Source organism: Cryptomeria japonica, chromosome 11, assembly GCF_030272615.1.
Source record: "Cryptomeria japonica chromosome 11, Sugi_1.0, whole genome shotgun sequence".
NCBI lineage: Eukaryota > Viridiplantae > Streptophyta > Pinopsida > Cupressales > Cupressaceae > Cryptomeria > Cryptomeria japonica.
The window spans coordinates 47965318-48037406 of record NC_081415.1 but is presented as its reverse complement, the minus strand read 5'-3'; the positions used below and the strand labels follow the sequence as shown (position 1 = coordinate 48037406).

Here is a 72089-nt window from a genome sequence, read left to right as displayed (position 1 = left end):
TAGAGACTTGTATTTTAATACCATTATCATTGCAGAATAAGTAGAATTCATCAGATGTGAACTCTCCTCCTCTATCTGATCTAAAAAATTTCAGTTGTCTTCCTGTTTCATTTTCAACTCTTGCCTTGTACCATTTAAACATTTGAAAAGCTTCTGATTTTTCTTTTAAAAACATTACTGACATCATCCTTGAATAGTCATCCACAAATAATATGAAATATTTATCACCATAATAACTTTGACCTTTCATAGGACCACAAAGATCAGTGTGCACTAGATCTAAAATTCCCTTAGAAGTGTAAGACTTACTTGTAAAGCTTGATCTTGTCATCTTACCCATCTGGCATCCTCGACACATAGCATTCTCAGGTTTTTCAAAACTTGGTAGACCTCTTACTCTGTGCTTCTTACTTATCTTGATCAGGTTATCAAAATTTACATGACAAAACCTCTTATGCCATAGCCAGGTATCATCAATCTTTGCATGCAAACACTTATTCCGAGTTGAGTCAAGGTGAAATGTATTACCTTTTGTTTGTGTCCTAGTAGCAGCTAACTTTCCATTCTTGTCATGAACTTTGACAATTCCTTTATGAAATTCTATTCAGTAACCTGTGTTGTTTAGTTGTGCTACACTCAACAAATTGTATTTCAAACCTTCAACCCAATAGACATCATTGCATCTTGCATTATCAAGAAGTGTTATAGATCCTTTACCTCTTACCGGACATGGTGCATCATTACCAAATCTAACATAGCCTCCATCATAATCTTCTAACATAACAAACTTGTGTTTATCTCCTGTCATAATATGTGAGCATCCACTATCTATAATCCAAGAATCATTAGTGTTTATGTGAGATATTAGGGCTTTTCCTTCATACCTTTCTTCATCTTATCCATCCTTGATAGCCACATAAACAACTTCCTCTATATCAGTCTCATCTAATTTATTATCGTTAGATTCCTCATCAGCTATTAAGCATGTCTTTCTATCTCTTCTTCTAAAGTCTCGGTGTCCTCTGTAATAGTTATCTTTTTGTCTGTCATCTCGGTAATCTCTCTTTTCAGTAAAATCTTTGTCAGGATAGTTAGAAGCCATATGTCCAATCTTATCACAATTGAAACATTTCAAAGGTAGTTTTCCTTTATACTTACCATTGCCTCTCGGTAACCTTTTGGCCAATAGTGCTTCAAACTCTTCTTGCTTTCTGATTTCTTCATACAGTTTGTGTACTTCTTCCATGTTATTCTGAAATCTTTCACTTGCTCCACTGTGATCTCCTTCAGAGTACTTATACTTTCTTTCATTGTAATCATTAGATTCATCAAGATGAAAAAAACTAAATGCAGATTCAACTTTATTTATCAAAGATCCACTGTTATCAAAATTACTTAACTCAAATGCATGTAGCTTACCAATAGTAGCATCCAAGGAAACTGGCATATTAGGTACAGACCTCAATTCATTGATTGCTGAGACTCGAATTGCATAAGCTGGTAGAAGGGTTCTTAACAACTTACTTGTTATATCTTTTTCTTCAATAGTTCCACCTACTCCTTTGATTTGATTGAAAATCTCCTTTAGTCTTGTACTGTACTGAGTTATGTTCTCACCTTCATTCGTCCTCATAGATTCAAGTTGTCCTCTTAAACTATCTACTTTTGCTCTTTGAACATGTTCATCTCCTCCATATACTAATATGAGCTTATTCCACATTGCCTTTGCATCATTGCAGCCTTCTAGATCATTAAACTCTGAATCGGTCAATGCAGATGTTATTTCAATCATTGCTTGAATATGTTCTTGCTTCGCCTTTATCTCTTCCATAGTCAATGGATAGGTGCTCGGTGTGACAAAATCATTCTCCAGATAGTATACAACATATTCTCTAACTCCTGATAGATGTAGCTTCATCCTTTTCTGCCATGTAGAGAAACTTGACTTGTTCAGCTTCAGTGCATCCCTCTTATACATCTTTGGATCTTTAACTCAAGTTCCTTTAAACTTTCCTTCTGGAGTCCAATGCTCTGATACCAATTAATAGTTCTGATACTTAATATAAGTATAGATCCAATAGCCAACAAGATGAGAGGGGGGGGGAGGGGGTGAATCATACAAACTTAATCATCCATAAAAACATCAGATTCAACCTCAGTAACATATATATTAGTCATATAACCAAAACTATCAAACATGCAAACTCAAAAGCATATGAACAATATAAACCTCATAACACCAAATTTAACGTGGAAACCCAAATAGGGAAAAACCACTGTGGGATTTCGGACCCACTAAGAAATATACTCTTCTAGAGTATGCTCGGTTAAAAGCAAATCCTGTTAAAGATTACAAACACATTGCTAGATGTGACCCGGTTAAGGGATTTACCTCAGATCTGTTAGGATCTTCACTTTGTTTGAAGTGACCTTGTCAAAGGATTTCAAACACTCAATCAGAATGTCACCTTGCTAGAGGATTTACATATAAGACTGTTAATTCCACTCAGTTAAGAGATTTTCTATCACTTTCACAAAATAACAGTAATAAAAATCTATCTGCAACTTCACATCTAAAATGCTAAAGCAGATTCTTATTTGTTCAATACAATCTAGACATAGAACTAATCTTGTCTATCTGCTGGGCTTCTATACTTTGTTATTCTAACAGGTCTTCAAGCTTCTGTGCTCGGTAATCACTATGTAGCATCCCTATGCATACACTTGCCCGCATACATTGTTTATCAACAGTTTCCTATTTATAAACAATTAGGTAACCGCTTAATCTCCTTGATCACATTTCCCATGATCAATCATAGCCATCAGATCTTCAATCTTGTCCAAGTTTGATGCATCTTTCAATCTGAAAACATTTTATCCCGCCTTGGAACTTGCATAATAGTCTTGGAACTTGTGCCAGGGTATTGCGGTTCAATATGAGCTATAGATCTTCATGCTGACTTTCCATTACCTTAGATTAGTTAACAAACTTCTTCCATGACTTACCAATCATTGATACGCTCCAGCTCATCATCTTCTTTCATTAAATATAGCATGTAAACATTTAATGCATTCTGTTATAGGTCGGTTACAACTCGGTAACAACTTGGTGAATACTAAACTTCACTCGATAGACATTCCACCTTCATTAACCGATAGCGATAACCTTAGGGTTTACCGACTAGGTTCTTTGCCTGATAACATAGTATAGTATTAACCTTTATATTTTACAACATATGTATGATGTTAAAACAATCTAAAACATCATGATCTCATCATTGTCTAACTCGGTAGTAGTTGCCAATTGAATACCTTATTCATCCCTTTATTCATCATATTCTTTCCTGTGTCTTTTACCAACTTCTTTATAATATTCATATCATACTTCTCAAGATATGGCAACATCATACTAAATTAGAAAATCAATTTCTTGACGTCAATGACAAAATAATAATATCAAGATAGTAAAACATCTTTAATCAGTTGTATCCATAATCATCAACAACCTTCTCAATATCCTTATTGAAATGCCAACAATCTTTCATTGTCTGTTATAATGCAATATTGCCAACAGAAGAGAGAAAGAAGAAGGATGAAGAAGAGAAGAAGAAGAAAGATGTGGAAGAGAGAAAGAAGAAAGATGAAGAGGAGAAGAAGAAGCAGGAAAAAGAGAAAAAAGAGGCAAGAAGATGAAAAGAAAAAGAAGGAAGAAGAAGATAAGGAACAAGAGAAGAAGAAGAAGGAAGAGGAAGAAAAAGAAGAGGAAAAGAGGAGAGAAGTAGAGAAAAGGAAGAAGGAAGAGGAGGATAAGGAAGCAGAGAAGAGGAGAGAAGCAGAGAAGAAGAAAGTGGAAGAGGACAAGGTGGGAGAAGCAGAGAAGAGCACCCAGATGGAGACTCCGAAGGCAATCGGGAGTCAAGCCAAACCAGCTGATCTCTCCAGTCCTATCGATCTCCGGTCTGCAAGTGAAACAGAGCTAATGCAGAGCATCAAGGTAGCTCAAGAGTGCCTTGAAATAATTCAACAAAAGAAGGAGCAGGATGTAATTCAAGCAGCTATGGATATGCTTACTGGTTTGATACCTAGTACAAATCTTCCCAACACTAATTCATCACTAGCTAAAATCAAGCTCCTATGCATAGTAGTGGATGATCAATTGTAGAGCCTTGAAGAGGTAGCAGAGGCTAATGTCAAGAAGGAGCATCAAAAAGCTCTTAATATAGCTCTTGTGAAGAAGTTGAATGAGCTCCGGACTGAACTGAAGAAAGAACAAAAGGATATAAGGGATGCTCTAGATGAGGGGAATCTACTACTCAGCAAGATCTGCCAACCCCATCTGTTCTATGATGATGAGCTAGCTCAGAAGCAAAAACTTGAAATGGACTTGCAGTCCTACTTGAGCACATTCAAGCTGCCTTATGATTCCTTTACAACTTATGGGCAAACCGTTCACCAGTTTCACATCCTGTCAGCAAAAATGGAGCAAGAGATCAACACTCGGTCTAGAGATTTGCAGGACCTACAACTGGTTCTACTCCCACGATTGCAAATTCTTCAGAAGTGCTATCTGAACCTGGATGCCTTAACAGTTACATAGGAGATGAGCACAATTGATGCCATGGAAGAACAGGTCTCCCAGATGCAAACAAAGCAAGAAGTAGCCACCTCCCTACTTGAGTCTCGGTCTTTATCGATGAAACAATTCTTGTAGGACTTTAAATCTATTTTTGACAAGTATCATTCCTTGTTGTCATAAACTTTTATTATTTTAATATCAAATGAAAATAGGGTCGTTTAGCTGTACTTTGTCATTGTTGGCAAAGGGGGAGAAGAATTCTATTGGGAGAAGTATCTAGTAATCAAATTTTGATTATATGCTCTATATATCTCAATGTTTATGCTCTATATACAAAATTGTTATACATTGTATTGTCAAAGGGATAGTGTATATGCTTAGGGGGAGCAATTTTGCTAATGGCATGATTTTGTTGTAAAACACTTAGATGTCAAAATTTTATTTTCCTAAGTGTTTCCATCAATGCCAAAGGGGGAGATTGTTGGCATTTTTGATGTTTATGTTGTGATTTTCATTGATGGACACACACTTGCATTGAGATCCTCTTTATATGTCTAAGTTAGATCACAACTAGTATTTGTTCCAACTGGTATGTTGTATTATAGTCTTTAGACTATTGGTGTTTTGTAGAATGTGTTTCCCGGTTTGAAGCAACATGTTGACCCCAAGCGGTTTGTGGATCCCAAGTGGTATGAGGGATTAAAGCAGCATAACACATTTTTACCAGTCTTCATTTTTGTCAAACCGGCAACCGACATTTTGTATGAACCGGTAATACTCTGTGATGAGTTACCAACCGACATTTTGTGATGAGTTACCATCCACCAATTGTTTGACGGTGCCGACACTTTAGCGATTCTTTTTGTGTCGTGTTACCTAGTATGTCTAGGTTCATTGAACCTAGGAAATTGTAATGTAATCCTATTGGACTGACATGAAATCAGTTTCCTTTATAAGGACATCATGTCTAGGGTTTTAGGTTGTTGATGTTGTTGTTGTTGCGATAGTTGATATTGCGGCTAGGGTTTAAGGTAGTTGAGGAGTTGGAGAGATTATGAATGTGTAGAAGACTGAAGTAATGCGGGAGTGCATTAAGAATGAGCTATCAAGGATCTAACCGAGTAGTCTGTGCTATTAGATAGATCAAACACTTGTTGATTACTCACATCTTTGACAAGTCTGTAGCCCTTAACCGGGTAGGCCCAAAAGCCTTTTGTAAATCCTCTAACAAGGTGGTTCACATCTATGGATCTAAAATCCTCTAGCAAGGTATTCCTTAATCGGACTTGTCTCCTAACAAAGATTGAGATTCCTATCAGGATCTGTTCTAGTAAAGAACATTGTAAGACCTTAACTGGTCTGGTTCCTATTCTGCAGATAGTTACTTGTGAGTTCCATCTCACCGTGGTTTTTCCATTTGGGTTTCCATGTCAAAATATCTTGTGTTATGGTATTTGTGCTTATGTGGGTGAATGCATTGTTAGCTATTTGGTTTGCATGTTTGTTAACCGGTTTGTGTGTTAAACTGTTTTACCGGTTTACTGTTAGTCTTGCAAAGTGTTTAAGTGCAAAGTTTTTTGGCATACTAATTCACCCCCCCCATATTAGTATTCATCAACCACTTCTACCCAAAACCTATATTCTAGGAAAAACTCACTAAGAATATGTCTATTTCATTATCTCAATGTCTTGTTCATGTGCTCAACAACTCCATTTTGTTAAGGCATATGGAATTACATTATATCTTTCTATGCCACTCTTTTTTTTTTAAATTTGTTAAACTCTATAGAATAATACTCACCACCATTTTAGTTAACAATAAATATATTTGATTATTTATGATAATATATACCTATGTCCTCCTAGAATAATAATCAATAAATGATTCTTAGTACAAAACATTTAACAAAGAATAAATATCTATAAGACCGTATGCATAAAAATGACTAAGATCCAACAACCTATAAAATTTATGAGAACTAGAGTAAAATTGAACTTGGTTTTGTTTTCTATAAACACAATTCTCACAAATAAAAATTTCAAGAGAAAAATCAATAAGAATGTCTACAATATTTTTGTTTTTCAAGTTTTGTAGACCTTTCTAACAAATATGGTCGATGTGTTAGTGCCTTACCATTGTCTTCTTAGTGAGTATTTTTATCTATAAGGTAAAATCATTATTAGGTAGCTACATACCCTTCAATACTATTGTCTCACCATTAAATAGTTAATATGATTAGTCATTAACATAATCAAAAACCATTTTAAATGAGATATCAAGAAATATTTAAGCATAATGAAAATGTGAATGATAAAACATAATTAAACATAAGGTAACTTCGCTCATGATGCTTCCATTGATGCTTTATTCTTCCTTGTCCTCCTCCTCTTCATGACCCCGATGCTCCAAGATTGACAAATGAAGATTTGGAGAGATGGGTGATGGTGAATGTGGATTGCTCTCACAATCGCATAACAAAGTAAGGATGTGTGCATAAGGATTCTGACATGATGAGGGTGTTATGATAAATGGATTATGTACTCAAGAGGGCAACATGATGGATGTAATGATTATGGATATGCAACCAAAATGGTAGTATAAGGCTATGATGAAAAGTGGATAATTTGATGTGAGTAGAGACTTCAATTTATAGAGTTTGGGGCTTAGAAATGGATGGTCACGATCAAAAGTGGGATGAAGTGCTCAGATTGAAAAGTAATGTGGTCCCATATATGAAGGTCTAGCCTTATGACAAGTGTCACAAGAGGAAGAGTGGGGAAGGATAAGTGTGGTCCCACATGTGTGAGCACATATTGGGAAGAACAAATATCCTAGGCAAAAGGGGAAGATGTGCTCACACATGTGTGAGCAACCTTGGGAAGTCCAAAGAGTTGACAAGTGAAATACTTGTGGAAAGGGGTAGGGACTAGGAAAAGGGGGCTTATGACATTCATGCCAAAAGGGGAAAATGTAGGGTGGCTCTATGGGGAAGAGAAATTATCACACATGTGTGAGCACCCCTAGGTCAAAGGTGATGTGCAGATGTTGAAGTGACTTATGCATGTAAGTCCTTCAAGAGGGGTTCACATGTGGAGTCACACGTGGGTTTTGGGTAGATGTGTAGTATTTTAAATTTGAATAAATACTAACAAGGATTAGGATTTGGGTTAATTAGTTTAATGGGGGGACTGAAAGATAGGTTTGTAGGAATTATAAAATTAGCTTAATTAATTACAAATTAATTTAGCTAATTAGGATTAAGAATAAAATTGGAATATTCCTTAAAGGTGAGCTTGACTTATTAACTTTAGGATAAAAGGGAAATGTATTATTAATTAATTAATTAATTATATATGTGGAAGGGGAAAATGAATTAAATATAATTTAATTAATTTAGGGGAATAATAGGATAAAATGATTAATTAAATTAATCAAGGGATAAAGGGAAAATTAATTAAATATTAGTTTAATCAATTTTAAGTGTCTACATTTTGCCCCTCTTTGATATAGCATCATGAAGTGATGTTATGCCAAAGAATAAAATAAAGTGGATAGAAAAAGATAGGTTGGTTGAGGAAGGATGAGGAGGAAGTCGTGGTATGCCCCCTCAAGAGGACATGCGGGTTCCAAGAACACGGGTGTGCTCTTGAAATGGATAGGACTATAGGATGAAAGGGAGAGAATAAATATCTGCCCAAAGGAAAGTGAGGAGATGGAATGAAAAAGGATATGATGGGTTGTATTATCCCTAGAATATCTATTTCCCCATTAGTCTCCTTGAGTCAAAATGTGGGCCCCCTTTTCTTTTCTTTTTTTTTTCCCTTTGGGTCCTTTTTGGTTTTTACCTCGGAACTCCGGAGTCCCAGAGTCTCGAGGCCCTTTTTGGTTTTTACCTTAGAACTCCAGAGTCTCGAGGTCTGTTTGGTTTTTACCTTAGAACTCTGGAACCCTGGAGTCCCGAGGTCCTTTGGTTTTTGACCTCGGAACTTCCAAACCGTGGAGTCCCGAGGTCATCTTTTGCTTTCTTGCTTCGAAACCCTGGACTCCCAGAGTTTCGAGGTAGGGTGTTTTGTTTTCTTTTGAGCTTGGAACCTCGGGACCCCGGAGTCTCGAGCTCATGTTTAAGGTTTTGTATGGATGGGTTTGTGATGAGCTATAAACAGGGTGATGAACTTTTTAAAGTTCATTTGTACATTCAGAGCTCCTCTTTCCTAGCTCCATGTTGGTTTATCCAAAACCTATGCTATACTTACATCAGGGTTAGCAGATTCACAGGTAACCCAATGCTCCTATCCCGGTACTATAATGATAGGATAATCTTGCTGGATTATGTGAGGTAGCTTGTGGGCCTCCAGTCACTATTGTCCTCAAAACATAAAACAGGGATCGATTTCTTGGTATCTATTGGATACTTTACCTATTCTAAAATACAAGTGGCAAAGTTAGCAGAACAAGAGCTCCAAGATTTGAACTTGAAGGAGTATGACCATGCTAGGGAGTTCTATGATCCCTATGGGAAATGTAAACAAGCTATGCCGAAGGTATATGAGGGGCACAAGCCTAGATTGGAGGACTTTTAGGCCAACCTGCAAGATAGTTTTGAGGTTAGGGAGAAGAGCTATAACAAATTATCTGTGCCACAGGTAAGAGATTTTGGGATTGAGACTAACCTCCCTAAAGACCCGAGGGATGATGGAGAGTTACTTGATCCAGTTTATAGAGAATCAAGGATAGATAAGAGGCCCCTCTCCCCAGTAAAATGGTCTACAAGCGAAGACACAAATATGGAAAAGGTCTCCCAAGTAGTCATCGACAGGACCAAACAATGGTTACGCCAGAGGGTAAGGCCCAGTTTCTCAAAGACAAAACAAAAGGAATCCACCTTAGGGGTACCTAAGTCAAGAGGCCATAAGGAGTATGCTCGAAAGACAAGGGCAGTCTCGAGGCAAAATACATCCACCGACCTAGGTGAAGAAGACAAGCCTCAAGAAATCACTAAGGACTTATTGAAGAAACTCCAAGAGAAGATGAGGGAGTTTGAATTGTTGAAAAAGGCTGTAGACCTAGGAGTGACCGACGTATTAGGAGTTGTACCACTGGCCAAAGTTCTTCCACCAAGGACCGCTATAGGGAGCACTGAAGGAGAGGGTACCCAAGGACAAGAAGAGAATTTAGAAGCTACTGAGGAGATACCCACTCAACCACCTTCAACAAATGCCACAAATGCTCCAGGCACCACTGCTCCTACACCACCATTAGTCAATATATCTGCAGGGCAAACCAGAGTGCAAGGCTTCATATCTACCACTGAAGGAATGAAAGTTAGAAATATCAAGTTTGATTCAGATCAGGAAGAAGAAGACCTTGAGAAACAACGGTTGTTGGAAGGTAAACAAGAAGGGGATGAGACTGAAGACATATTGAATGAAAGACTAATCCTAACTCCACAAGATCAAGAAGACCTCTTCAAGGATATAGCCACTAGGAAAGGAGAAACAGAGGCAGGTGAAGAAGAAATGAAATTTAATAAAGAAGTCAATGGTAAATTAGGAGAATTATATAAACAACAGGCTCTCCAAATTAACCTACCCCACCAGATTTCCTCACCCCAAGATCCTGGGAAAACAGGAGCAGAAGTAAGAGATGAAGCAGAGGGGCAGGCAAAGGTTCAGGTTAGGACTGTGGATATAGTGTCACATCAAGGTGACAAAGATTAAGATATACCACAATGGCTGGAGTTTACCTTCGGGAAGAAAAAAAGAAAAGATGAACTTCCTAAGGTCACTCTACAACAAGTAATCATTTAGGAACCACCAAAGGATAAAAAGATAAAAACCATCCATCATTTATCAAAAACAGATTCCGGTGAGGTGATTGTAGATGTGGTAGTTCCACATGAAGTTGGAGGACAGGTTTCTCCCAAGTATCAAATATCCCTGATAAATTTGGGTAAGCAAACCAAGTGGGGAGAGCTAGATACTTTGGAGCTAGCCACAAGTGTTGTCAGAGGGTGCATTGAAAAGGAGCACACCTCAAATATGGAGCTTAAGGCGCAACTTGGGCAATATAAATAACTCCTGACCGAAAATGAGTAAACCTCTAAACTCTTATAGAGCTGATGACCTACCTTCAACCTCATCACTGCCAGAGGGAGAAGTAAAGGCACTAGTAGAGGTGAGACGAGTGGCTGCTGCTGCCAAATCTTGGACCCAAGTAAATGCGGCTAAGATTAGGTTGTTCTTACAAAATATAGTAGAAATATACCGTAAGGCAGTACAGGTAGGTGGAGCTTTGGCAACCTGTTCCACACAATGGGAGCATAAGGAAAACACTTTCAATAAACAGTTCCGAGTTTTGAAAAGGATATTGTGGCTGGGAGCAGAGATGGTAATAAAAGAAGACCTCTTAGGAGGCGACAATTATAAAAAATTACAGTCGTATGTATACATTTTGGAGTTGAAGATTGAAATGTTTCAGCAGTATATCAAGGATATGATTGAGATTCGAGACCCTCTCCTCAAGGAAATTTTGTCATATGAAAGTTTTGTAATGAATATGCTAGGACATTTTGGCCTCAGAATAACGGATACAAGAATAATGGACCAGCAACAAGTTTTGAATCAGTGGGATGCATATGAGGCACAACACTTAGGACCCACAACCCAGTTTGATGTCACCCTTATGGACAGATTCACATATCTGATTACTTAATGTCAGGAGGTGGCGGACACAGTGAAGGAGTTAGAGGAATAGAGAACACATGCAGATGAGGTTTTGAAGAAGTATAAATTTAGAATTAAGCATGTAGCTAATCCTCCAGTCCAAGCAGTTGCATGTATAATTGAAAATTATAAAGCTTTTACCAAGAAATAAGGCAAATCTTTAATTTTGTATTTTGAGTTGCAGCTCCTACTCGAGTTCCAATTTTTAGAGAAATTCTGCATGATTACGAAAATATGGCTCACCTAGCAGGGTCTTCGTAGTGCTCATGCAATCCCTAGTTTGTAGTTGTTAAGTGGAGTGTCAAGGCAGAAACTTGCAAGTTAACTGCGACTCCTAGGGTCAGTTCTTAATTTAGAATAGAGTTATTTCCTAGATAGTAGGGTAAAGAATTTCTATAAATTGAGAAGTTAGATTCATTTGTAAAGGTCCCAAATTGATGATTTGTGGCCTACTTAGATATTTTAGAAGATTTTGCATATTGATTAAGAAGTTTGAGTTATTTTTTTTTATACATTTATGGAGATTAATATAAAAAGCAGCTTGTAGATTGCTTGATCTATGTTTATATTCTACTAGATTGTTTTGTGTAATCTGGTAATGTCTATTATTTTGAGTTAGCAATGTGGTTTAATCTTTTTTTTATCTATCACTCTATGAATCATATTGCGCATGTCAATGGTGTATGAGAACTATTATGATAGGCCATATTGTTGATGATTTTATTTCCATAGATTTGTGAAATTGATGATTTTGCAGGTTTTCTGGAGGTCCATTGTTGAATGCTAACTTGGATAATATTTGATAATTGCTTGGATTGCAGGGAACTAATTGAGTGGTTCATTAAGCTGTCATTATATTGGTCTTTATTGTTATTTTCTTGTTTCCCTTTACGCTTCGCATTTTATTTCCCAGAGAATCTTAAACCATAAAAATACAAAAAGAGAGGAAGTGCAGTTATCCATAACCAACGAGATTTAGTTCTAGCTAGTAGGCCTATTTATAGGTATAACCACATCAACCATTAAACTACCCATCACCGTCAAGACCCAACTATAGAGACCTTGGAGTAGTGAGTTCTTCCAGACTCGTTACTTTTCAAGAGAGGTGGTGAGTGTTTGCATAAACTACTTGACTGTTCATGAGTGTGTCACAACACTCGTCAACAAGTTGAATGGAAGGAATGGGTGAGGATGGGATTGTTGTTATGAATTATATGAAGAGAAATCCTAGGTTTGACATTCTACTTGACGTTATGCACCCAAGTATGAGGAATTGGGATGACAATGTGACAAGTATGTGATAAAAAAGTCAAGTGCAAACATGTTCCTTATGACAACATGATATGCAAGACCATGATGCCTCTGTGGCACTGAAATGTGTTAGTGAACAGGTTTTTGCCTTTCTTTAAATTAAATTATTTCAAACCGTGTCGCCTTCTTTGAAAGACAAAACTTCAACTAAACAGTTGGGTAAGTGTGACATACACCACTTCCCTCTGAATTTTTGATAGGTAAAACTCCCTCCATTAGTTATTCAGGGAATAATCTAAATAATTTAAATTGGTATGCTTTTAACCTGAAAGCACATAAGGCTGCCTACTTCATTATTGGATGAGAGGCTAATGGTTTACAAATATTTCAGAGAAAACTATTCTTCAAAATGCTTCAACATAAAAAGCAGAGGTGATCGAAAAAAAGCTCAGAAACACTGATTCAACATCTCTTAAAAATAGGTAAGAGAAATAAAATCTCTTTTCAAACACATATCTCTTACAATCACATAGAAAGGAGTCCTAGATTAATAACGACATCTATCATCAAAAAGGTAATCACAGTCATTTAATTGGATTAATATTTGCAAAGAAATACCACTCCACGGATTCAAAACTCAAAGATTTTTCATCCTCAAAAATGCATATGATCTTTATATATATGTATTTCATGCATCAAAGACACAACAATACTCATATAAGTCCTTTCTAATTTCAGATTTCAAAAATAAACTAATGACTTCTTTTCCAAAAAACACCGAAATTCTAAAAATCAAAATCTAAGTTACCTATTCTAACCCCTTTCTCCATCTATCTTCATCTAATTTATAGTATTAAAGAACAGAGGAGGTCTCCCTTAAAACTCGACCTCCTCTGAAACAATTATAAAAACAAACAAAGTATTTTAGGGACAGATGTCCCGAAGTCATTTGCAAGATCATGAAAACACATAAAATAAAAATGGAGCATTATCAACATGTCATGCTTCTTTTCCATCATCATCCTCTCCTCCACTTTTCTGGGCATCGTGGGCAGTTGCAAGTTCCTGGATTATAGATTGGCTCAGATTTTTCATGGCATTGATTTTTTCTTTTGCGGCTTCTTTGTCCCATCTGTGCTTCACCATTTTCTCGGCATGCTTCGGTAACTAATCATTACCAATAAATGTCATGGACTCGATACGATCGACTTGTGTTATATCTTCAAGAGTGAAATTGCCTTTGGCCTTAACTTTCTCCATGTATAGCCTAAAAGCCTTTATCGCATCCTATGTGTTCAAACCACAAATTCCAAGCTGCCAATCGTGGTTCGGATTAACCACTTTGTTGTCATTAACCAAGTTGCATTGGAGGTCCTGAAGTTCATAAACAAAGGTTCTGGCATCAAAAATCACAGACTTGAATGTGAGTACCCGCCACATTTTAGTCTTCTTCAGTATGAAGAGTTGGTACTCATTGGTTACTAGCTTGATTGAGTTCTTTGCTAAGAATTTGGCAGCTCCATACTCCTCTATCTTGGTGAACATAAGCAAGACATTTTCCCAGTTATGCTCTTCTTTCTCCCATGGCATGATTTGATTTTGAATTTCTACAATGAGGCTTTGCATTTCGTAGCATAACTTCCTAGAGCTTGTGATATATTTTTCACCATCTTTAATCACTCCCTCGATCCATTTTTCTACAACAACTATTGTATATGGTGAAAATGGATAACAACAATGATGAAAGACTAAATGAATTCAACCACAAAACCCTAGCCTAAGAATCAAGAAAGATCCACCATAACATATGAAGATTGCCTAATACAATGCAAATCAAATGAAATTACAAAGATTATACCATCACATGTCCAATAGGGTTTGGATCTCCATTCTTCCTATCTCCATTGATCTTGCTTGATATATTTGCTCTCAGATTTTATGTGCACAAGAGCTCAACAAAGAACGGAAATGTGGTTACAAGTAGGCTTGATTGCATATGCAAGTTTGAAAGCGTAGTCGGAGCTGAATGCATAGGATGTGTGTAGATTGATTGATTGATTAGGGTTGATAATGAAGGAAGTATCCTCTTATATAGAAGACACTATAAGAAATGTAGGGATAAGATTGAGAGGTGTAAAATATAAATGGTCGGCTATGATTAGAGGGTAGGTAGAGGAAATAAGAAAATAATGAAATGGTAGGTAGTGTATGAATTAAGAGACGAATGACATGTGTCATAGGTAGAAAAGGCTAATGAATTAATTAAATAAATAAAGATTCATTTAATTAATAGAGGAAGTGGGATCAATTAAATAAATAAAATATTTATTTAATTTAGGAAAAAGATAATTTAAATAAATAAAGGTATTTATTTAAATGAGAAATAAGGCTAAAAGAGGATAAATGAATTAATTAAATAAATAAAGATTTATTTAATTAATAGAAGAATTAGGCTAAAATAATTAAATAAATAAAAATATTTATTTAATTAGACTGGACAATTTTAGGTGTCTACACCCGCAATGCTTTTGGCCCACTGAACTTGACCCATCAACTTCTATTTCTCTAGCGTAGTGGGGTCAAAACTCTCTGAAGTATGTGATATCGGAAATGCTCCAAAGCAGCCAATACTATCAATGAATTGAGTGAGAACTTTGATATGCTGCTTTAGCTCTCTTTTCTCCTGCCCATCTTTTTCTGACCTAGTGAGCATCTTCTTAGCCGATACCTGGAAAAGGTGATTATCCAAATCTCTACTAATATTTCCGAGCTCCACCTTGGTGATCTCAAAGTCTTCTGCATTTACCTCCTTGTTCTCATCTTTAGGCTTATAAGAAGCAATCTCTGCAACCCACTTCCCAGTCTCTTCATCAGTATCCAATCTGGCAGTTGTCTTGAACTTCTTTGGCTTGGGACCCTTCTCCGTGTACTTAACCACCATGTCCTGAATTGGGATGGTTACTGGAATGAAACTCTGCTTCTTGCTCACTGAAGTGGTTAGCCATTTAGGGTGGCAATCGAACTGGCTGTTCCTCCAATCACCCGAGGTGGCGGTGTCATGGCTACAGTGATCACATGAGAACCCATGGTATTGGCAATGTCACTATGAAGGTCCTCTACTTCAAAAATCTGAGCATCAAGAATTTTGTCCTTTGCCTCTGTATCTTTGGTCTGGTTCATTCTCTTCTGTGCAGCACTCCATGACCTGGTATATCGAGGAGCAACAAAATCCAGAGCCGGATTGGGCTTGTTCTTGGTGTAAGATGGCTTCTTATCTTTACCTGCATGAACAGGCATAGAAGTGGGGTTTGAAAAACATTTTGGGGAACATAGAGTAACCTCACTTCCTCTTGCAGGACCAATCTTGTTGCCTAGTTTCATTGTTCTTCTTTTGTTAATCCATTTCATAGTTCTTTCCAAAACCCTCATTGTTTTAAGTTGTATGTCATCCTCTTCTTCTTCGTCCCAATTAATGCAGGACGTTTCGGGTTCAGCTTGGTCTAAGTATCTAGGTTCAAAACGCTCCAGATAATCTTCTTCAAGCCCACTTATGTCAAGTTTCACCTGCAGTGAAACTACTTGTTCCAAAACCATTCTCATGTTTGCCCTTTTGAAAACCTCAAGCTCATCATTGCAATCTTCTAAGAAGTCCTCTAGGTGTGAGATTGGAAGGTGCAGCATCAAACCAAGACTCCATGAGAAACCCTTATTGTCAAAGCCCTTTCTTTCATGATATAGTGAAAAATTGAAGTTTTTCAAGTAGGCTCCAATGCTTAAAGCGTTTGACATTGAACTGCGGGATAAAATACCCAATTGAATAGGAAAATGATCTTCCCATTTATCCTAGGGTTGAGACTTCTTAATCACGGTAGCCAGCTGCCTACAGATCTCAGCCAGAACATAGCAATCTAAACAAAAATGGGGAAGCTTGAAAGGCTCTTCCTCGAAGCCGCCTACTCTTATGTAGCAAAAGTGGGGAATCTGAACAAAGAAACTGTCGTATTTCTTCACTAATGCCTGTGCATCCTTAGACATCCTCTTGGTTTTCATGTTCATTAACTCATAACATAAATCTCCCAAGAAGGCATTATGTACTCTCCTAAAGTCTTGCAAAGCATTACCCCTCTGTAACATAGGGTAAAAATCATACACAGAAACCTCTCCCTCAGCAAGCTGCCGAGGTATACCCACTATATCTTTAACACATGCCAAGTAGTATATCAGATATGAGGACATGAAGAAATTCGGCTTGAACTGTTTGGCCATGCTCAACTGCTCCCTCATGGAATTGGCAATCAACTCTGCTCAATCAAGATACTGCTTCCCTTCCAGTACCAGTTGTACATAGCAATAAATCCAATCATCAAAACTTTAGGCCTCTACGGAACCTCTAACTTGGTGTAGTAATAGCATGACATCTTGAATGTGGGGGAGCATATGGTTCTTGTTAGGATACTTGGGTAATCTGGAGCCACCCCTCTGAGGAACCTTCAACCAATACTTTGCTACATTATTCTGGTGCCCAGTTTTGTCTGCATTGAACTCAGTAACTGATTGGGTGGGAGAAAATTTTGAGAGTTGATAATCAGGTAATTTGAAAATAGAGGATATAACTTCTTGGTTAATTGCAAGGAGGGTTTCACCATTATCTCTTTTGATGGTTTCAAATATGGGATCATACCTCGCAATACATTCTCTAACTAGTTTCGGGGAAGGTATAGCGGGAGGAAAGGCTGCTGCTTCTATGGGACCACTACTCAGAATTTCTACACCAAAGGAACCATCAATTCCTTTGAACACCCTTTCCTTTAAAACTTCCATATTTTCTCCTTTCAAGTTTGTATCACTAACTATGGGCTCTGTACAAGTAAGACTAAAAGTATTCCCGAAAAGGTGCAATGTGGACTTCATACTTCATAAACAACAACCCTTATTTTTCCAAAAAATCTTATTACGAGAGAGGAAAAGTAGGTTAAAATCACCAGAGAGGATAGGAAACAAACTCACCTTCACAGTTGAGACGAAATGGATGACTACCAGCAAATAAAACTTCTATCCAAAACTCCGCAGCAATGAAGAACAAGTTCTTAGAAATTAATCACTTCATACCTTATAGTGAAAGAAGTGATACGAACTCATTTAGTGCATTAATTCCAATTGTCAACTCAAATGTGTTGAGCGTTGGGATTGGACATCACACATGTGCATTGAATGGATGACGGCATTTTTGGAGTAACCGCCAATTCTCAAAAATGATTACTTGCCTTGAAAACTCAACCAGTTGACATCACTCGAGATACGGTTCGATCTCCATCATACTTAGCAATAAATGTTCCATCATGTCTTTTAGCACATGGGACCCACCTGATTTGAACATGCATGAACATTCTGAACTGAGTTCACGAAGGTTCAAGCAGTTCAAAGTGTACACTGTGCCAAGAAAATTTTCCTTGAACATGTCGAACACCACTAAACAGTTTGAACTAGGTTCAAAAGGTTCATGGCCAAGAGAAAGAGGATAGAACACATTATCGACAACCATGAAAAAGAACCGCTGCAAAACACTTTGAGTGAATTTTAGCGTGAAAACCTTTCTGACACCTTAGAACCTGTAGAACCTAAATGAACATTATGAACTCCCTTCAAAATGGTTCAATGAGTTTATGGGGTTAAAACAGACCATTAAAACTTGGCGCTATGAAATAAGGGACAATTTACAAACGAATTATGGATTGAAACAAAGGATTTCCAGAAAAAGAAGGACCGAAATAAAAATTCGTAGGGTGACTTACTCTTACTATGGAGGATAAATGATGAGATAACATTGGCTCTGACTGGGGAGTGTATTGTTTGGATAATGCAAAGAACTCTAATTCTCTGGTTTTGCACAACAAAAATAGAAAGGGGGCAGAGAAGACACACACCAAATAGACACAAAAGAAACATCTAATCTACTATGTACGTGAACTCTTAACCAAAGATTTCATAGTTTGTAGAGCTTGAGGTCCTGCCCATTGTAGGTATAGGGCATAATCGTTCCATCGGAATAGTTGAGTCTAAAAGAATTTTGTCCCACCACTTCATAGATATTGAATGGGCCTTTCCACAATGAGTCAAATTTATCGTGAGCACCCTTTGGTTCTTTCCTTTTATCCCATAATAGTACTTCATCTCCTTTAAGGAAACCTCTTGGCCGAGCTCTCTTGTTAAAGATCTTCTTCACTCTGTTCCGATGCTCAGTAATTCTATCCACTAACATTTCTCTTTCCTCTTCCAACCTCATTAGATACATAACTCTCTTCTCCCGAGTATTTTGGAAAAAGGAATCCTCGATTACAGTTTGAAGCTTGGCTACCGATAATTCCAGGGGTAAAGAAACTTTCGCACCAATCCCATACACTAGCTCAAAAGGTGCCATTCCAATGGCTCTTTTAGGTGTAATTTTGTCTGCCCATAAGGCTTCATATACCTTTTTATGCCAGTTCCAAGCATTATCATCAACTAACTTCTTCATAATTGCCACCAAGTTCTTGTTGCTCGATTCTGCCAACCCATTTCCTTGCAGAAAGTAATCAAAGGAGTGTGAAAGAGTAATTTGATGTTCATAGCAGAACCTAGCCAATTCTTCAGAGGAGAAATATGATGCATTGTTTGCGACAATCTTCTGAGGGACCTCAAAACGGACAAGGATGCAATCTTTGAGAAAATTACATACAACCTCTAAGTTCGCCTTTTTAGTGGGAACAACCTCCACCCACTTAGTAAAATAATCCATTGATGTCATAATATACATATGACCGACACTAGAATGAGGATTTATCAGGCCAATGAAATCAATACCCCATTGTTTGAAGGGTTCATCCACTACCACAGGCCTTAAAGGTATAGCAGCTAAATGTGGTTTCCAGGAAAAAAGTTGACATTTTTCACATCCCTTGACATAAATATATGCATCACGAAACATACCAGGCCAATAAAAGCAATTTCTTAAAATCTTAAAAGTGGTTATCAAGGATGAGAAATGTCCACCATAGGCTTCCCCATGATAAACTTCCAGAAGTTTTTGCTGCTAAGGCTTATCTACACACCTCAAATAAGTACCATCCAGCCCTTTTTTGTATAGAACATCTTGCCAAATAACATATTTAGCTGCTTTTAACTTGAGATTCCTTTGTTCTTTAGTTGACAAATGACTCAGACAACTGCCATCGGTCAAATAATAAGCTACATCAGAAAACCATGAATCTTGCAACCCAAAGAACAGAGTCAATGGTGGCTCTTTTTCCGTCTACATCTTATTTTATGCTATTAATTTGCATAAGCCTTGTCCTTTAACTATCTTTGTAGGATGAATATCTAGATCATATTTCTTAATTTTGGTTACCCATGTCGCCCTTTTATTAAGCCCGACTTCTTCTTGAGTCAAAATACTTTTTACTGTAGAATCTGGAACAAAAACCACAGAATGAGAATGCAAAATGTAATACCGGAATTGTTTTACAGCTTTAACCACGATGAATGCTTGTTTCTCTGAGAGTGAATACTTAAGTTCATGCTTTTTGAGAGGGACACTCATGAGTGCTATAGGTGCTTCAACCACAGATTCATCCACATGTAATAATATTCCAGACATTGTATGTTCTGAGGCATAACAGTAAATGACAAAGTCCTTTCTAAAATCTAGAGTAATGAGAGTTGGCGCGTTGGCAACCGAACTCTTGATTTTGTCAAAAGATTATTTGGCATCGTCGGTCCATTTAAAGGGATACCTTTCACTCAACAAGCTAATGATATGCTTGGTAGTTTCTGCAAATTCAGGTACAAATCTTCTTAGGAAGTTCACTTGGCCGAAAAATGACCTTACTCCTATTCGATTCGAAGGTAGGCTAAGATGTTGAATTGCATTGACTCTATTAGGGTCGATCTTGACACCTTCCTTTGAAACAATATGCCCCAATAAATTGCCCTCAGTTATGTAGAAAACTAACTTCTTTGGATTCAGGGAGATACCATGTTCTCGACAATGCTGTAGAACTGCCCTCAGATCTTTGGGATGATTCTTCCCATCTTTAGAAAACATTGTCAAGTCATCTAGGTAAACAACAATAATTTTGTCACGAAAATCCCTAAAAGAAGAATCCATGGCCCTTTGAAAAGTGGCTCCGACATTAATCAAACCAAATGGCATACGATTATATGCAAATGTTCCCCATGGAGTGATGAATGCTATCTTATGTTGTTCATTCCTTGCAACACTAACTTGATTGTAACCAAAAAAACCGTCTAACATTGACATCATTTCCGAGCTAGCTACTATCTGCAAAATATGATCCATATTGGGCAAAGCATAGTTATCCTTAAGACTTGCCTGGTTCAGATTGCGAAAATCTACACAAATCCAAATTTCTCGAGTCTTCCTCCTCACAGGAACTATATTGGTTACCCAAGTAGAGTGATGAATCAGATATATAATTCTGGCTTTAAGCATTTTATCTACTTCCTTGAAAATTGCGTCTGCCATCAAGGGATTGAAATTTCTCAGCTTCTATCTAAAAAGAGAAACACTAGGTTTCAATGGAATTTGATATTGAAACTGGCCATTCCTAAATTCCTTCAAATCATCATAAGACCAGGCGAACACATCAATGTATTCTTCTAGTAATTTATTTAAGCATTTGTTTTTCCTCAGAAGAATAACACTTGCCAATTGTTACCATTTTAGGATTAGATTCATCACCAAGATTAATCCTTTCAAAACTTCCTTTTCCATCATCATCAGGAGCTTTCTTGCCAGTGAACACAGCATTAGGGATGAAGAACCTTTCTAGAGTCACCAAGCCTTTCGGAATTTTATTCCCTTTCAGCTGAATAAATTTTTTATCAGAATCAATACCAGGGTCTGGACAAAATTCTTTGCAGTGATCTTCAGAACCTTCAAAATACGATTGGGAAAATGAATGAGTGCACTCCAAAAAATCTTTAATCTGAGCATTTGTATCAAATACTTGCCAATGATTCACATTGTCAAGGACACTATGCTTATAAATCATTTCAATCCTATAAGAATCATCTTTAATATCTGGGTGTGGTAACAAGAGAGAAGCTGAAATAGCCAATGAATCTGCCCTAGTGTTTTGCTCTCTTGGTATAGCTTCAATTGAGAAAGCATCAAAAAATTCTATCTCATCCCAAACCTTGTTTTTCTAATGTTTCAATCTATCATTTTTTATTGAGTAAAAATTCCGTATCTATTTAACAAACAGCTCCGCATTACCTTTAACCTTAAGCAATTTAATACCCTTATATTTGGCTTCATTCAATCCTAATAGTAATGCCTCATACTCCGCAGTGTTATTAGTATTCTTGAAATCCAACTTGAAAGAAAAAGGAAAAATGTTACCATTAGGTGACAACAAAACTACCCTTGCTCCAGAGCTAGAGTTGGTGCAACTTCCATCAAATTCCATCTGCCACAATCCACCATGTTCATCAATTGCTTCTTCAAATTCTTTTTTATCAGGTGCAAGGATGAGATAGTTTCCAAATTCACATTCTTGGAATAGAATCTGGGCTTTGAGATTATCAGAGGGAAAGACTGTGCATTTATTTTTCAGTTCGGGTTCAAGTTTGATTTTCTGTTTTCCTAGTGGGATGATATCTTCTGACTAGTCCATCTTAATTTCACCTCCAAGTTCTTTACAAAAAGTTCTACTCAAGAGCATCCCATAACTTGCAGGAATGTTAGCAACCAAAATAGTCAATTTTACCCTTTTATCAAGACACGCTGCCAGGACTGCTTGAGCATCCTTTACCTATCCAATAAGAGGGACCTACTTCCCATCGATTGAATAACATCTCCCAAATGTATTAGTGAGTGTTAAACCTAAAGACCTAGCAACAAATGAAGGCATTATGTTATCTGATGCTCCAGAATCTATAATACAATTGCTAAGCTTTTGACCATTCAGGAGAAGAGAGATATAAAAAGGTTCGGGCTTCAGAACTTCAATGTCTAGCCTATCTTCAACATTGTGAAAAGCACAGGGATTAATCAAATCAGTAGAAGGGCACAAAATAGATGCAGATTTTTCAACAGTAAACAAATCACTATCCACCACACATTTATGCACTGAGGACTCTGAGGAAGAATCTCCTTTTACATACTTGACCAGTTTGTCTAGTTCCTTCGGGTTTAGTTTCAAATATTCAACAGTAGAAAGTTGAACAGTTGAAGCTTTACAAAATTCAATTATGTCAAAGGAGGAGAAAGGAGAAGAATTATTTTTACTTTCAAGATTTCTTTGTAAAATCTTAATTTCAGGAGTCTTTGCATGAGAGGAAAAATCATTACTTGTGGGGTCCTTACCTTTGAAATTAGCTCTAGAAGAGCTTGCAAAAGGAGAAGGTTGGGAGGTTTGTTGATTCCTTGTAAGGATTGCACATGCAGAGTCTTCAAGAGTTACCCAAATATTACCCTCTTTCTGAATCTGACTCATATTCAAGGTAGAATGATCCAGAGTCACCAAGTACTTCTTGAATTTTCTTTGCTTCAGTGAACTCAACTAGTTCATCCTTTGTGTTTTTCATTTGAACATGCCTTATCATATCAGGACAAGAATTCCCATCATGATCTGTAGTGAGGTGAAAAGAGCACATAGCACCCTTATCAGGAGGAGCCTCTATTTGCAATCTTTGTGGGGCAGTAAGCAATTGCAAAGATCGCCCATAATTATACTAATTTGGTTGCTTTCTACTTCTATCTTGATAGGGCTGTGGATAGGGGACTCTAGGTTTTGGTATCTGCCTCTTCAAAGCAATCATATCATTGACTAGTCTTTGGACAACTAGATCGGTTGAAGAGGTGGAAACTTGAGATTGACCTTGAGGAATTTGCACATCCTTTCTCCACTTCCCAGCTATTATTAAATCATCTTCAAGCTCTATAGCCTAATTTTGTGCAATATCAAGATCAGCTGGCCTATTTCTTCTGAGATGAAAACCAACATCGGGAGGCATATAGTTTATAAAGAAGCATTGTTGATTATCAGTGGTTGGTCTTTTAGCCTAGGGAATTTTATGGATAATCTTATTATACCTAGCTACATAGTCTCTCATTGGCTCATGAATCTCCTTCTTCATTTGTGTGAGCTAAGCCAAAAGTGAGTGCTCATCATTGACACTCTTGAACCATTTCTCAAAAGCCGTTTTCATTGTTTTCCAATCAATTATAGATCCGGCTTGCAGATGACTGAACCAATCTGCTGCTCCCTCGGTAAGATTTTGAGCAAAAAGCCTAACAGCCACATCTTCATGCTATACTGCCAATATCCAAGTAGCTACATTGAAGGAATTCAAATGTTCTTCAACTAGGATTTTCCCATCTCCATTAAACTTAGGTAAAACATCTTTAGCCCCGTTTGGAAGTGGATTGTGGGCTCTGAGAGCAAGAGGTCCGACTACGGCACCCCATGGTTGGGTCATAATGAAACCAGGATAAGTAGTTACAAGGGAAGGGGCTTGAATTCTAGTAAGTGTTAATGCTTGCCAGTGGCTTGAAGAGGAAGGTACCTTGCGAGTGGTTCTGGTAGGAGAAGATGGTCTACTTTTTGCATTCCTCTTGGGAGTGAAATTTGTGGAAAATTATAACCCTTGCAATTCCTCAAAACAATCATCCACAACTCCCTCTCTCCTTTGTGATCTGGTATAAGGATGAGAATCCAATGTTGTCCCCTCTAGGATCCTTAAATAATTCTTTTGACCTCTTGTTTTTAAAACTCTTTCCAAACAAAGTGAACTTATTGATACTGTTGGTTATGAGTTCAATTCTAACATGCAGGTAACATACTGATCTATTGAATGTTTAACGTTTCCCCAGCAGAGTCGTCAAAAATCTGTTAGTGAAAAGGTTTTTGACTTTCTTTAAATTAAATTATTTCAAACCCTGTCGCCTTCTTTGAAAGACAAAAGTTCAACTAAACAGTAGGGTAAGTTTGACATACACCACTTCCCTCTGAATTTTTGATAGGTACATCTCCCTCCATTAGTTATTCAAGGAATAATCTAATTAAATTAAATTGGTATGCTTTTAACCTGAAAGCACATAAGGCTGCCTACTTCATTCTTGGATGAGAGGCTAATGGTTTACAAATATTTCAGAGAAAACTATTCTTCAAAACGTTTCAACATAAAAAATAGAGGTGATCGAAACAAATTTCAGAAACACCGATTCAACATTTCTTAAAAACAGGTAAGAGAAATAAAATCTCTTTTCGAACACATATCTCTTACAATCACATAGAAAGGAGTCCCAGATTAATAATGACATCTATCATCAGAAAGGTAATCACAGTCATTTAATTGGATTAATATTTGCAAAGAAATACCACTACACGGATTCAAAACTCAAAGATTTTTCGTCCTAAAAAATGCATATGATCTTTATATATATATGTATTTCATGCATCAAAGGCATAACAATACCCGTATAAGTCCTTTCTAATTTCAGATTTCAAAAATAAACTGATGACTTCTTTTCCAAAAAACACCGAAATTCTAAAAATCAAAATCTAAGTTACCTATTCTAACCCCTTTCTCCATCTATCTTCATCTAATTTATAGTCTTAAAGAACAGAGGAGGTCTCCCTTAAAACTCGACCTCCTCTGAAACAATTATAAAAACGAACAAAGTATTTTAGGGATAGATGTCCCGAAGTCATTTGCAAGATCATGAAAACACATAAAATAAAAATAGAGCATTATCAACATGTCATGCTTCTTTTCCATCATCATCCTCTCCTCCACTTTTTTGGGCATCGTGGGCAGTTGCAAGTTCCTAGATGATTGGCTCAGATTTTTTATGGCACTGATTTTTGCTTTTGTGGCTTCTTTGTCCCATCTGTGCTTCACCATTTTCTCGACATGCTTCGGTAACTAATTGTTACCGATAAATGTCATGGACTCGATATGAGCGACTTGTATTATATCTTCAAGAGTGAAATTGCCTTTGGCCTTAAATTTCTCCACGTATAGCCTAAAAGCCTTTATCGCATCCTGCATGTTCAAACCACAAATTCCCAACTGCCTTCGTGGTCCGGATTAACCACTTTGTTGTCATTAACCAAGCTGCATTGGAGGTCTTGAAGTTCATAAGCAGAGGTTCTGGCATCAAAAATCACAGACTTGAATGTGAGTACCCACCACATTATAGTCTTCTTCAGTAGGAAGAGTTGGCACTCATCGGTTACTAGCTTGATTGAGTTCTCTACTAAGAATTTGGCAGCTCCGTACTCCTCTCTCTTGGTGAACATAGGCAAGACATTTTCCCACTTATGCTCTTCTTCCTCCCATGGCACAATTTGATTTTGAATTTCTACAATGAGGCTTTGCATTTCGTCGCATAACTTCCTGGAGCTTGTGATATATTTTTCACCATCTTTAATCACTCCCTTGATCCATTTTTCCAAATCACTCGCAATGCTTTTGGCCCGCTAAACTTGACCCATCAACTTCTTGTTCTCTGGCATAGTGGGGTCAAAACTCTCCGAAGTATGCGATATCAGAAGTGCTCCAAAGCAACCGATACTATCAATGAATTGAGCGAGAACTTTGATATGCCACTTCAACTCTCTTTTCTCCTGCCCATCTTTTTCTAACCTAGTGAGCATCTTCTTAGCCAATACCTAGAAAAGGTGATTATCCGAATCTCTACTTATATTTCCGAGCTCCACCTTGGTGATCTCAAAGTCCTATGCATTTACCTCCTTGTTCTCATATTTAGGCTTATAAGAAGCAATCTCGGAAACCCACTTCCTAGTCTCTTCATCAGTATCCAATCTGGCAGTTGTCTTGAACTTCTCTGGTTTGGGACCCTTCTCCATGTACTTAGCCACCATGTCCTAAATTGGGATGGTTACTGGAATGAAACTCCGCTTCTTGCTCACTAAAGTGGTTAGCCATTTAGGGGTGGCACTCGAACTGGCTGTTCCTCCGATCACCTTAGGTGGCAACATCATGGCTACAGTGACCGCATGAGAACCCATGGTATTGACAATGTCACTGTCAAGGTCCTCTACTTCAAAAATCTGAGCATCAAGAATTTTGTCCTTTGCCTGTGTATCTTTGGTTTGGTCCATTCTCTTCTGCACAGCAATTCGTGACCTGGTATATCGAGGAGCAACTAAATCTAGAGCCAAATTGGGCTTGTGCTTGGTGTAAGATGGCTTCTTATCTTTACCTGCATGAATAGGCATAGAAGTGGGGTTGGAAAAACATTTTGGGGAACGCAGAGAAACCTCACTACCTCTTGTAGGACCAATCTTGTTGCCTAGTTTCATTGTTCTTCTCTTGTTAATCCATTCCGTAGTTCTTTCCAAAACCCTCTTTGTTTTAAGTTGTATGTCATCCTCTTCTTCTCCGTCCCAATTAATGCACGATGTTTTGAGTTCAGCTTGGTCTAATTATCCAAGTTCAAAAAGCTCCAGATAATCTTCTTCAAGCCCACTTATGACAAGTTTCACCAGCAGTGAAGCTACTTGTTCCAAAACCATTCTCATGTTTTCCCTTTTGAAAACCTCAAGCTCATCATTGCAATCTTCCCAGAAGTCCTCCAAGTGTGAGATTGGAAGGTGTGGCATCAAACCAAGACCCCGTGAGAAACCCTTATTGTCAAAGCCCTTTCTTTCATGATATAGTGAAAAATTGAAGTTTTTCAAGTCAGCTCCAATGCTTAAAGAATCTAACATTGAACTGCAGGATAAAATACCCAATTGAATAGGAAAATGATCTTCCCATTTATCTCTGGGTTGAAACTTCTTAATCACGGTAGCCAGCTGCCTACAGATCTTAGCCAGGACAAAGCAATCTAAACAAAAATAGGGAAGCCTAAAAGGCTCTTCCTCGAAGCCACCTACTCTTATGTAGAAAAAGTGGGGAAACTGAACAAAGAAACTACCGTATTTCTTCACTAATGCATGTGCATCCTCAGACATCCTCTTGGTTTTCATGTTCATTAACTCATAACATAAATCTCCTAGGAAGGCATTATGTACTCTCCTCAAGTCTTGCAAAGCATTATCGCTCTGTAACATAGGGTAAAAATCATACATAGAAACCTCTCCCTTAGCAAGCTATCGATGTATACCCACTATATCTTTAACATATGCCAAGGAGTATATCAGATATGAGGACATGAAGAAATTAATCTTTAATTGTTTGGCCATGCTCAACTGCTCCCTCATGGAATCAGAATTCAGCTCTGCCCAATCAAGATACTGCTTCCCTTCCAGTACCAGTTGTACATAGCAATAAATCCAATCATCGAAACTCTAGGCCTTTGTCAAACCTCTAACTTGATGTAGTAATAGAATGACATTGTGAATGTGGGGGAGCATATGGTTCTTGTTAGGATACTTGGGTAATCTGGAGCCACCCCTTTGAGGAACCTTCAACCAATACTTTTCTACTTTATTCTGGTGCCCAGTTTTGTCTGCGTTGAACTCAGCAGCTGATTGGGCAGGAGAAAAGTTTGAGAACTGATAATCTAGTAATTTGAAAATAGAGGAGATAACTTCCCGGTTAATTGCAAGGAGGGTTTCACCATTATCTCTTTTTATGGTTTTGGAGATGGGATCATACCTTGCAATACATTCTCTAACTAGATCCGGGCAAGGGATAGTAGGAGGAAAGGCTGTTGCTTCTATGAGATCACTACTCAAAATTTCTACACCAAAGGAACCATCAATTCCTTTGAACACCCTTTCCTTTAAAACTTCCAAATTTTCTCCTGTCAATTCTGTATCACTGACTATGGGCTTTGTACATGTAAGACTAAAAATATTCCCGAAAAGGTGCAATGTGGACTTCATACTTCATAAACAACAACCCTTATTTTTACAGCAAATCTTATTACGAGAGAGGAAAAGCAGGTAAAAATCACTGGAGAGGATAGGAAACAAACTCACCTTCACAGTTGAGACGAAACGGATGACTACCAGCAAATAAAACTTCTATCCAAAACTCCGCCGCAATGAAGAACAAGTTCTCAGAAATTAATCACTTCATACCTTAGAGTGAAAGAAATGATATGAACTCATTTAGTGCATTAATTCCAATTGTCAACTCAAATGTGTTGAGCATTGGGATTGGACATCACATGCGTGCATTCAATGGATGGTGGCATTTTTGGAGTAACCACCAATTCTCAAAAATGATTACTTGCCTTGAAAACTCAACTAGTTGACGTCACCTGTGATATGGTTCAATCTCCATCATACTTAGCAATAAATGCTCCATCATGTCTTTTAGCACATGGGACCCACCTGATTTGAACATGCATGAACAATCTAAACTGAGTTCATGAGAGTTCAAGTAGTTCAAAGTGTACATTGTGCCAAGAAAATTCTCCTTGAAAAGATTATCTCTGTTAAGTACCATCAGTCTTTTGAACTGCTTTGAACATGTTGAACACCACTGAACAGTTTGAACTAGGTTCAAATGGTTCACGGCCTGGAGAAAGAGGATAGAACACATCATCGAAAACCATGAAAAAGAACCGCTGCAAAACACTTTGAGTGAATGTTAGTGTGAAAACCTTTCTAACACCTTAGAACTTGCGGAACCTAAATGAACATTATGAATTCCCTTCCAAATGGTTCAATGAGCTGATGGGGTTCAAACAGACCATTAAAACTTGGTGCTACAAAATAAGAGACAATTTACAAATGAATTATGGATTGAAACAAAGGATTTGCAGAAAAAGAACTCAAATAAAAATTCGTAGGGTGACTTACTCTTGCTGTGGAGGATAAATGATGGGATAATAGAATGCAAAGACCATAGTAAATGCAATTAATGATAACATACACAAGCGATAAGCAAGCATGCACAACGATCCAAACACAAACCAAAATTTTGCCCTTAGTCAAGCTAAAAACCACGTGATTGATTTATTGATTGAGAGGATAGGAATGTTAATGATCAGAGCAATGCATACCCCAAGGATTGGGAAGGATACATCCCATGACGATGATTAGATTAAAGATTGATTAATATATTATCAACATATTTGGATGAATATGATGGATTGATTAAGGATAATGGGCTTGATTACAAGATTGGATTACATGGATTAGGATTAATTACATTAGATTGGATTGATTTGGGATTTTTGGATTATAGGAATGAAAGGAAGAATAAATGGATTGGATAGGATGGGAGGGGGATAAATGGATGGGATAGGATGGGATGAGGACATATGATTGGATATGATAGGATGAGGATAAATGATTGGATAGGATGGGATTGGTAGGATGCATGGGTACCAATGACAAGGGAGAATCAATGCTTGGTAAAAGTATGGATGGAGAGATTTCCTGGATAAGAAAATTGATTAATAATGATAGGATATGGAGGACTAAAGGATGGAGGATAGTATAATGGAGACCCAAGGACTATGTTGCAAAGGAGTAAAATGCTCCACACTAGAGGTGGTGCAATTAGGGATGGAACGATGATGGATAGAGATGTATGAGATGAAAGGATAGTGTGTAATAGATATGGATGGAGGAGGAAATTGGGCTTGCAGTTTCTAAAGCATGCATATACGTTATGTTTCTTGTAGCATGATTATGATCAAAGATAGGAAGGATGGGTTTAAATGTGATGAGGAATATGAGATGGAGGATATGGAGAGGATAGATGGATGATATGTATAGTGTGTATGGTGAAAAGGGGATAATGGAAAAAACAATATTGAAAGACTAGATGAATTCAACCACAAAACCCTAGCCTAACAACAACAAAGATCCACCATAATATATGAAGATTACCTAAGACAATGCAAAACAACAAAATCACAAAGATTATACCATCACATTTCCACTATGGTTTGAATCTCCATTCTTCCTATCTTCGTTGATCTTGCTTGATAGGTTTGATCTCAGATTTTATGTGTGCACAAGAGCTCAACAAAGAATAGGAAACGTGGTTGATATCTTAATCACAAAAAAGATTGATTGCATAAGATTTATTAGAATGCTAAGGACGATTGATAATGAAAGCAGTAATCTCCTTATATAGAAGACATTGTAAGAAATGGAGGGATAAGATTAAGAGGTGTAAAAGATAGATGGTCAACTAGGATTAAAGGGTAGGTAGAGGAAATAATAAAATGATAAAGGGGGTAGGTAGTGTAGGAATTAAGATATGAATGACAAGTGTCATGGCTAGAAAAAGGATAATGAATTAATTAAATAAATAAAATATTTATTTAATTTAGGAAAATGACAATTTAAAAAATAAATGTATTTATTTAAATAAGTAAAAGGCTTAGAAAGGGATTAATGAATTAATTAATTAATTAAATATTTATTTAATTAATAGAAAAATTAGACTTAAATAAATAAATAAATAAAAATATTTATTTAATTAGACTTAAATAAATAAATAAATAAAAATATTTATTTAATTAGACAGGACAATTTTAGGTGTCTACATTTTGCCCCTCTTTAAGACAATGCAGCTTGTCACGTTCACTCAAAGAAGATAAGATGGACTGATACACAATTTCCCCAAGATGGGAATGATATGCCCCCTCAAGAGATTACATGAATTTCATTTGAAAAGATCGCAGGCAATCTCTCGATAAGAAAGAAAGGCTAGAAATGAGTAACAAGATAGGATAGAGTGATAGAGTCATGAAATAAAGAAGACTAACTCAGGAGACTAGGGCTAGGGTAGTCTATAAGATAAACTATGAGGTAAAACATCCACATTGTCATCCACACGTATTAAGAGATCAAAGTGCAAAGAGAGCATAGAGCAATCACCAGTCAGTAGTGATGGCATTGGTGCATAGATTTGATTGCATTTGTCAATATCAGAGGCCAATAGATGTAGGAGAGCCAGTGAGTACCACAAAACCTCCTTGTACCTTGTTGCATTAATTGTTGTCATAAATGCATGTTCGGTAGTTCAATAAATGCATATTAGGTATGTCTTAGAAATATGTCAAGCGAGGCAAAAGACGGTAAGGCGTGTATATGCATGACAGAGGCACGTTTGTGTAATCCAAGCGCGTCTGTAAAATGTAGGAACGTTCATGTAGTATTTAAGCGCATTTGTGTCAAGAATGCACGTTTATGTCTTCAAGGTCGAATTGGCAGTTCTGTGATAAATATACGTTGTCGATTTGATAAGCTGCTAAGAGGATACACTCAAACAGGTCCTATAGGGAAGACTAGGATAACAGATAGGGCTAGGATTGACAATTTTGTGATAGAACATACGTTGTTAATTAGGAAACTACTCAAGAAGATACACTCAAGAAGAGGCCCTAGGATAGAATAGGGCGAGGCACTTTGTGATGAATAGGGAGTACCATAGAAATTGACACCGTACACTCAATTTTTTGTCACCCCATTAAATTACAATCTACATGAGCAAGAAAAAATCTTGCACCAAAGAAATACATTTTCATATGCATCTAAATAATCACCGTCTATATAATCATTAGAGAAATGTTCTTCACGTTGAAAATCATTTGTTGCACCAACACTTAGAAAATTCATCACCAAATGCAACCATAACTATGTCATCTTCATGCAAATAAACATTAATAGAGCTTCAATATAAAAAAAAAGGGACAGAAGAGGGCAGTTCATCAAACAAGAAACTAATTTCTTGTTCTCTTTACATCACAAACATGTGCACACCATAAATTTTTAGCTTTGAAGAGCTAGTCCATTTGAATACTCATTAGTATATGTGTCTTTCTCTTTATCTAATTGGTTTTCATTAATAGTAGAATCATTTACCTCATTCTTGTACCAAATTTCATCTCATATTTCATAATTGCACATGTTCATCTACAAATGATCAATCTAGCTTAAGGTAGGTGTATATATTGTTTGTATTATCTATGTTGCTATCATAGGATGCACCAACATATTATACCCACCTATAACCACATTCATCATCTAACAATACACTCACCTTGTATGTAGCATCCACTTTGTTGTAACCTTTTCAATTAAGCCAAGTCAAAGGAGAAGATTGGTAGTTATATTTCATCATCTTGACTTTCTAAGGGAAATTTTGGACTCGCATCAATTGATGGAACTTTATTTATGACATTGCAATTAGTCATCTTAATATGTAGGAACTTATCTTCCCTCTACGTGTTGACCTCTTAACAAGTTCAAGTTACAATGGGAGCACATTATAATGTGCTCAAGTGTTATGAAAGATTAAAATAACAATTTTAATTTTTTAAAAAAGTTTTTCAAAATGCACTCACATTATGAAAAACGTAAAAATAATCTAAAATCATACGATTTAATTTTTAATTTTTTATATTTTCATAATGAATGCTAGTGTATTATACATTGGCACTATAAATTGCATTGGAAACTACCAACCCTTAGGGTCAGACTTGCCTTGGGCATCCAATCTAAAGGGTTGGATTTGCATGTTAATTCTTGAAGATGTGTAATTTATAAAAGATAAAAGAACCTAAATGTCGAGCGTGCTCTCCATTATATTTGAATGTCATTTAATTTAGATATAAAATCACCACAATAACAACAATCTCTCTTTGCTTTTTAACCAAAATTTTTATTAAGATTTTGATCTTTAATTTCTTTTGTTAATGCCTTCCTCTTTTTTTAAAATCTTATGTATATTATTTTTGATATAAACTCTTCTATGATCAAGACATGGATTTTTGTTTTGGTAGCAAATGGGCTAATTGCTAGGAATTACTTTTTCCTTTGCTCTTCTTTGACAACCAACACCCTTAATAACTTTAAGCATTACCAATATTTTATGTTGGTCAATCACATCATTACAGGAGTGGAGGATATAAAATATTATGGTATTGTCACCAATATGTGACATGGTATTATTAGGAAATATTTTTAAGTGAAATAATCATGTAATTAGGTAATGGATTTACATAATTTAAATAAATTAGTTGATTCATAAATAAAAGGTAAATTTTAATTTTCATAATAAATATTAGTAATTTGAATAGTTAGTTGAGATTTACTAAATTGAAATTAATTTATGAGTTGATATAATTTGATCATTAGTCAAATATTTATTAAATTGAGATTCATGAAGTAGTCTACAAGTTCAAAATATAGATATTAAAATAATATAGTCTATGAAAGAAATGTATCAAATACACGAGATCATAAAAATATTCAAGGGCAATAATTGTAGATGTACATTGGGGTCCATCATTATCAAAATCAAGTGCCTTTTAGTCTCACGTGAACTAGATGCTTGCCTTGCTATATTGCTAGGACCACTTCCTCCTCATATGAAGTTCGTTGTTCTAAAATCGGAACACTATAAGAAAACGTAGCTTTAAATAAATATTAAAAATTGGGATATTATAGGAGCATTTTTTTATGCAAACTAGTACTCATTTCTTGGACTAGTAATTTAGATTCACTACTTAGTTATGTTCCTTCACCATTTTCTTTTTAAACCTCATGAAATATTTGTGATGCACTTGAGAAACTACATAAGTAGCAGCGACATTAGAAAACATGTTAAATTTTCTTCAACTATCCATGAAAATAGTGTGTTGTTTGAAAAAACCTCCCCTATTCCTCTAAAGACATCTCATGCGTTTGTGTTATATAAACAACACTTTGTACCCTTAGGAATTGAAGTGAAGCTTAAGTGTTGAAATTCATTCTGCACTGGCAACTTTTCTCTATAGCCTGGATAATATCTCAATCAACAAGAACAACTAGAGGAATCAACATTTTGTTTATATTCTACTTCATAAAGATTACATGAACTTTTTGTTATGTAGCCTTGGAAGAAAAGATGGAGGCAATGATGGTGCTTGAGTAGATGCTTGTCTAAGAGTAACAACCAAAGTTGGACTAGGATTTGAGGGTTGAAAATTATGATAGACCTAGTAATAAGAACTTTGCTTACATAAAAAAAAGTATTGATTAGGTAATTATTGTTCTTCAACATTAGCAATCTAATTCCACACTAGAAATATAAAAATAATCATTCTGTTTTTGTTGATTCTTGAAACATTATTGAGAACACTTGTCTTAGAAAATTATGTTAGCAAAATTATTAATCCACGGGGATGTTAAAACTTTGTCTTCCCTGTTATTTGTTAATTTGGGCTTTAGATGTCTCGAAAAACAAAACAAGCTTAGGAGTTGTTTTTCCTTATCAGTTGAGTAATCAGAAGGTAGTATTTAGGTTTTATCACCGATCAGTTTAAGCCATTATTTGTATTATTGATTGAATTGGTCCTAAAGATACTTTGGAAAAACTGAGGTTTTCAATGTTGGAATTATCTATAAGATTTACCATGAGATTCCTATACAACTGAACTTAATCTGCTTCGACCAAGACCCACTTTTTAAATTAACTGTTGTGGTGTCTGGTACCTTTTGGGAAATCGAAGGGCCGACATCTGTTTTTAGGACTGTGTTTTTTGAAGTTAAGCAATATCTCATAGTTAGAGTTTGGAAAAATCTACTTCTTACCATTTTCCATCCTGTTATTGTAGACACTTTAAAAATACACACGTTGTAGCATTGCCTACCACATATGCATTTTTCATTAATTTAATAAATCAAAACAATTCCCCCTTCCCATCTCACATGATTTAAATAAAATTAATTATTTAAATCTCATCTTTAGACCTAATAATTATTAAAATTCTCTTTTGTCCTCTACCTTTCATCTCACAACCAAACAATCAATTCAATCGTACTGGTTAATCCTCTCAACTAATCTTGACCATTGATCCACTCAATCAAAACTTATAAAACTACCCTTCCATAAGTCATTCTGTCAAAGAAACATCCATGTTCTAGAATCTCTTTCTATATATTTGTTTTTCTATTAATAAATTAATCAAAACAATTCCCCCCTCCCATCTCACGTGATTTAAATAAAATTTATTATTTGAATTTGACCTTTACAACTTAAAAATACATAAGTATTATTAAAATTCGCCTTTTTTCTCCACCTCCATCTCACAACCAAATAACCTACTTTATCCATTTGTTAATCCTTTCTAATCTTGAAATTGACTAGTAATCCACTTAATTAAAAACTTATAAATCTACCCTTCCATAAGCCATTTGGAAGGATCCTCGGTCTGAAATACATCATTATGTTGTTGCAGTTGTAAGCAACTACATTCCATACTATTTTCAACAGAAAATCTCCCTAGGATAAACGTCTTTTGGTGCATTAGGAATCTTGTGTGGGTAAGAGCTTTGTTTTTTAAATGTTTTTCAAGTTTCCTTTGCTTAAATTGACATGCAGGCAAATTTGAAATAGGGTTTATATATATATAGTAGCGTCGTAAATTGTCACCATGCCAATTTACACCTCATATTTGTGCCCCTACTTTAGCACGTCTCCCCCTCATCTCCTATTCGGGTCTGTTCAGTGCCTTAACTTTAGTTTTTATGTCACATACGCCCACCAAATGACTCTTCAGAGGGGTGTCCTCCTCTCTGTGCCAAAATTTTGGTCCCTAATTGAGGAGGACCAGGGCGCTTGCCCTAGTCCTGGACCAAAGCACCCAGCGCCGGCGCCCAGGTCCCCCTCAATGGGACCCAATTTTCAAGGGAGGGATGAGACCTATCTCTTCGGTGGGAAATGAATTTGATGGCTCAATGTGACTATTGGAGGTCGGCCTAATTGGTAGGTTGACCTAGGATTTCATATATAAAGACATTCGATCAACCTAGTTTCATAACTTACAACTTAATTCAAGCAATCAAGCATTCAAGTGTTCACCATCAAACATTTCCAGAGGTCTTTAAGGATGGATATTCTTCATTCAACCATTGTGGAGAAAATTATACCATTCAGATGCAAGCATGTGTGTGTGATTAGGGTTTTGTCATGTCTGTGCTATTTCATACAACATATGTGATTACATTAAAGAAGCAAAGCATCATTATCAATCATTGTAGATCTGAGGTACATCTTTCTATTATTTATTTCAGTATTTGCAATATTTCATTCAAGGTTAATTCTTAAATTGGGGTTTGACTTAGGCAAACCCCTATTCCCAACCTATTTCCCTTCTCTAGTGTGCGCAAGAATAGGTACGAAGTTGCAATCTTCAGAATTGGCTTTATTTATAGGGATGAATCAATTAGGAGCTCCTTTTGGGAACAAGTCCAAATACTCTTATAATTCTCAGATCGAGGTTCATGGCTTGATCTGACGACTGTAGCTCATTGTTCATGCATAGTTACTTCAATTTCAGCCCATTTACCTTAATTTTAGCATCTTCAACAATTCAATTCAACTCATGGGAAAGAAGAGGCTCATCCAAGATCCCTGGAATTTGATCAGCATTTAGACCTCTTAGGTTTAGATCTATCAAATTCTTGTCTTTCCCTAATGTGTTGGTCCCCAAGTAAAAATTAGCAATTTTAATCCTTGTTGTGGTGGAAACCCTAATTTTTCACCAACACACACACACACACACACACATATATGGAAAATTACTAATAGGAGGGGTAGCTCCCATTATTTTAATCTAGAAAATAATTACAATGAAGTCCTAGCTATGGAGGGAGAAGACCAAGATTGTAATGCCTTCAATGATTTGCCTGGTTCTCTCAATCTAAGGAGGAGATGGCAGATTTTTATTAAGTTCACAAAATAGGCATATGTCTCCATACTATTTCTTGCCAATCTGTTCCTCATCATTGCAATGGCCTCAAACATTAGATCATTTTTTAGGTTTGTGGTGATGCATATCACGTCTCCTTACTCAACATCATCTCTGATCATGATGACTTCTTTGAGTTGATATGATACAAACCTCTAGTTGTATTTGCACTCATACTTTAATAATGATGTCTTTCTCTTCTCTTGAATTGTAAGTTGTAGAAGTGCTTGCCATCTCCACATTGTGAGAGTCAAAGATGCCTTGGGATTTAAATATTGAGTTTTTTACACAGCCAAAGTGGTATGGTCGAGGTTTGACCACCGTTAGTCCCATCCACCTGAATGTTTAGGAACCACAAAATGGAAATCTCCATCAAAACATCACACTACTAGAATTCCTTACTATTGAGTATCCCATCCATTTCATCTAGAATTAAAAAAGTGCAAATGCATCAAATCCATATCGGTACCTATTTTATCTCATCAATTACCTAGCCTAAATAATTAATTCGTCTCAATTCTATTATATTTAGAGATAATTTCTTAGAGAGTGGCCCAAGATTGACTATTATTCAACACAATAGAGGGGACATCTTGATCAATTGCATAGTTCGACAAGTATTTGGCAACCCCATTTGCTTCTCTAAAGATATCTTTTATTGTGTAATTTGTGATCCCTCCCAACAAGGCCCAAACATCTTGAGAAGTTCCAGCATGAGGCATGTGCAGAGATTGATTTAATAATAATCAAAGAGCCCCCCTCAATATCAATGTGGTTCTATTTATTTTCTTTACACTTCTTGAGTCCTTAAAAAATTTCCACAGACTCAACAACATTATTGGTTCCATTAGGTAGTTTGATTGATCCTGCCAATACAATTTCCCCTATGCTATCTCTTATGATGTATCCAACCCCTGATGCTCTAGGGTTGCTCTTGGAAGCACCATCAAAGTTGAGCTTCGACATGCCTACTGAAGGGACTCCCATCTTATAGAGCTCTGGTCTTATTTTTGTTTCATATTTTGCTTTAGACAATCATTTTATTTTTCTTACATAGATAAAGGAGGTAGCTGCTTGTGACGTTTTCACACATCGCCTCATTGCAAATGGGGAGCCCCTACTTTTTAGGCCCTCCCAATCGTTTGGCTTTTGTTTTTGGGGTCTTTTCGTGGTAGTCTCGTCAGTCTCTCTAAGCTTGTTAGTGAGTGGGATCAATTTGGTCAAGTCTACTTTTCGTTTGAGCTAATTTGGCTGAGTCTAGGGCTCGTTTTGTCAATTTTAGGGTTTATGCTTTCAGTCCTAGATTTTAGGGGTTTCCTTTTAGGATTTTCAAAAACTAAATGTTGCATTGGAGTCAAGACCCTCTAAGGATCCAACACGTGAAATTTGATCGAATTCTGAGCAGAAAGTTCCTATTTTTTAGGGATTTCATTGCCTCTTGGAATATCTTCATTTTTGCCTCCCGGAATGCCTTCATTTTGCCAAAAATCAAACTTCCTATTTTTAGTAATTTCTATTTTTAGTAAGTTTCTATTTATAGTAAGGAACCCCGAGTCATGTTTTGGCTCTAACTCTGACATTTTGAAAAAGTTTCTATTTTTGGCATGTCTTTTTGTGGCAGGTCCTTACAGGCTCACACTGAAGACCAAATATGCATGATCATTTCTAAATTCGGAAAAGTCAAAGAGCAGGTAGAGTGATCAAAATTTGGTTGTGTGTGGGAATGAATCCAGGAATGGAAGACTTGAAAATCATCCAAGTCTGGAAGTCCACCTTTATCCCTAGAATGACATCCTAAGTCTGGAAGTTTTTAAAATTGGTTAAGTTCGAGGTGAAAAATTCATGAAATTCCTTGGCAGAGTGAAATCCATGCCCGAATCCCAAGTAGGGCGCCAAAAGCAAGACATCGTGGAAAGGGTAAAAATCATGAAATTCCTCCTCCAGATGGAAAATGCGCCCAGGTGAGTGAAAGGGGGCTAAAATGAAGTCAATGTGGAAAGCATGAAAAATGATGAACTCCTTGATCACATGCAAATAGCGCCCTAGAAGGAAGTTTGGCACTAAAATCACATGCTCGTGGAAAGTCAAAAGATTTGTGAATTCCTTGACACATGCAAATTCCGCCCAAGGATGGAGTAGGGCGCTAAATGCCCACATCATGAAAAATGTGAAAGAGTCAAATTCCTTGCCTAGTGTAAAATTTGGCCCAAGGATGAGTTAGGGCGCTAAGGGAGGTGTCTTGGAAAACTTCAAATTTGGTAAATTCCTCCTCTGAGTCAAAATTCTGCCCATGCTAGAAGAAGGATTCCAAAATCAAATGGACATGGAAAATGAATGAAATGAAGAATTCCATCACCAAGTGAAATCCACGCCCAACTCAAGAATGAAGAAAATTTTCCAAGGCAAAGGGGAAATTAAGGGCTAGGAATGGAATGAAAAAACAAGAATTCCCCTTGGTATAAAATTTTAAAATTCCATTTTTAGACACCAAGTATCGTCAGAATTTGAATTTTTTTACAAATTTAGACTCCCGAGAGAATTCTCTCTCTCTTGGACTCAAGTCCTAAATTTTAGGAAAGTTCCTAAAAGATAGGAGATGTGAAAAATTGGTCGAAAAGCTCCCTGAGAACATGATGAATTCAAAGAGCACAAAAAATTCTTTCCTCAAGGAACAAATTTCCAGAATTTCTTCTCCTGTTCCAAAATGTGCCCAAGCTTGGAAGCAAGATGTAAAAATCAAGGTTCAGGAAGAAAGGTTCAAAATTCAAAAAATTCCTTCCTCAGGGAAGAATTGCACCCAACAAGAAGAAATTCTTGGAAAAAGTTAAAAATTGACTGTGTTGGAATTTCCTTCCTTTAGGATATAATTCTTGGAAAAAGTAAAAAAATTGACTAAGTGTTGGAAATTCCTTCCTTTAGGACAAAATTCCACGAAAGTGGAAAAATTGACTAAGTGTTAGAAATTCCTTCCTTCAGGACATAGTTCTTGGAAATCATGAAAAATTGGCTAAGGCATGAATAATTTCCTTCTTTAGGGGTAAAGTAGAATCAAGGTCAAGAATGGGCACCAAATGAAGGGTATGGAAGATTTTTCCTCCTCAAGCAAAATTCCTTCACCATGTGTTTTTAGCACCCAAGTTGGAGATGAAGTGCTAGATAGGGGTAAGGAAGACATTTCTTTCCAAAGGAGAATTCCTCCACAACATAAAATCCACACCAAGATGAATTGAAGGTAAAAAAAAAATCAAGGCAAGGAAGGAATCAAGGATGAACTGAACAAGAAAATTCCCCCGGGGAATGATTTTGAAAAATCCATTTTTGGGCATCAAAAATCATCCAAATTTCAAAATGATGATAGATTTGGAATCATGAGAGGATTTTCTCTCTACTGGACTTCAGAACTCAAATTTGAAAAAAATCCTAAAAAATAGGAGTTGTGAAAAATCAATGGAAAAGCTTCCTTGGATCAAGGAAAAGTCAAAGTTTTAAGAAAATTCTTCATGAATCAAAAGTTTCTCTCTCTTGAAGTTTTCTCTCTCTGAGGGTTTCTCACCAAGTGGTAGCCAGGATGCCGCATTTATGGCATTGTGGTAGATTCTTTTTGCATGCAGCCGTCACATTTAAGGCATTATGGTAGATTCCTTTTGCATGCAACCGTCGCATGTGGAGATGATGGTGCATTTATGGCATGATGGAGTGATTTGTTCATGGAGGAATATTCATTGTATGTTGGGTGAATTTGATGAAAGTGGTGCTTTTAATGTACGAATGGATGTCGTTTTGGGCATGTTTGAATTAATTGTATATGGGCTTAATGGGTATTAATTGTTGATTCCCACCTTGTTGCATCATAAGTGGGAAATATTTTGGGGAAAACCCTAATTAGGGTTTCACATGTAAGCATGACTTGAGGCCTATATAAAGGGGTCACCCCCTCATTTGTAAGGGGAGGGAGACTTGTATGAAATTGCTGCAATAAGTTTTTGAGATAATAACAATGAAACATTGTTCTCTGATGGTGTCCACTTAAGTTATTTTTCAAAACTTGCATGGTTTCACCTTCCTCACTTAGATTAGAATTTTATTTTCTCAGTTGTTAGATAAAGTGCTTAGATTTCAATGAAGAATGTAATGGTGTTTGATGAATTTCCATGGTTCATACCTTTTGCATCTTGTTGATTATAAGATGCAATGCAAAGTTAGCCTGACCCCCCAAATTTATGCTAAGTTCGATTGTGAATGGTCATTTGGATTGTGTCGTGTTGGGGATTCAAATACACTTTCTCAATGTGAAAATCCTTCAACATCCTTAGAAGATTGCACTGGTTCTTGTGGAGTTGTAGTTAATCTTGGCGAAGCAAAGCTTGGGTTATTTGGAATTTGTCCACCAGAGCACTATCCATTGATTTCACTACCCTTAGTAGTAGATTTAGATCCTCTAACCCTTTCCCTTTTAATTTCAATCTGTTCAAAGCAGAAGCATTGCAAAATTGCCATATCCGATGATGAAGTTCCATGCCACAACTAAGAAGTGAAAAAACGATCCAAACGTAAGGTCCCTTCGATTATCAACATATCACATCAGACCAATTGAGTCACGTCCGTAGCATAAATTAACCTTGGAGTTGATTGTCTGAAATTTCCACAATCTTGGCATACAATCGCACTTTAATCAAGAGAGAGTAAGGTGACCATTGTTAACTTTATTCTGTGTATTTCATGGCTGCCATAAAAAACACGTCAGTGTGCTACTCAAATGCATTCATGGCATGCATAAAGAAATACAAATTAGTTGAGGTTTTTATACCATGGGTATTATTTAGCATTGGAACTGAAAATCAACTAATCAGTAGACCCTACCATGTAAGGGCACTATCCTGTCCAACAATGGATTCATCACAATCATACTTTGCAAATCCAACAAGTTACCAAGAACATGCAAGTTTTTATCGTTCCATGAGTACTCACAAAGTTTACTTGTGTTTATTTGTTAAGTATGTGGAAAAACTCGTTCAGTTTTTTGCTGAGTATCTTGAAAAACTTGTTGAGTTTTTAGCAAGTACTCATTGAGACTCACCAAAAACTCAATGAGTTCAACAAGTCAAAATCGTGGGTTAAACACTCCATAAACTCTAGGTTTTTGGTTTTATAAGCATTGTTTTTTGCCTTATAAAAATATTAAAATAATGAAAATGGTGTGTGCCCTGAGAGTATGTGTGGTTTTGAAGGTCTTCATTTGGGCTTGTTGGTGAGGGTCTCACTCGTCGATCCCACCTTGTATTGCCATAGGAAATGCACTAGGGACATTGCCCTTGGACCTTGTGAGGGGTGTTGTCCTTTGATTCTGCTAAGGGCACTTCTCGAGGACCCCTATCCAAACTCATTTGATGAATTTTGTAGCTGGTATTGCCTAATACTCTCCAAGATTGAAACTTTTGGCTTGTTGAGTACTCTTCGAGCCTAAGTTTGGGACCTATGATCACTAGGAAGAGATTAGTTTCGAGCCTTATGGATGAGGTGCTAGTATGACCCATACCAAGTGGACTGTTGGGGTTGTGGTTACCTTGTGCTATTTCCACACATATACCAGGTTCATTACAAATACAACTGGTGGAAATATGAAGACTTTTAATCTCCACTTGGTTTAATGGCATTGAAAAAACTTTGGCAATAGTGCTCCCACCAACAATAGTCTATCAACTTATTAATGTAGACCCAAAATTCTTTATTAAATTCATGATTCATAGATTAAATACCATAGGTTCAAATTTAGTAAGAAATTTGTGCATGGTTATGACAATATAATTGTTCCACAATCTCCCTCTTCTCAAACAATTCATTAATGGTTGGAAAGAATCTCTTATTTATTATTTCTTAATTCTATATGAATTGTTTGAAATAATCATCTTTAAACAAGCTGTCATTTATCATTTTTTGTCCTCTATGCTGAGTTTTTCTTGAAATAAATGTTGGTGACATGAAAAAAATCACTTAAATAAGATTTTGATTGGAAAAATTGCAACCTATGATTAAATTGTATTTTTTTTTTAAATTTATGGAGGATTTTATACCATCCACAAAGAACCTTTAGCTACCCAATATGGGAGCATGAGCCTTTACACTGAAACCTCTTTAGTTGAGAGCCAAGGATTGGTAGTAATCCATTCAGCCAGATTTGCTTGGGGAACAATTCTTGCCTCATCCCTTATGATGTCAGGGTCTTGTACTCAACAAGACTGTAATGCCCCCAAATTTTAAAAGTGATAATTAATTAAATTAATTCTTATTAAGTTGTCCAAAATAAATATTATTTAAAAGGATGAATTATTATTAATTAATTTAATAACAAAAAAAAGGAGGGTAAAATAATATTATAAAATGTCACTTTAACTATCTCCATAGGCAAAATCAGAGGCTAGGAGATGATTGGCTAACCAAGGGGGACTTTACTTGGTCATTTATTTGGCCTTGGTAAGCTTATAATATTAAAACTTTATAATAATTCATTATAAAGTTACTTTTTCTATAATTAGAAAATTTTATAAAGTAACTTTATTAAAAGGGGGACTAATGAAAAGTTAATAATGAATTATAAGATTACCCCCTTGGGCACCCCTTTCTAGACATAATTAAGGAATAAAATAGTAAACTTTAATTTAACAATGGCCCCAACTCATGTGTTGGTGTTGGAAATAAACCATACCTGGACTGACAATGGACTGGTCCAAGAGGGGCCAATAGCTCAATGGTAGAGCACTCCAACAGCGTATGGAAGGTCCTAGGTTTGAGTCATAGCTGGCCCATGTCTCAACATGGTATCAAAGCTAGGTCCAGGCTAGGAGCCCCCAACACATGAGAGGTGTGGCTTAAGGGGGGGTGTTGGTGTTGGAAATAAGCGACACCCGAACCGACGATGGATTGGTCCAACACTCCAGCAATGTATGGAAGGTCCTAGGTTCGAGTCCCTAACTGGTCCATGTCTCAACATCATGATAATGTAAACCTCACGTTGAGTGCCCAATTGGAGGAATATTCTACTTAGAATCATGGAATTTTGGAGCCCTAACTTGGGCGTGGGAATTTGGGAAGAAAAGAGACTTCACAGGAAGGTTTTTGGCATTATTGCTATTCATTTTTTGGAGATTACTTTTCATCAGCAGGTTTGCAATGTGGTTGACAGAGATTTGAGAGCAGATTGGAGATGAAAAACCTCCATCTATTGGTGATAGGACGTAGCCCCTTTCACTAATTCAGCATTTGGACACACAAAGAACTTCATTTTAGGCCATTGGGGGCAATCAGAAGTTTGTAGGGTTAGACAACAATTACAGGGCTTTTACATTAGGTCTTAGCATATTTGGATGATCTTATTAGCAATTCAGACATTATTCCAATAGATCATACCATTCCCAGCTGAGCCATACATCAAATTCTTGCCTGGAGTTTGTAGAAAATAATTACAAGGGTTTTAACTCAGCCATTTGCACTAAAATTCATTGTTGACAATTAGGATCAGCAGATAGGAAGTTATTTTGGAGAAATAAGGTCATATGTGATGAGCATATTCAATAATATAAGGAAATTCTTCATTCATGGAGGGTGACACCTGGCAAGGAGTTAGAATTCCATCTAGGTCTGCATATTTCTTCATCAATTATTTTTAGTAATTCATTCTAAGGTCAATAAAGTCAATTGGGGTTGTCAACACATTTAGGAAGCTTCTATTTCAGCATATATTGAATTTCAGTCAAATAAGGAGGCTCAACCAGGCAGGAGGACACTTGGTATGCAAATTTGCTCTCTAAGTGGAAATAAAAAGTTATTCTTGATATATTATATTGCTGTTGTAAAAATCAGAATCATTGGCCAAAGAAACCAATCACTAGTCGGCTCCTTTCAAAGACTTGATCCTTGGTGGGCTCATTAAGAACTATTCAACATCACCACTGGATTGAGGGCCCATCAACAAATTTTGGGATAAAATAATTTTTAAAAAATTAATAAAATAATTTAGGGTTTCTAAGTTTTTCCATTTTTTGTGACATTTTTAAAAAACATTTCCTTAACCTCAACCTCATTTTGTAAAAACATTTCTTTGCCAAAATATTCTCAAGAAAGATTTTTGCTTGGTACTTTCAAACAAGAAAGACAGTCCGAATGGTCCTATGCCTAGAGACCATCCTTCACATCTGGTTCGATAGCTTATACAAATATGGAAAAAGTAATATGATAACAATGAACAAAATCGAAATGGTATTCCCATGGACAATAAACTAAATTGCTAAATATAATGGGTTATAACACAAATGAAACTGGTGCAAATAATACAGAAAAGGAAGAGGAACAATGTGTACGATGATAGCAAACCCTGTAAAGAAATGTCTCACCATGGAACAGCTGCTTTGTACATTTGGATGATAATGTACTTTAGTTAGAAATGGACACTCTTAATAGAAAAAGAATCAATTCTTCTATAATTTGAAAATAATTGTCTATTTTCCTGTATTTTGTGATTCTGCAGTCCATCAGAACATTTTTGGTTGTAAAAGAGCACATTAAGTGGTTTTTGAATTTGATCAACAGTGAAGGAGTTACGCCTTGACAAGGTGATCAGCTAGCTTATCAGTATTTTAAATTTTTTTTCTCTCCAACTACCATGTGGAACTTCTAGAATTCTACATATGCAATAAAACATATTCCCAAATATGTGGAGTTATGCATTTTGCATGCTATTCGGAGCGTGTGCATGGAGGGAATACCAAAGGTCACTGGTCATGTAAAGAAATGACACGCATATGTTGAATTATTTGATAAACCTGGAAATAAGATATTCAACAACTTCTATTATAAAATCATGATTCCTTCAAAAGAAAAGGTGTTCGACTATCTGGTTTGCCAAAAAAGGTACTAAATATCAATTAGGTAAAGAGTTGGGATAATCATTGCAAACAATTAATCTCATCTTAGAGAAGGGAAAGGGTTGAGAATAAAAGCAAATGAAAACAGCAAGAAAATTGATATATTAAATGCCAACATTTCTTGTTTGTGATGTACCTTTTCCCAGCGTGGAGCAACAAATTCATTGACCGTAATTGCAGTCTCTGCATAGGAGAAAGGGGAAATCCAGTATGCCCATTGGCACCATTTTGGAATAGGAGCTGCAAGACAAACATCTTCAGATTGATGTATATGATTGCATAGAATTTAAAAATAATTGTCAATCGTTGTAACTGAACTGATTTGGTCTTTGTGAGCTTTGAATAATTTCCTTTTCATGAACAACCAAATAATTTGCACAGAATAAGCAGTGGACTTACGTCTGGGAATTAGGAATCCACCAAGGGCCAAGACAATTAATATGGCAAATGCACCTCCAGTGTTAGCAATGGCTACGGTTCGACAAAATCCAGCAATTGCACGGAACAACGAGCTTGCCATTTGATGCAGAGCAAAGAATACAAGAAATTGACGAAAAAACCTAAGGTAAGAAGGGACCAACAGCTACAATAAATCAACAAATCATGTGCTTTAGAAAGTTCTGTGTGGATTTACATTTACAAGTAAAGTTCTTGTTAGCTGTGGTATAATTCTCTTTCTTTTCCATGGCAAAAGAAGGAAAAGTGAAAAAAACAGAAAAAACATGAAATAAACACAATAAATCCATTATCCTCTTCACATCATACACAATTGCATATGAATTTCATAGAGTGATATAATTTATCTCTGATAAAATATTATTTAAAAATAAAAAGTGAAAGATACTATATGATGAATATTTGAAATATTAAAGCATAGAAGTTTTTAAGAGAATCGCCATCAGAGAATTATATGATAGCTAGCTAACATTGGTACATATTGAATGAATTTTCACTTACTGATATAATTAAGCAGAAGTAATTCTAACACTCACACAACCGTGTTGCTCTTCAAGCAACCTATAACATACTTATGTTCTTTTTAGACATCCAGCCATTCATTCTCTCATTATATATAAAATTTCTCGTTTGTTTATGCAGAAATTTTGTAGCATGTTTGTAATAGCGTAAAGCTATTGCCACCAGTCCCAAGAGCTATCCTATATGTCTCTCCAATTATAACTTACAGGAGGTTGATGTCTAGATTTAAAAACAAAGTGAAAAAAGATGTAGTGCACTCATATTTTTCCTGCAATTTTCTTTGTTTCTTTTTGTGAGTTCTTTATAGAGATACTTTTCTGCCTCGATAAAGTGTTCCAACTTGGACTCCTCATTAGACAACAGCAGATAGAACTAGCTATCACCTCATTTGTTGGCAGCAAAGAAGTTGAACCTTGGCACATGGTATATTTGCATGATTATCTGATAGAGTTGCATAAACAGATTGTAAAGGAGATTGAAAGCTCAGAAATAGCATGCACGTGCACACTCACACCAAGGAAGTGGGGGGTGCAAGGCACAGAGGGTAGCAAGAGAGAGAGGGTGAGAGTAGGGGAGTGAGGAGAGGGAGGAAAGGAAGAGGGAAGGGTTTGGGAAGATAGAGGGAGAAAGGGAGAAGGGGAGTGAGGAGAGGGAGAGGGAGAGGAAGAGAGAGGGAAGGAGGGGGCAGTGAGAGGGAGGGAGCTTCGAGCAAGAAGGAGAGGGTGGTGGAGAATAAGTGGAAGAGTTAGAGAGGAAGAGGGGAAGAGGGAGCTCTAATTCAGTATACTCAAAAGAAAAAAGTATACCCCTTATGTATTATCAATAAGAATATTAATGCCAAATGCTTCTCAAGATAAGATATGACCTGATCACATATGTTATTTTTTTTTAACATTAGAGCCAGTTGTTGAAAAATTCCTTATCTCGATGATAGGTGTGTCAAGAGGACTGTAATCTAGCTGATTATTTTGTTTATAATAGAATAAAAAATGGAAACATTGAGGGAGAACCTTCTGAATTCCCAAGCAACAGGAGTGGTACAAACAATGAAAATTGATGTACTTAAAATCTTGAATTCAAAATACATACATCTAAATGAACCTCACATTTTTCTGTTATAAAGTAAGAGAGAGAGCAGGCTCACTCTATATTCACAACAGTTCCCAAACTTGAAACTGTGTATACTAACGTAAGAAATGTTATCTATTTTTTCTTGATTAAATTTAACCCAATTATTGTTCTATAGGGTTTTTGTCAGTCTGTTTAATGATTTGTAATAGAGTCTTTCAATCTTAGGTAGTTGCTTTTTCAAGCTACGATGATTTGAAAACAAGATTCCCTTGTCATTCTACAAGCATTCAAGGCGTATTCATGTGTGCATCTGTCCAGAGAGAGATGAACATAGAGGGCTAACATAGATGTTAGTTATATTTTAATTTTCATGATAACTATGCATGATACAGAGCAAGATAGGATAAGGAAATACATTTCATACAGACCTGCCAGCTTCAAGGGAGTAACCAATCACATAGTAAGTAGTTGATGCCCATATAAACGGCTCCAATAATGAGAGTGGAATCTTCAAAAGAAATCCTGGAAGAGTGTAAGCCCATGCTGGATAGAAGAAAAGATCCCTTTGTTTGAAAAATATTGGAAGCCGAAACATTGTCATGGATAGCTCCGCATAACCATTAAACATCAAAAGGAGGAGTGAGAAAAAAAGAGCTCCCAGATAATAATTTCCATGCTCCAAGTCAACTTTCATGTGTGTCCGAAGGAAGACTGTCATTGTGATAAATGCAACTACAAGAAGCTGCAATGGAAGATTGATTCAGAAATGGATTTGCTGTTCATCCAGCATCTATGCAAACTTACCAAATACGATGGATTTCATCACATTCAATGTGTTTTTCCACAATTTTTAACTTACCATATAATAGCATGTTTAAACAGTAAGATTTCTCAAACTATAGAATGTTCTTTATTTAAAAAAAAACTAAAAGTAGGTGTGAAAAAATATAAAATCTACTCTCTTAAATCGTTATAAATATAAAATAAATAATTGAAATCTTATGGCAGTTCAGCAGAATGAAATATGGGTTCTGAGGTTTTGACTTGACTCTATTTGAAAATTTGAAATATTGTGAATGGTTCTTATGATATACGATAGATACATCTTCAAACTCATTATCTTTTTAAGGTATAGAACACTCTATTCTAAAGTGGCTACCTTGGGTATAAGCTAGAAGATCAAGAGAAGATAACCTACTTGTGCTGTCTTGAATATATAAACAAATGAGTTTCGCTTCATAAGTAGCCATTCTCGGTCAAAACATATCTTGAACAACTCACATTTCCTATGTGAGTATTTGCTAAAAGACAGCATCCTTTGTGGCTTTGGGACTTATCATAAGGTTTTAGTAGTTCTTTTGACAGCCCTTGTCCAACATGGAATTGTTTGAATCTCTGAGAAAACTGCTCTATTGTAAAGTATACATATGGCTTTTCCCTGTTGTGCCAATACTGTTCTTGATCCTTTTGAGAGGTAACCTGCAGAATCATACAAATATATTGATAACTGCTATGATGTCAAAATCATGAAAACAGTGAGCAGATGGATACATATTTACCTCCTGGAGGAAATCTGCGGTGTCCTTGCGTTCAGGGCACTTGAAGCCAGAGTTCTCAAAGAACTCTAGTGCATGATCACGGGGCCCATGGCACACTATCTGCCCTTCTGACATTAAGATGATGTCATCAAAGAGATCAAATCTCAGGTGCTGGTTGGAGTAGTGATATCAATATAGTTGCCTTCATAATGTGGGCAAACTGTTGAAGGCACTTGACAATCTGATATGTAGTGGAACTATCCAAGCCACTTGATATATCATCCATGAAGAGAGTTTTCATTGGAGATACAATCATTTCCCCTAGACATGTTATGGATGACAATGAATTTGAGACATTAACAAACTATGAAATGAGTTCCAATAGACTAATTGAGAGGCAAAATCACACCCATTACCAGTTGTTACCCTTTTTCTCTGCCCTCCTGAAATTCCTCGGAGCATGGCATTACCAATCTTGATGTCTGAACAAATATCCAGACCAAGGATCTAAAATAAGAAATGCAGATTGTAAAACATCAGAACTGGACTAGAATAGATGCCATTTCAAAGAATACTCTTATGGCTTAAAGGAACATGTCATTATCATATCATATTAAATATCCTTATCAGACTAAATAAAATGTTTTTTGTTTTTCTTCTTCTCAGGTTTGCACTATTAAATGTTGGAGAAATGGACTGCATGTGAACTGTAATAAGGTGCCTACCAAAAAGCCCTGGTCACAAAGAGGACTGGTAGCTTAGTGGTAGAGCACCCCAGCATACACATGGGAGGTCTTCAGAATCCTAGCTGATCCATGGAAAATAACATTAAATAGTATCTTCCCAACATGAGACATTAATAAAAGATAAAAAATCCTCACTTTCAAAATATAATCTGTTTGAAGATTTCCTTTCAGCCCCTCAATTGAAACTGCCTGAAAACAGAAAAGGACCATTTCGATAATTGAATTAGTAAAAATTAAATTTTGCAATCTTATTTATAGCCCCTTAAAACATTGAAAATAAAAGTACTGTTAGTGGCCGCTTACTTTCATATATGTGTCTATATCTGCCTCCGGAAGTTTTTCCAAGTTCCAATAGAAGTTCTACATATAGAACAAAATGTCAAAAACTAACAAAACCCTCAGTCCTAATGATCATCTTAGCTTAGTGATGTTTGTGCTAGGCACAACCATTGACATTTAAATAACTAGAAAAATTAAATCCATCCAAATGAAGACAATTTATACCATGCCTGCTACCCACTCCTTGGCAACGAGCTGAGAAATCAAATGTCTCTCTTACTGTCATTTCTGGAATATGCAAGTCATATTGGCTGATGTAAGCAGATGTCTTTCGAGGGACAAATTCATTGAATTGGAATCCGTTGTACGAGATATGGCCTTTCATCTGTCACAATATGCATTACGAGATATGTGAGAATCTTTGAATTTAATATGAGTCAGCAACTCCACGAATGTAGCCAATAAACATACTATAGTATATTTGGGTTAGTATCTAACCAAAACCTAAAGCATAGGAATTTCATAATAATGATAACCTTCAATTTTGGGTCCAATTTCCCTGAGAGAGCCTGGAGCAAGGTTGTCTTTCCACACCCTGGTGGACCTAGCAGAAGAGTGAACCTGCATCAGATTTGAAACAAGTCAAAAGTTACAAACTGACTAGCACTATCTTATGCAAGCAACAATAGTTGTGTATATAAACTATCTTTGCAAGAGATGAATAAGTAACATGAAAAAGGTATTAATAAAAAGTAAAATAGGTTACATGGAAAAGAAATATTCATCTGAAGTTTAAGAGTCAACCTAAAGATGTAAAAAGAGGAAAGCAGAAGAATTAGAACAGACAACATCTTGGACACTCTTTTGCATATGTTGTGGTTCACAATAGACATAATTTGGAAGCAAGATCAAGATTGGAAATTGCTTGCTATTTACTTTAATATTTTATGTTCTTACTTTTCATCCCTTTTGTCAGAAAAACAATCAATAACTTATCCCCCGTTTCATTCCAGGTCATTTGTTTGTACGAAATAATCCATAAATGTTGCAGAAATGATGTTTCTGCTGCTTGAAACCGCCAGACATTTTTGGCCATTTCTGTGGCTCAGAGAGCTGAGGAAGAATGTATATGTGGGATGCGTTTCTAGTTATCTCAACATTTAAACTATCCAACTTTTTGTCTTTGTATTTTCTACTATTACCCTTTTGTGATTTGTTTGGTTTCATCCTGTTGATCCCTATAACATGGACTACTTGTTTGTCATATATTTTCTTGTTATTCTTGCTTACTCTTTTCAGTTTGTAGGTTCATCAAGAAAAATGATTGATTACCTTCAAAACACAGTGAACTCAAAGCATTCCAATCTTCAATTATAAGGGTATCGAAACTTAAAAATTACCTATTTTGTGGGCTTCCATTGAGAAGCTCTTAGTGGAGCATTTGCATCTTCATAAAACACAATAATTTATTTTATCCCTTAGTTTGTGTCGGATATTAATAGTTTGGTCTCTCTGAGCTATGTTACTGTAAGTGTCTATGTTGATTTCTCTATTCAACACTATAAATTCACAATAATAAGGTGCACTACCATCATGATCCAAAATATCATCAGTCATTATTAACTTTCATTAGAAGTTGTACATTTCTTTGTAAACCAATGACATCGAATCAGATACTTTCATATTGAAATATTACATCCTTTCCATCTTGTTTTGGCTGTCTTAACACTTTTTTTCCTGGTCAACCGAAAAGCTCCTTCTTTGAATTTAATATTTGCAAGCTCTACAACCTAGTTAATAGGCCTTCAACAAAAACACTATTTCATGGGTTCATCCCTTTCTTGTTGGTTCGACATTTTAGCTGCAGTAGTTCTTTGTTCTTATTAATATATCAGAATATCAGTAGAATTATGTATTAGTTGCCTGTTGTTCCTTCGATCAAGGTACATGAGGTGGTTTTTCTCTCTATGTATCCAATGGGTCACAGCTGTATTTCTTCTACCACTTCCCCAATTTTGTAAGCATACATTGAAAGAAAAATCATGCAGTTTGCTATTCATGCCCTGGTTTTGTCCTGCAAATGAATCAAATTTGCTCTGTGCTAGATTTGCTCATCTACTATATCAATCGGTTGAGTAAAATATTACACATCATGATTGTCACTTATGTAGAATGGGGTTGTGGATACAATCTGCAAAGTCTTATACTTTCCTTCTTTGGAGCTTCTTGTTCTAGGTGAAATAAAACAACTTCCTATTCATCAATTCGTTTGTGTTAAACATGCCTGGTTACTATTGTTGCAGGGGCTGGTGCTTCCACTGTGGGTTCTATTGGATAGCCTACATTTTTGGGGTATAATATCTATGGCATGTTCTATTATTTTTATCTATCAAACTTACTAACGATAAAGATAAGATACTTGTCTCAAATTTTTTGCCACCTACGTTCTCTTTCTATGAGCTTCCCCCATTAATTTTCTATACTACAAGTTTTCTACAGCTAACGACCAACAAATTTCCTTCACTCTCCTCTGCACATCCCAGGACTTACCTTTTTCATCTCTGTTTTCTCTAGCTTCTCTTGCAGGAGTCTCCATTCTCTCTTTCTGGCACGATTTCCTACATCTATCTGACTGCATATAACACTCATTTATTCTTACATCTTAACTGTAACAATCAATCTTTCTCTGCCGAATCCAATCTGTCACTATACCTCACTGACTAGCTTAATATTTTCCTATTAAAGAAGACATGCATCCTCTATGCGCCTAGCATATCTTGGACATTTTACAGAGATATGACTTACCGTGAAGGCTTGATTACGCCATTGACATCTTTAAGAATGGTAAATTTTGCTTTCTCCGATGGGGAAAGATGCACCATCTTTAGGATACCCTAAATTCAAACAAATATATCCAGCATTAGTATTCTCAGCCATCATGAACAATTATAAACTGCACTACTCAACATTACTTTGCTTGAAATAAGTTCCAAGCTGATTGATTAGAGAGCCTCACGGTCAATCTTCCTTAAGCAAACTATTAACAGTGTAAAGTCCTTAAATGGAAAAAACAGTTGAACTGAGTGGTTTCATACCTCCAAACCGTTTCTCACAACATTCCAAAGTGTTGGAAGAGCTCTATTTCCAATGAGGCAATGTGCATCAACGGTCAAGTTTTGGTATCTGACTTCTACTGTTGACATCTCTATGCCCACTCTGCTAACATGCAGATAAAACATGATAACTTGTTTTTTAACGCTAAGCAGTCAGATCTAGAATATAGCTTATGTCAACGTGGCACTGTGCCACAGAACTTTAAATAAGATTGTAATGTGTACATGCGATGAAAAAAATTAACAAACTTCCAATTTTGTTTCAAATTACACATGTAACCCAATATGAAGTGCTCATGAATAAAATAAATTATTTTCATACGTCTAAGCTAAAATATGTCTCTGTGCCATGAAAGATTTGTCCAACCCAAGTCGGATAGTACCATGCTAAAATTTTGGGCTGGTATAGTCTTCTTTTGTTATATGAGTTAACAGCAGCTTGTCTTTCACGTAAGTTTGCAATTATGTGAAAAGTAAAATTAGCTATAGGGTTGCACAAATGATGATATTATTTTCCAAATAATTACAAATATAGATGAAAGATAAGCTCTTACTAAAGCTATCCCAATGGAGAAAAACAATCAAGCTACTTACTTGTCTATTCTTTCTCTGAGCTTCTTAAGCAACCTTTCATTGTCTCTCTCTATGTCCTTGATCAATTTCTCAATAAGCAGATGCCTGACATCCACAATATGCCTGTCTGTGACTATGCCATCCTCATCATATTCCTTGAGGATAGAAGCTCTGATTTTGTCATAGGTTGGAAGTTTTTCTATGGCTGCCCAATGTAGGGCCTCCTCATCATCTACACCATCTTCTCCATCATTGAATTGGGAAGAGGATGCCTGACTGAAGATGCTACTGTGCCTCTTGCTTCTGAAGCTCAGACGATTACTAGTTATCAGTCGCATGCTCCTTCCTACTTCAGCCAATTCCTCTCTGAATGACTCTATGTCATCTGTTGATACAGGATGAGCCATTGTCCTAAACTATGCTAAACCTACAGCTCTATAATACCATACAACTTCTTATAGTGGTGCTTTTTTTGCTAACGGGCCATAGAAGCCAACTTCCAAGCAAATATTACTTATCGTAGTTCCCTCTATGATATTGTAGCCATTGTTGGCAACTTTGTCTCCATTTAAGAGCTGTTAGAAGTTACCACCTTGTCATAAGATCACGTTTCGTTGACCCCAAGATTCCTGCAGTATTGTGCATGATACATGGGTTCATAAGAGGTGTTAGTTATTATTCATTTGCTTATATGAGTGTTAAAATATTAAGCTGTTGAGTATTGGATAGTGACTGAAATTTAATGTTTAAATGGTAAGAGTGATTGTAGATGAACATGTTTGTTTTCCTTTTTGTTATTTCAAAATGTTTTTCTTTTAAATTGAAAATGTTTTAAATAGGTGTAATTTGAAATTGATTCCATGATTTAAAAAATATTGAGGCTAGAAATTAAGTTAGTCATTATTGTTTAGAGAAAAAGTAGAAGCTTTAAATTATAATAATCTGATCATAAAAAAAATTGAACAAAAGGTAAAGTATTGGAGTATTTTTTATGATTAATCAATACATCATTTCTGATGACTAATAATCAATTTAGAGAATTTGGAAGTACAAATATATACAAAATTCTCATCTAAAAAAATAATAATTGCAAATTGAAAACTAGATCAAATACACTTCATTAAAAAACTATCAAAAAAATCTTTGAATATAATGTTAAATTATTTTCTTAAATTAAATTTACCATAAAATTATTTCAAAATATTTTATAATTATATTTATCAAATCAATTCTTTAATTTCAAAGTTAATTTAAAAAAAAAACTCTAATTAATCATAGAAATATCAAACATAATAATATATTTTTTTACAATTCTATAACTGGACAGAACTTAAAAATTTAATTAAATATAAAAATAGTCAAAATGAATAAAAAAATATTTTTCCAGATGGGACATTAAAGTGAATATTTTCATCCTCTTACCAACTGCTTTCATCTAATTAAAGCAAAAGAACAAATAAATAAAAAAACACATTTTCGTAGTATTTATTGTCACGTCGATTTGTTTTTTGGTTTAATCTTTTTATATGATTGACATGTGATGAACCCTCAAGGTGTTTCTTGACTTTTTTTTAGGTCTTTATTAAATCCATGGTCAATCTCAATAAAGGAAATGGGAATCTTTCCAATTATATTTTTTTAGTGAAAAAAATATATAGATTATGATACTTTATAATACATTTGATTTAGTTTTAAATTTATTTTGATATGATATATTTTAATATAATTATAGATGATGCAATTTTATGTGAAGCTAAGACTTATTTAGTTGTTTTTTAACATGTTTTTATACATTTTCATTTATTATATCGATGTTCACCCATATCTTTATATACTAATTATTTATTGCACCTACTACTACATCTATTTTCACACGTTTTTATTTCCACTTTGAATATTAGTACTTCCCCGCCTTAGATAATCCTTTGGACATGGGATGACCCCTTACCTATAAAATTGACTTGTAGCATATAAATATTCAAATTCTAATTCTAAAGTTTCCACACCTTTTCATTAGGTGTTATGGGTAAACTAAACCTAAGCTTATGCGATTTATTTTGTCCTCACATTTAAATTCTTTCATTCATTTTATCACCCACAAGTAATTATTTGAAAATAATTCACATTAAGGAAGGAGTATGCTAGGAACTCTTAAATTAAAGGGCCTAAAATAAATTTAATTCTATATTGCATCATCTTAGGGCATTTGTACACTTGCCTATTATCTATTGATATTTGACATAACTATAAAGCTAGTCTCTCCAAGCACTCGACTTAGGAGAACATGTCCCATAATGATTCAGTAGCCTCCAAAGATTTTTCTAAAGATTTCTAGTATTGAAACACTTTAGAGAAGCAAGGTAAACTAAGCAAATCAAGAGAAGAGTGTGTATTGTGCTAAATTGAGCGTACAAACAAAGGTTAAATCCACATCTATAATAATTATCTAAATTTGTAGATGTAACCCTTCACAAAGTTGATCTACTCTTTCGACTTTGAGGGGTCAAGAAAATCAAGTTCAACCTAAAATTGGAATTCTTTTTCATTGAGCATAGAGCTAAGTATCTACTATCTTACACATTTACTTTCCACAAGCTATTATTTGGATATTCTAGTGATCAACATCTACAACTTTCAAATATTTATCCTAGGTTTCTTTATGCTTATATGGATGCCTCTTATTTGATTAGCCTAGATTAAGAATAGGAAAAGTTTATTTACCTTTACATTTTGGGGAATTTGGCTATTCTTAAACCTTCTAGAGTTTGACATTAGGATTATATCTTCATTCATTTTAGAATATCTCATACTTGATAACATTCTAACTTTGTTGCTTAACATATTTTAAAGTAAAGATTCCTTATGCCTATTATACCTTGATTAGAGTTTGGTTAGTTAGTTTATTATCTAGCGCTAAATATCAATGATGGATGGAATATGAAGAAGATTCTAGACTCTATTTTTAAAACTCTAAAATTTGAGCAGTATGTATGTGTCATTGTTAAGGGTAGGGAGAGACATGTCACTTCAGTTGTTTACTGAGGTAAGAATTATTGATCTATAATTATGTTCTTTGAACAATGGAGATGGAGATCATTACTAATTTGTTCATGTTTTTTCGAAGTGTATTAAATTTAATAATATAATCATTATAGTAGTCACCTAAATTGTGATGTCCCTTTTTAAATGAGGAAAATTAGATTTGCATAAACTTGAAAATAGAGAAATCAGGTATATCAAAATGACTTCCAAAAACATAACAAACTAATACACAACTTAACGCAACTGATGTAGAATGCTTTATTACATATTTGAACATGATTTTACATCCATTTTGTTGTCCATTATATAACAATAATGAACATTTGCTACAAATTATAAGAATAAACTCTCGAGCTTTGGTATCCAAACACACAATAAACAACTACTACTTTCATTGAAACTTCTCCAAATGTCTCACACTTGAAAAAAATGAAAAAAAAAGTAAAGAAATATAATTTGTACTCTGGTGAAAACCACTTCGACATCACCTTGGACAAGTACCATGGTGAAAACCTAGCAAACAGGTGCCATGTGAAATAAGCTAGACTTCTCCATCTATTATAATTATATCTGGTCTCCTATAATAAACTTATTTGCTTTGTAATAAATTTTCATCCCATTCATTATAATTTTTTCGTCCACACCTACTATGCCCTAGTGATTATTGACGTTTAGTGTCTTCCTATCATAATCATTGCAGAGAAAAGTTAGTTAAACCCCTTTTCCTAGCTCCACAAGGCTATATTCCTAACTAGGGGCACCTTGTTGACCTAATGTTGTGGACAAGACCTTTGATAATTATGCCACATGAGATGTTCCACTATCCTTGGTCACACAATTTTGTACCACAAGCCATCATAACTATTTGTTGAATGGTCTGACTCACAAGACAATTGAGAAGGGGAGTGGGGGGTGTGAATCAGTTGTATGAATAAATCTTTAATCTATTCCCTTAAATCAAATTTGATTTAACTTTAACACTTAATCCATAGAAAGATATGAGCATGAAAACCAGAGCACACCATACACAATGAAGCATCAGATTTTACGTGGAAAACCCTGTTAGGGGAAAAACCACAAAGTTCTATTCTCAATATATGAACACCTGTTAGGGTGACACCGGTTAAGGTGATTTTTACAAAGAGAGGCTCACTGCTCGAGAGATAGAAAGAAAGAGAGGCTCATTGCTAAAGTGAAGAAGAATAAAAGAGAGAATCTACCATTGATGCACCTCTACAACCATGAGATCTGTAGATACCTTTGGCTCACTACTTCTGGTAGCTAACACATGAAAGTTCACACTACTAAACACTTTTCACCAACTCAAACACCAATCTTCAAACAATCAAAGAGATAGATCCTCTTTCACACACCTTCATCACATTTCACTTTCTTTCACAACACGCATTTTTATTCTCGCTTCACACACACCTCTATTTGTATCATCATCATATATGCAAAGTCTCCCAAGGTCGGCTAAGCAGCTTCACGAAACACAATTCAAATTAGGTCGGTATTGAACATTCCTGTGATGGAAAAGAATGTAAAGTGAACCACAACACTTCTTAACTGAGACCAAAATAAACATCAAACATGTTATACATCGATCCATAATCGTCGGAGCTATAATATGAAGTGTAAACATGTGAGGTCGGCCACATCTAGAGTAAACACCATCAAACTTTGAAATCATGTGTCTGAAGCCCAAAAACATGTGCCAACTGAATAGAATGAAGCTAAGGACATTATCAACTTAACTCCAAAACCTAAACACCAGAAACCATAACATTGGGAAATTTAGATCATGCATTTCATACGAAAACATTGTCAAGCATATTGGTAAACACAACTTCCTTAGCACAACAATTTGAAGCACCAAATCTAGAATATAACATCTCTAAACACTACTTAACAACATATCCAAACTACATGAATAGATGTACAATATAGAAGATAAGCAAAGCAAATCTCTCAGCACAATTGCACAGAGAACTTCAACATCAATTATACCACCAGTCACTAATGACAACCAAAGCATTTTGATATCAATGACAACACATCAATAGCTCATTTTGACCAACCTTGCTACAATCTCCCCCTTTGTCATTGATGGCAACACATCAATGACAACAATAATATTAACTACTCTTATACCAAAATTCTCCAAATGTCAAATGCATAGTTTAGCAATCCACTTCACATTCTCTCCCCCTTTGCCATTAAGGATAAAGGATCAAATACAAAAATTGTTAGCTCATTTTGTTTTAACTCTTAAAAAAAAAACCTTACAATTGCACCTAGCTCCCCCTAAGAGGTAGCCTCAAATCATTAGTCCAGAATAATAATATTCATGAAGTTCACTGGCCTAATGCACCTCTATATGCATTTAGTTCAGAGAAGGAGGGGCAATAACCCCCAATTTCTCTTGAAGATATTCAAAAGTATCTCTAGCAAGTTCTCTAGTAAAGATATCAACAATTTGTTCCTTTGTAGGTACATAATCAAGCATCACTTCATTCTCCAAAACTTTCTCCCTCAAAAAGTGGTACCAAATTGAAATGTGTTTCGTTCTTGAATGCAATACTAGATTCTTAGAAATATTTTTTGCACTGCTCTTGTTATAAAAGATAGAAATAGGTTCATCAAACGATATTCCAATGTTCTTCAAAGTTTGTTTCATCCATAGTACCCGAGTGCAAGTAGCAGTGGCAATATATTCAGCTTCATTAGTGGATAGAGATACTCAATCTTGTTTCTTACTTGACCAAGCAACCAACTAAGGTCCAAAGAAAAATGCACCCCCACTTGTACTTTTTCTGTCATCCACACAACCAACCCAATCAACATCAATATAGGCAATAAGAGTGAAATTACATCTTTTGGGATACCATAGACCATAGTCTTATGTTCCCTTTAAGCATCTCAAAATTATTTTCATAGCAACAACATGTCTCTCTCTGGGATCTTGTTGGAATCTAGCCACAAGACAAACAACATGCATGATATTCGGTCTAGTAGCAATCAGGTACAATAATCCTCCAATCATTGATTTGTATATGCTCTGATTAGTCTTTGGAGATTCATCATCTTTGTTTAACTTACAACCAATAGCCACCAGAGTACATATAGGTTTAGCATTTTTTATTCCAAATTTTTCAACATTTCCTTAACATACTTAGATTGTGAGATAAATATAACAATATCCTTCTGAGTAACTTGCAAACCAAGAAATAAATCCATCTTTGCAATCATAGACATTTCAAACTCTTCTTGCATCTCATCGAAAATTTTCTTGCACATACCATCATTTCCTCCAAAGATCGTATAATCCACATAAACAACTATAATCAAGATGTCATTTTCCACAACTTTAAGATAGAGATTACTGTCAGTATTACCTTTTTGAAATCCTTGCTTTAGCAAATACATGTCAAGCCTTGTATACCAAGCTCTACTAGCTTGCTTCAATCCATACAATGACCTATTCAATTTGCAGACCATATCCAGAGTATTTGATAGATTTAATACTTTGTGTTGTTCTATATACACTTCTTCTTTTAGTTCCCTATTCAAGAATGCAGACTTCACATCCATCTGATAAACTTTGAAATCCTCGTGTGCCACAAAAGCTAAAAACATTCTTATAGCTTCCATTCTTGCTAGAGGAGCATAAGTTTCCTCAAAATCTATACCTTCTACCTTTGAATAGCCTTTACATACAAGTCTTGCTTTATTTTTTATTATGTGTCCATCTTCATCCTGTTTGTTTCAAAATACCCATTTAGTTCCTATCACATTTTTGTTAGCTTATCTTGGGACAAGTTCTTAATTCTGATTTTCCTCAATCTATTGCAATTCTTCTTTCACGCCTTTCATCCAATACTGATCACTGCAAGCATCTTTTACTGTTTTCGGCTTTGTCTCTAAAATTAAGCATAAGTTCACTTGTTCTTCAACAACTTTACTTCTTGTGATAACACCTCTATTCTTTTCTCCAACAATTTGTTTCTCTGAATGATTCTTCTACACATACTTCAGAGTCTTAGGCATAATTTAGGAGCAATTTCTAAAGCATATTCCTTATCATCCTATACTTCTATTTCTTCAACCTTTTCTTCTTTTGGTTTATTGGTAGACTCATCAATTTCACATCTCATCTCTACAACTATATTCTTTGAAGTATATTCATCAACCTTCACAATTGTGCTTTCAACAATTCTTCTCGGTCTTTTATTTTAACATATGTAAGCTTTTCTTTTAGTAGAGTAGCCAAGGAATATACCTTCATCATCTCTTGTGTCAAACTTTCCCCCCCAAAAATCATCTATTTTAATATAGCATTTACTTCTAAATACTTTGAAATATTTAACAGACATAGTCCTTCCATACCAAAGTTCATAAGATGTCTTACCATGATTTCTTCTAATCTGCACTTTGTTAAAAGTGTGTATAACATGCAATGTGTATTGCTTCCTTCCAATAGATTTCTTGTAGACTTGCTTCATTCATCATTGTTCTAGCAACCTCTTAAGTTGTTCTATTCGTCATTTCAACTACACCATTTTGTTGTGGCATCCTAGGAACAAACAAGTGTCTTCTTATCTCATAATTCTCACAAAAAGTATTGGATTCATCAGAGCCAAATTCTCCACCTTTGTCAAACCTCAAGCATTTGATTCTTCTATCTCATTTTCAACCATGACCTTGAATTATTTAAACTTTTCTAGGGCTTCATATTCTTCTCTTAAGAAAGTCGCCCAAGTCATTTTAGAGTAATCGTCAATTAAGAGCATGAAATATTTGTCACCTTGTTGACTTTTTGTTTTGGTCGGACCACAAAGATTAGTGTGCACTAATTCCAATAGTCCTATAGAAGATTGTTCCTTGACTTTGAAAGTTCTCCTCATTTGTTTTCCAACTTGACATTCTTTGCAAATAACATTAGCAGGATTTGTAATCTTCGATAAATCTCTCACAACTTGAATTAAATTAATCCTCACCAGATTATTGAAATTAATGTGACACATCCTCCGATTCCATAATCAAATTTCATTAATCTACGCCATAAGGCAATATTTGCCAACAATTCTCAATTGTTAAACATTTCCATCTGTCCTCTTTCTTGTCGGAATCACTTTTTTTTTATCTCACACCCATCATCCTGAAAAACAAGATTTTATCCATTTCCACACATTTGACCAACACTCAAAAGGTTATGATTTAAGCCTTTAACATAGAAAACATTGTCAGTATTATGTATGCCATCAAAACTGATTGAACCAATCCCAACTATCCTAACTGTTTGATCATCTCCAAATCTTACAACACCTCTATGAAATTTTTTCAAGTTTGACAAACTTACTCTTGTCACCAGTCATATGATTTGAACATCCATTATCAATAATCCATTCATCTTTACTTCTTCTAGTATGAAAAGGAGATACAACAATACCTTCTATTTTAGTAGCATCTTCTGAAGCTTTTTCCTTCAAAATTTTGCCAAGGTTAGCAAAACAAGATTCTTCCTTTACTGCCAAAAAAAACATTCACTGTCTTCTTCATAATAAAAAATATTTGCATATTCTTTAACATAATAAGCCTTCCTATTGAATTTTCCTTTAAATTCCTTATTCTTTTGATTTGCAATTCTATTAGCACATCTAGAAGCATAATGACCTATCTTTCCACAACTGAAATATTTAAAGGGCAATTTACGTTTGTACTTTTTGGTTCCTTTCTTCATCCTTCTCATAAAGTTCGTCTCACTCTCATTGAAATTCTCTTCATCATATTCCTCATCTTTCACCGATTTAGTAGCCTTGAATGCAGTTTTTGTTCTTGCACTAGTTGTACCAAATTTTCTCATCTCAAAAGCAAGTAAAAAGTCATACAAGTATTCTCTAGTATACTTATTCTAATTATGTGATTCTTCTATTGTTCAAACCTTAGAGCTCTAGGATTTAGTAAGAGTTCTGAGTACCTTTTTCACAACTTCATCTATCGATAAGTTACTACCAAAGCCTCTGATCTCATTTACAACATCATCTATCTTCTATAGGTAGCTAATTATATTGTGTTCCTCATCCATTCGCAAGCATTCATATTTAGTTTTAACATTTTATATCTTAGCTTGTTTAACCGTATCATCTCCTTCACAAGTCTTTTCTAAATTATCCCAAACCTTACTACGGAGACGTAATTGGTAAAAAATTAGTTGTATTAACAAATGATCATGAAGATCATTAATAAAGAATTACAACAATGATGTTTCTAAAAGAAATATTCGTAAAAAATAGAAAGAAACTAAATTTACAATATTTACATTATTGATGATTAATTAACAATAAAGAATATTATTCTAATATCCTCCCTTAATGGTCAATCTGTCAACAACACCAAGTTGCCCCCTAAATTTAGCAAACTTATCTAGACTGAGCGGCTTGGTGAGACTATCTGTTGTCTACTCCGCTGTTGGAACATACAAAACTGAATTGAACAATCTTCAACAAGCTTTCTAATGAAATGACAGTGAGTTTCCACGTGCTTGGTTCTTTCATGGAAGACGAGATTCTTGGCAAGTTTGAGCACTCCCTAATTATCACAGAACAAGGGAGTTAGACCTGCTTGAGATATCTGCATATCTGCAAGCATCCGACAAAGCCAAACTGCCTCACATGTTGCCTTAATGTAATAAACCACTCCACTCAACCCAAAAATTTCGTCTTTTTTTTTTTGAAATCACTTATTCTTAATAGTGTTTGATTCAATCACATACTCAGATACATCTATCCAAATGAGATAGGCATCCATCCAACCAGGATGAGCATCTAACCATACGGATTAGGCATCTAACCATACAGGTTAGGCATCTATCCATACGGAACAAGAGGTTTCATCTATCCAATCTGGGATAGGCATCTACCCAAATGGGGTAGGCATCTATTCATAAGAATAGGTTATGCTCTGACCAGAGACTTTAGACTCATCAGGACCATCCGAGTCCTGAGCCACTCTCTAAAGAATACACTCCCCTACTAGGAGTGCACCGAGGTTGCCGTCCTTAAGAGTATAAAGATAATTACATAAACAAGCTTGAGTTTCACCTCAAAATTCATCCTAAAGCCTCGGGAAGTCAAGCGAATCCATATGGGATTCCTTCTGAGTATGCATTGAATTAATTTAAACCTTTCAATTAGTATTTGCACAATGTGGTTAAAAGACCAAGGAGCTTTGAGAACCAACTACTCACCCAAAATCAAATCCTAATCCCCATCCCCGACACCTGAGTACAAGAGAAAACTCTATCCCTAAACTGCCTACATACCCATTTCGGCACGAGATCAAGGTGTAAAGTATGTAGTTTTGGTTTCTAACTATGGTTAAATGTAAACTATTTGGTGCATGCGCAACCCTTTCTAGGGTCAATGTCCCAGATAGTTTCTCTACGGTTGCTACCCACAATGGTAGCGCTATAGCAAAAAGGCTCAAAGTTGCCTCATGCTTGTGGCCTAAAACAACTAGGTCCTATTTCCTACTAAATACGTCACCCTTAACCCATTATCATCCACCAAAATCCATCAAGAAAAATAAATTCTAAAATGTCACACACAGCCAACCCCAATGGGGTTTTCTAAGGTTTAACTAAGTGGATGTAAATTCATATAAAATTTATCCTTTTTTTTTTTTTTTGATAGCTTACACAAATGACCATTACACTTTAAGTATGAATCCTAATACTCGAAAGGTACTAAATTGCTTGAAAGAAAATTAAATGATTAAATAGAAAGACTTTGGAAAATAATTTAACATTTACTTGTTGAAGGCAAAAGCTATTTAGTTATAAGCTTGAGAATAACCACGACTAATTCTTCCATTTGAAGTAACATAAATTTTATCTTTAATTATTTTCTACAAATGATAACCTCATTTAAATATGAATCCTAATACTTGAAAGGAAATCAATTATCAAATAATAATACTTTGGAAATGAATTTAATACTTGCTTGAAGGGAAAACTAGTCAACAATAAGCTTCAAATGACCACTTTATTATTATTATTATTTTATTACTAATTGTTTGAAAAGAGATTAGGAAAGAGACTAAACACTTGCTAGTTGACCAACAAAAATAATAATAAGGCTCCCTAATAAATAATTTTAAACAATCTATTTCTAGTTGAGCTCTAATCTATTCCTTTGTGTTAACTTTATCTTTAGATATCTGTCCTTATCGATTTCAAATTCTTAGAATAGAGCTGATGTTTCCTGCTAAAATTTACTTCAATTAAAATTATTATTTAATTCTTTAAGTGATCATGGGATAGGTTTTTTTTTAACTCATTTGCTTGATAAGGATAAGGATCCAATACTCTAGAACAACAAAATTCTACTTTATTTCACCTTCAAAACTAAGTTTCATTACCACAAAATATGAGTACTTGATTGAGATTCGCAAGATAAGTCAAGTTTAATAATCTTGTGTAAGAAGATTTCAGATTTTGTTTCACCTCCATTTGGTAAAACACTTCAATATCAAGACGTATACGCAACCTTGTGGCTAATTTCTTTTAATATTCATTATGATCACACTACACTACTACCCATCAACTCAAGGACTTACATGGACATATTTTAGTGATATGATAGGAGAGGTGGAGACCATACACAACAACCAAAGATATAAGTACATACATGAATAGCACACATCCTACAAGTAGATACAAGCTTTCTTTCATTGTCTCTCCTACAATCTTCTCATTTTATGCTTTCTTTCACATTGCTAATGCACCATTTGTATCAAGATTAAAAAGTGCTTCTTATAAGTATCGCCACTTAATTGACTCTTAGCTTCAAGTTTACTATTTTCTTTTTTGCCTAATCCCATCTAATAAGAATGGATAATTTGTCAATCTTTTCTAACAAGAAAATAGAAGATGAAACAAGATAGAGTAAGTCATTCTAAAAAAAATATTCTTATCTCTGTACATATATGTTTGTGAAGTGGAGCAAACATATATGAGCGTTGATCCTACTTGCACAACTTGACCCTATGAGCATATTGGAAATACCTCATTTGCAACCAAGGTGACCGAATTCATATATCTAAATACAATTTTCACTTGCATTATCTTAAGCTTTCTTCATTAATAAAATCTAATTCCTAACACAATCCCCCACATTGATGAAGTCATAATTCACATGAAAAGTATTCATAGCTCACTTATAACATTCAACCATCACCTAACATAAGATGTTTTCATTCACTTCATACATCATAGATAGAAGTCTATGATTTATCCTTTTAATTATTTGTTTATTCAAGGTTAATATTGCATTTAAAAAATAAACATATTACATTTCAAATCTTCCTTTAAGAATACAATATCTTCAACACAAGACAATCCTAAATGGATAACATAGTGATACTTAAGATTTAACTATAAAACAATCTCTTTACCATCACACTCAAGTACAACATTTCATGGTAGCATTAGAGTATAAACATAGAAATGGGGCCAAACATTTACTCACAAATTGTTGACTTCTCAATTCAATATATAAAATGGATTTTTATTTATTTATTTGTTTCTTACCATTGTATAAATATATACATATATTCTCAACTTAAATCAACTTCTCTACTAATCATAAGTACTCTAAATGGTAGTGCTCAAATACATATACAACCCAATATATCATATGTAATAAAATGAAATCATGAGTTATATTATTTCCTAAAGGCATAGTACTAACGACAATTAAATTAAGTCATATAATGCTAGCAGTTTAGTATTAAAGATGGAATGATTAGCTAATTTGAAATCAAACAATAATAACCACGTAGGGATAAATCAATATTACATGCTATCAATCTACTTATTAAGAGCCCTATACCTCAAGCTAATAAATTTTAAGAGAGATGTAACAAAAGTAGCTGAGGAAGTATCAATATAATGCGTCAACGGTAAATTTTGAAACAATCTCAATAGACAAATTTCGCACAGTATGTCTCAGTAATACTACTAATATAAACAAGCAAATTTATGTCTAAACTATTATAAAGAAATGGGTATTCAAAGGCACTAATAGACTCTACCCCCAAAATCTAACAGACATGTAGAAGAAGTCTCATACATATGAGAGATCATCAAAACATTTACAAGTCGCACTGAAAGGGAAGGCATGAGCAAGGCCTATGAACCGCTGACAAGAATCATATGGATTCCATGGAATGAAGAGTCAAAGGGGTAACCAAAATAGAATCTGATGAGGAAAAAGTCTAGGAAAGCTTCTAAGAAGAAATATTTTTTTGAAAAAAATGATATATGCAAAGCATTTAAAATCGTGATATACCATATACACACGTAATGTTCTGTTGGTAAAGAAATTACGACTATGCTCTACTTAATTAAACACATCACAGAGGAGAATATATTCTTTCGACCTTGGGTGCACATGCACACATAACTATGTTAAATTACTGTTGCAAGGGAATTCCTGAAAACAATCTCCCAACAGGAAACTCTTGACCCTTTATACATATTATTGCCATGATGAACACTATGAGAACTCTAAGTCTAAAGATTGTGGACAGAGTAATTGAAAGAAAACAAGGTAGGAGACCTTTGATAAATGCAAGGACATGCCTAGTGCAAAGAAAGAAATAGAATGAGCATCGAATCATCTACTACACACATATTATTCCTACAATAAAAAAATTAAGAACATAAACTTATCTCTAAAATAATGGTGGATCGATGTAGAGCTTAATTTCATCTTTTCCCTCTGTCTCCATTTACTCCTTGGTACCCATGTGCATTATCTTAGTGCTTCACTACATCCTTTTCTCAACTTAAAAAAAATAATAGTTTCACAGTCCTCCTCTTTTGCACAGGACTCACGCCCCCCTTCCCCTATTTTGAGATCCCCAATCCTTAAATAGAATGAAGCGCGAGGGTTCACAACAACATAGATCTAAATTCCAACTTGATTTAGTTCTAAGAGTTGCAGTTTTAAACAGGTAATGTCCCACATCGAAGACCTTCAAAGGAACTAGATCCATGGTGTCGATGTATCCTTCCCCAAGATAGCGATCCCCCTCCTATTTGAACTGGATTGATCTTCTTTCCTTTTTTCGATTCTCCTCCCTCTCTCCCCCTAGCATTCTCCATTTTCTTATTTTCTACAACCCCCTATTCTTGGTGTCCACACCTCTGACATATTAATGTGCAATCCCTTATAATGGCTTTCACAGATTCTATTCCCCCTATCCCCAGTGCCATTGTATTCCACCAACTCACCTTGCGTTAATCATTTATTGATTTTCTTTACTACTATCACCTCTACTTAATTGGTAGACAAGCATAGTCGCTTTATTTCATTAGCTATATTTAGCTTCAAGATGGTAAATGGATTATTTCATTCAACAATAGACATTTATAATAATAATGATAATAATATTAGTAATTAATGAGTCTTATCAATATTTAGAAAAGGAGGGTTATGACACTTAACCGCTCCGCAATATTCTACTTTGATTGAGGAGAGAGCCACTACCTACTACTTTTTACTAGTCCATGTGACTACACTAGATCCTAAACTAAACACATATCCAGATGTCGATCTTCTGTCATCAACTGAACCTACCCGATTTGAATATGTGAACCCATTGAGTCTAGGATTGTGACTATGAGTGTAAAGAAGTCCATAATCAGAAGTGCCTTTCACATAACACAGTGCACACTTTGTTGCTACCTAATGATCAGCCTTGGGGGTTGTCATGAAGTGTGAAATGTAGCACATTGCAAAACTGAGATCGGGTCTAGTAGAAGTAAGATATATGAGACTGCCCACTAGTTGCCTGAATTGTGTTTCATCTACAGGAGGAGAATCAGACTTGGCTAACAACTTTAGTCCTGTCTCCATAGGTGTGGAAGCAGGTTTGCAATCCTGCATTCAAAACCTGTCAAGCAAGTTCCTAGGATACTTAGACTGAGAAATAAAAATGCTACCATCAGTCTGCCAAACCTCAACACTTAAACAATAATGGAGAAGCCCTAAATCTGTCATATCAAAATCCTTGCACAGGTCCTGTTTGATTTGACAATCAAATGTGTTGAACTGCCAGTAATGATCAAGTCATCCACATAGACAACAAGAAAGAGAATATCATCAACAAAGTGTTTGATATACAAATTACTATCAGAGGGACTACGCTGAAAACCATGATCAACCAAATACCGATCAATCTTAACGTACCACACTCGAGGAGCTTGTTTAAGTCCATAGAGTGCTTTCTTGAGTCTACATACTTGATGTTCTTTGCCGAAAACCTTGAAACCAGGAGGCTGCATCATGTAGACTTCTTCCTGCAACTCCCTGTTGAGGAAGGAACCCTTAACATCCATCTGATGGACTTTCCATCCAAACTAAGCTACAATAGCGAGATGAAGACAAATAGTACTCATCTTGGCAGTAGGAGAAAATGTCTCCTCATAATCAATGCCCTGTCGCTGTGTGAATCTTCAAGCAACTAATCTGGCCTTTCATTTATCTAAAGTACCATCTGCATGATACTTGACCTTGTACACCCATTTGCAGCTAATGGGCTTCTTCCCTAGAAGAAGATCAGAGAGAATCCAAGTGTTGTTCTTCAGAAGGCTCTAGTATTCTACATCCATTGCATGTTCCCACTCTAGAATCCCTTTGTCCTCCGCAAATGTCTGAGGCTCATAAATACTATGAATGTTGGGCATGAGAGAAAAGTTAATAGTATTTTGCTACATGCCCTTATTTTTGGAAGATCTACCCCAATGAGCTCAACTGGACAATCACTGATTGAGAGTAGATGTGCCAACATCAGATGGATGAGGAATAACTGGAACTAGAGGTGGAAGAAGATCTGGAACAGGTGGAAGATTAGCGTCATCTAGAGGAAATTCAGGTAGTGCATCATCAAATACATAATCAACATCATCCCTCCCATCAGGTGAACCAAATGGAAGACAAACACCTAAATCAGAAGACTTCAAAGGCTGATCCTTAGAATTCTGCTCCGACGAGGAAAGCTGAAATGGTCCTCGATCTCCATCAAAGACAATATCACGACTGAAGATGAGATGATCAGTGTCTATATCAATCAGCCGGTAGGCCTTATGGTTGTCACTATATCTTGTAAACATAAGCTTCTGACTCTTGGAATCCAACTTAGAGTTATTGGCATCTGGAATCCAAACATATGTGAGAGAGCCAAAAAATTTCAGATGGTTGATCCTAGGTTTGCGACCAGTCCATGCTTCCTCAGGAGTCTTCCCCTTAACAACTTGAGTGGGAGATCTATTAAGGAGATATACTGCAGTAAACACTGCTTCTGCCCAATACTTCTTAGGAACATTTATGTGTTCCAACATAGACCTAGTCATTTATGTAATGGTGCGGTTACGACGTTCTACAATGTCATTTTGCTGAGGGGTGTATGGTGTGGTTAACTGACGTTTTATGCCATGTGTATCACAAGTGGAGAAAGTAGTAGAACAAAACTCCCCCCCATTATCAAACCTAAGAGTAACAATAGAATAACCAGACTCTTTTTCTACCAAGGGCTTAAATTTCTGAAATATAAGAAACACATTTGATTTTTGTCTAAGAAAGTACACCCACATTTTATGAATGTAATCATCAACAAAAAGTAAGAAATACTTGCACCTAGTAACAAAAGGAGTATTCATTGGTCCAAATGCATCAACATGGACCAATTGTAGTACCTTAGATGCTCGCCATGAGTCACCATCCTTGAACGGTGTCCTGTGCTACTTCCCAGCCTGACAAGCTTCACAAACTTGCTGATTTTGAGTTTGAATTTCAGGTTGGCCATGTACTAAATCTTCCTGAACAAGCTAAGAAAGGTTTAATGAATGTTCAGGTGACCATATCGCTCATGCCATAGACGGGTGATAGAGGAGCATTTTGCTGCAAAGACATGCTCAAGAGAATCACCTATATCCACAAGTCTGTAAAGACCATGATCCTCAATACCAACAACAATAGTAGTGTGTGTCGCACGATCAACAATAAAACACTTATGTGCACTGAAGATGACATCAAGCTGAGGAGAATGCTGCATAATCTGGCTCACAAAGAGAAGGTTCAATTCCATGCCAGGAACATAGTATACATTGAGGAATATGAGATTCCTCCCACCAGACTGTATCTTAATGTTTCCCTTGCCGACAATGGTATACTCTTCACCTCCTCCAAAAATAACTGAATCAGTATAGGGAGAGAATTCTATAAACCAATCACACCTATGAGTGAAATGCCGAGAAGCACTAGAATCAATATACCAAGAAGAAGATTTCACATGGTCCGTAGGTCTTTTAGCCATGAAGGTGTAAAAGGCAGTCTCTTTCTGCTCTGTGTGTTCAGCAACATTGGCTTTAGGTTGAGACCTCCCTTGCTTCTACTGTTCAGAAGCTATGCGATTGCGACAATCCTTAATCATATGGCCATATTTGTGATAGTAGTTGCACTGAACCTTTTTCTTCTTCGAACCTTCCTATGACTGATTGGAGCCCTTATGTTGAGAGGACTGAGATGGCTGA

General features: G+C 35.7%; 1 pseudogene; it reads right to left on the bottom strand.

Annotated features, from left to right (window-relative positions):
* Positions 1-26445: 26445 nt before the first annotated feature.
* On the bottom strand, positions 26446-54855 carry LOC131076810 (pleiotropic drug resistance protein 3-like; annotated as a pseudogene).
* Between the last annotated feature and the right edge of the window lie 17234 nt (positions 54856-72089).